Raw genomic sequence first — 71,002 nt, 5'->3', positions numbered from 1 at the left:
ATTTAAAAGCATTTTCACAAGTTGGTGTAAAAATGAAAGTTGTTCAAAAAAAAGTACTCTACAACTTTGCCAAAAAGAGTAAGGCCAAAATCCAATTAGATTTTGAACTATAGATTTAAAGTTAATTTAAATAAAAAACCCTATTTTAGAAGATTATTTTTAAAAGCAAAATTTGGGAAAATTTGAATACCAACCTTGCTCCAAAATGCATGTGAAACATTTCTAAGTCATTTGTACTCCCAAACAATCATGTTAAACATCATTTCAAGCACAAACACGACTCAGGTTCATTTAAACAGTAAGGCAACATACATGTTTCACGAGCATATTTCATATCTATATTTCATGTCATGCTTATGAATGCATGATGGTGATTATGCTCATGATTTGCAAAATGTTAATGCATGCTTAACACCAAGGTGTTACAGCCCTACCCCCTTATAAGAATCTCGTCCTAAGATTTTGAGTTATGAACCATTTGTTATAAAAATCCTTATAAGTGTTTTGCAGATATTCTCCTGTTTCCCACGTTGCATCACCACCATCGTGATGACTCCACTATATCTTATATGTTCTCACCACTTTATTCCGAGTGACTCAGTCCTTAGTGTCCAAAACTCAAACCGGTTGCTCATGGTATTCCAAGTCTGATTTGAGCCGAATGCTCTGAGGTTCTATTCTCTCTTCCGGAACACCCAAGCACTTCTTCAACTGTGATACATGGAAGACTGGGAAGATCGAACCCATCACTTCTGGTAACTGTAACTTATAAGCCACGGGACCCTTCTTCTCTATGATCTTATATGGTCCTACAAACCTAGGAGCGAGCTTTCTCTTTACTCCAAACCGTTGTACTTTCTTCATTGGAGTAACCTTCAGATAAATGTAGTCACCTACCTCAAACTCAAGCCGTCTCCTTCTCTTATCGGCATAACTCTTCTGGCGTGACTGTGCCGATTTCATGTTTTGTTGGATAATATGGACCTTTTTCTCAGCCTCATCAATAAAATCGATTCCGTAAAACCTTCTCTCTCCAGGCTCAACCCAATTCAACGGTGTCCTACATTTTCTACCATACAATGCTTCAAATGGAGCCATCTTGATACTCTCTTGGTAACTGTTGTTATAAGCGAACTCTGCCAAAGGTAACCATGATTCCCATGAACCATTAGACGATAACACACAGGCTCTAAGCATATCTTCAAGAACAGCATTAACTCGCTCTGTCTGCCCATTTGTCTGTGGGTGGTAAGCTATACTCTGAATCAAGCTTGTACCCAAACCTTTATGAAGATGCTCCCAAAAATGAGCGGTAAACTATGACCCATGGTCAGACACGATAGTCTTTGGTATACCATGTAATCGGACAATCTCTGCAATGTACTTCTCAGCATACTGAGGTGGTCGAAATGTTGTTTTGACTGGTAAAAAGTGAGCTGATTTGGTAAGGTGATCTACAATTACCCAAATCGAATCATTCCCCTTTGGTGTGGTGGGAAGACCGGTGATAAAGTCCATACTTATATCATCCCATTTCCAATCTGGTATTGACAAAGGTTGCAACATTCCTGCGGGTCTCATGTGAAGAGCTTTCACTCTACAACACATGTCACAACGAGCAACATACGCTGCAATCTCCTTCTTCATCTTCGTCCACCAATAACGAGGTCTCAATTCTTGGTACATTTTGTTACTTCTAGGATGGATAGACAACTTAGAGTGATGAGCTTCATCCATCAATTTGCTCTTGAGCTCTCGATCTTTAGGTACAACCAGACGGTCCTTAAACCAAAACACTCCTTGTTCATCCACTCTAAAGTGCTTGGTCGGTTCTTTCTTCATTTTTTCCTTGATATGGAATATTCCCTTATCTGTTTTCTGACCCTCAATGATCTTGCTCTCCAAGGTACAACTAATCTGGATATTATGCAACACAGCAGGATGCAACAAATTGAACCCATCTTCAAACAATGGTTGCACAGCAAGAGAATGTGACTTCCTACTTAAGGCATCTGCTATCACATTTGCCTTTCCCAGATGATAGTGCACATTCAGATTATAATCCTTTATCAGCTCTAACCATCTTCTTTGTCGTATATTCAACTCAGACTGAGTAAATATGTACTTGAGACTCTTATGATCCGTAAAGATATTGCACACATTCCTAAGCAAGTAGTGTCTCCAAATCTTTAGAGCATGCACAACGGCCACAAGCTCTAAATCGTGCATAGGATAGTTAACCTCATGCTTCCTCAACTAACAAGAGGCATAAGCAATGACCCTTCCATCTTGCATCAGAACACATCCTAAACCATTCTTTGATGCATTGCAAAACACATCAAATGGCTTCTCTATATCTGGTTGCACCAGAACAGGAGCAGTGGTTAGCAAATTCTGCAAGGTGTAGAAAGCTACCTCACACTCCTCTGTCCAAACGAACTTATGATCCTTCTATAGCAAATTTGTCATTGGCTTGGCAATCTTCGAGAAGTCCGGTATAAAACGATGATAGTAACCAGCTAATCTAAGAAAACTCCGAACCTCATGAACTGTGCTTGGTGCCTTTCAGTCCATAACCTCTTGTACCTTACTAGGATCCACTGAGATTCCATTCTCAAATAACACATGACCAAGAAAAGGAACTGTCTTCAGCCAGAACTCACATTTACTAAACTTAGCATACAGCTGATGATCTCTGAGTCTAGTCAAGACAATTCTTAGATGCTCTGCATGATCCTGTTCGTTCTCTGAGTATACTAGAATGTCATCAATGAACACAATCACAAACTGATCCAACTCCGGCATAAAGACCGAATTCATCAGATACATAAAGTATGCAGGAGCATTTGTCAAACCAAAGGACATGACAAGATACTCATACAAACCATATCTGGTGGAGAATGCGGTTTTGGGTATATCTTGTGGTCTAATCTTGATCTGATGGTACCCTGATCTCAAATCTATCTTGGAGAACACCTTGGCTTTTGACAATTGATCAAACAAGATATCAATCCGAGGTAGAGGATACTTGTTTTTAATTGTCACCGCATTCAGTGGCCAGTAGTCCACGCACATCCGTAAGGAGTTATCCTTCTTCTTCTTCATGAACAGTGCAGGACATCCCCATTCCGATGAACTTGGACAAATTAAACCCTTAGTCAATAGATCTTGGAGTTGTTTCTTCAACTCGGCTAATTCATTTGGAGGCATCCGATAAGGCCTTCTTGAGATCAGTGGTGTTCCATGGATTAACTCAATGGTAAACTCAAGATCTCTGTCCGGTGGAAGACCGGGTAACTCATCTAGAAATACGTCCGGAAACTCACACACTACTGGAATCTTGGCTAGAAGAGTAGTTTGGACTGCACAAGTTGTACTGGTCAGATCTATTCTCCTAGGTAAGGTTACTTGAAATGTACCTTCTCCAACAGGTTCCTTGAGAGAAATGCTTCTTCCTCCAACATCAATTACTACTCCCATCTTAGTCATCCAGTTCATTCCTATAATCACATCCAGAACTAGCCCTGGCATAACTATCAAGTTAAGCTTATACTACCTATCTGCTATACTCAGGGTTACCCCCTGGATTATCTAATTAGTTAACAGATCAGCCCTAGCTGAACTTATCCAATAAGCACATTCCAATTCAACTATCTTTTGTTCATACTTTCTTGCAAATGTTTGACTTATGAATGAATGAGATGATTCAGAATCAAACAAAATGACTGCAGGATGATTGTTGATAGAAAACATACCGGCTGTCATGGGCTCTCCTTCCGGGATGTCATCAATGGTGGTGTGGTGCACACAAGCTTGGTACTGATTCTGCTACTTCTTGGGATATGGGCAAAACTTCGCAAAGTGCCCAGGTTGATTGCAGTTGAAACACGGTCCTCTTACTTGAGTAGTAGCTCTAGATGAACTACCTTGTCCGATCTTGGCTTGTGGCACTGCCATCTTGAATGGCTTCTGATTCCTCTAAGGTTGCTGGGCATTCTGATTCCTCCGCTAGGGTGGCCTGAACCTTGCACCAGGGGTAGGCGGACGATACGTAGAATGATTTGCCATCGGGGCCCTTGGTTGGGATGGACCTGACTCAAAAGCCCTCTTGTGAGTCTTGGATGTAGCATATACATTGTTGTTCTTTTCTTGCTTTAAGCAGTCACTAACAAAGTCATTGAAACCAGTTCTCGTGTTGGTTCCCACGTGCTTCATCATCTTGGGATTCAGACCCCTCTTGAAACTAGCGATCTTTTTGGCATCGGTATTCACCATATTAGAGGCATAGCAACTTAAATTGTTGAATGCATGTAGATACTGTGTCACAGTCTTGGTGCCTTGATTCAGTGCTAGGAATTCTCCAAACTTCATTTTGGTCAAACCAGGTGGAATGTAAACTCCACGAAAAGCCTCAGTGAATTCCCTCTAAGTAATGTGGGCATTGGGGGGAAAAGTGGTGCGGTGGTGCTTCCACCACATTCCTACAGGGCCTTGCAGCTGATGAGCAACATACTCAGTCTTCAATACTTCTGTCATCCTTAGAACATGAAACTTATCTTCCATGGTGTTTATCCACTCTTCTGCATCTAATGGCTCTGCCGCTTCTTTGAAAATTGGTGGTCTGGTGTCCATAAAGTCCTTGAAACTGCTATGCTGATTCGCTTCATGTCCACCTGGGTTTAACCCATGGCGGGTGTTGTCAGCAATATGGCGCAATGCTGCTTCCATGTTCTGCTGCATGCCCTCCATGTTGCGTTGACTTCCAAGGAACTGTGCGAAGAATTGTTCTGTGGTGTACGGTGGAGGAGGTGGTGGTGGTGGATCACGGTTCTCATTCCCAGTGGCACTGCCACCTGCCTTAGTAGCGTCATACACGGTATGGCGAGTGTTCGACATCTGCATATTTCAGCAACAGTAATTATCAGGCGATGTTGTAGAAAATTACAGGTGAATGAAAAATTATGCCGTACTGAATTCACTGGAGAGAATAAATTCATGCAATAAAACAGGGGCACAATAAGTCATTCCAATTAGCACAACATCACTAATTAGATTACTTAAGCGCACACATCGCATCCATTACAACCAAATTGCCAGCATACATACACTGGACTTTTGACGTTCAGATATTGCCACAAACACATCCAAGTTTCCTACATTACATCAAGGTCTTAGTCTTTCTACTCATTATTACATGCCAGACATGCCAACCATGCAAAAGGTCATCGCAAACGGAACCCTAGTAGCTAGCGCAACAACTACTAGCCTACTCATCAGTGGTCGCTGTCTAAGTCGGAGATGTCGACATTGTCACTATCCACATCATCGTTGTCATCATCAGTTGGTGCCTCAAGCTCTTCGGGATCCTCGTCCTCATCTAGATCCATCTCTGCTGCTCTAGGAGGAACGTAAGGGTGGAGCTGGTTATTCAGCTGATGAACCTCCTCATGTAGGTTGTCGTTGTACTCTTCTACATTGGCTAGCTGCTGCTCTAGCTCAACCTGTCGAGCTCTCAGAACATCTTCTGCGGACCAGGCTTCATTCCTCTGGTGGAGCACATGGATCAACATGCGCTCAACATTCCTGTTGGCGGTGGTCAGATGCTCAACCTGCTCTCTCAGTGCATGTACGTCTCCCTCATAGGCTCCTGTCCTCTGAGTCGTCTGATCCCTCTGACGAGTCAACTGAGCCATCTCTGCACTGAGCCTCTCAATCTCGGTGTCGTGATCCCTCTAAAGCTGATGTCGGTCATCGCGGGCCTAACCAAGAGCACCAGACACATGTCTCATGCTACCTTCTACTCCATCGAAAGCCTTCATCACTGCGAACATGACGCTCATAGTAGGGTTATCACTATTCTATCCTTCTGCTGCACCAATCTCCAAAGATCTTCCTCTTGCTTGCTACCATGAGTCAGTGGAGGGGTTTCCCCTCGAAAAGACTCCAGCTAAAGCGGCTGCCAACTCCTGAGGAAAACGATCCATGATATCCCTCAGTATCCCAAAGGCTGCCCTATCAGCTGCTTCTTCAGCAGTCCTGCCAGTTGACTCATAACGCCAACTAGTCCACTCAGAACCATCACCTCGGGGACGAAACAACGGCCTCCACAGTAACCAAGAGACCTTCCCCAACTGCTCATTTGTCCAGAAATAGCGGGGCTCCATTCCATCAGGATAGCCTACATAGCTGAGCACTCTCCACAAGAGTGTAGGCATCCCAAACTCTCCAAGAAACTGTGTGGCGCTGATGGGTACATGGAGCAAGCTGATGGCAGGGGAGCTCTGCCTCCGGTGGACTTGCGAGCGGTCTGCTTTGTGCGTGCCATCTGTAGCAAATTTTGTTTTATTACTCACAGTGAGAACAAGGTTAAGTTGTCATTTTTATCAAAATGAGATAATCAACTTATAAGGGGAGGAACAATGCCATGAATGATATGTAACAACATGATGCATGCACGTTCCGTACGTTCTCACAAACTTAGGAAAGATAACAATTGCTAGCGGCATAGACGGTGGCATACAACTGGTCTCTCATAACGTAGCTAATACGTACTACACGATAGCGCTGTTATGTACCTGCAAAAGATCCACTTCAGCCCAAACCCTGATAGTATGAAAAATATGCACGAAAGCAGTAAGGTAATCTACTCGCTCTACACGCATCCCCAGATACGCGTACAACGGTAGCAACTACCCGAACCATCGTCCTATCGATGGCATCGTCACCACAGGACGGAATTCCCCACACATTGGATACCTTCATACAAACACGCGTATGGCATGTAAATAATCTGGCATCATATAAGCACTTCCCTAGATCGGCAGTGTATCCGATCATGCTCTCACAACTCTCACTTACCGAGGCGTAGAGGCAATGGATCCATACATTACCACTCAAGTGAATGGCACTCATACAATAGCACAGCCGTATGAGCAACGAAATAGAAATATGATGCAAAGACCCCCAAGTCAGTACTTAAATAAGCCACCTAGAGTCCTTAACTGGGCATACAGGATATGACCACTGGCACACTCTTAAGTTTTAAATTAGAGGTTGAAACACCTATATACTATAAGTTCGTAATTAATTTTGTAACACAAAAACCTTTTGTTTTAAATACATGCATGAACAGTAACCTGCTAAACCTTGCTCTGATGCCAGCTATAACAGAACCGACCAATTATACGAGATTAAGTAAGGAAATCTTCGCCGAAGCAGATAATTTAGCAAACTTAAGCCCGTATAACCCGGTAGTCCGTGAAACCACGAAGGATTTCAAACCAATCGACATACAAACCAAGATCATACAAGTTTAGCAATTACCATCACATGTTACATAAAGTTCGCAATGACAGTTGGATACATCTAGAGTTTAGAATATAAAGTTATTACAACCCAAGTTCAAACTGAAATAGCGGAAGCAAATAGTTTTAAAGCCACACACACACTTTTAGTTCAGATACAGTGCCAGTAGGTAGTCATCTCCAACAAAAGCATCAGATGAGAGATACGGAGTGACCATTGCCCTTGGTCCTAGTTGTCGCCCATCGCCGGGTACAGGCAGTTAATGCAATAGCCATAGTACATTTGACCATCTACAACAACAATGGGAACAACGCCCTGAGTACGAGAAGGTACTCAGCTAGACTTACCCGTCTTAAACCAAAATAAAGCGACACCAAGGATTATGCAAGGCTTTCTTTAGTGGGCTAGCTGACTTGTTTGCGAAAAGCATAAGCTATCATGAAGAAACCATTTTAAGTACTTTGCATCATCTTTATTATGACCTATCCATCTAGGTAAGCACCTGTACTATAGCAATCACTTGATTAACCAATAACATCCAGTTACCAATTTAGATTTAGCATATCCCATACCATCCAGATAACCTTCAGTGTTCCATCATAATTACTACGAATGCTGTAGCTCGAGTCAAGTGCTCACTATCCAGGAGCGATGGCGATTCGAATCGATTCCTAACCAGCTGGTGATTTATTCCTCACACAAACCACACTCACTCGATCTAGTGAGCTACAGATCACCAATGACACTTTCCAAGTAGCCACGGGATAACAGTCATGGACCGCACTACCCAGGGACCGCCCGACAGCCAGGACGCACCTTGGGCTCACTCTTCGCGTCCCCATCATACCCCCTTCATCACCAGTCTGCCAATCCGAGTTTATCCCGGCTCGAATAGTGTCACTAGCTTCGCGGTCGAAAGGTACTTTATTCGGCCAGCTAAATGTGAGGCATGCGTTCAACATGACAAGAGGGACGAGCAACGATCGGTCCTTAATCGACACAGACGGAAAACTAACAGCACCCCAGAACCCTGTCTGGTTGCCTCCAACTTTTTCCGTCCGGTCTCCAATTATCCATCACACTATGGTTAATTCTAGGATATCATTCTTTCCATAGCTAAATTCTTCCAGTAACCACCTATAAATGTCGGTGACTGGAAATCACCGATCGCTACCGGTCTAAGCAAGGCTAAGCAGTTATTCGATCCCGAACCTAACAGGGTAAAAAGGTAATAAGGTAGGCAAGGATAGTAATAAATGCATCAACGGTTTCAATCAACTCCTACAACTTAATGCAACAATATATAAACTCATATATATAGAAAGAATTGCTTTTATAAAGTAGGAGACTTAGAATGCTACGGGGCTTGCCTCGTTCGAACGAACTAGGTTGATGATCCACGCACTCGGGCAAGTCCTCTCCTTGCTCCTCTTCCTCTGGCACCTCCTGTGCCTGGACTTCTTGTGGATCTGTCCCGGTCTGCTCTTCCTGAACTGCTACTAGCAACTCCTCCTACGATCCTGTATGATGTAGATGCATAAGTGCTCATGCATAGGTGTATCAGAGAGATGACATGTAATGATCATGATGCATGGAATGTAGATGAACATGTTTAACTTTATTGAACATAGTAGAAGTAAAGCTCTTCTACAAGGTAGCCAACATCATCTAAGAACATGTACTACTATACTACTACTACAACCACTGTACTAACATGCCAAGTCACCACAGCAAGTTAAGATGCTTCAAAGATACACCAAAGCAAACATTATTAACTAAACATGCATTAAAGAAGATTATTTTATTTCATTTTAAACTAGGGCTACAACAGCAACATATATTTCTGGTGCTCATAAAATTATGAGAAAATTACAGTAGCTTCCTTAGGCAATAATTAGTCTACCATAAAATTTTCATTGTATTTGGATAAGTATAACAGCCTACACAAAAATGACAAGCTATGGTTGATAATTAAGCATGAAAATACTTTGTACTATGAAAAGTGTCAAACAACAGATTTGGTATTTTTCCCATGATCTAAATAGCATAAAATCACTGTATAAAAAGTTTCACCTACATGTATTATTCATATTTTTAGCCCTAGAAATTTTACAAGAAATCAGCAATTAATACACATAAAATACCTAGCCATATTTTTCCACATAACATGCATGTCATATATTTTTTTCCAGAATGTACATCACAACGCTAGACAAACAAAATATGAATCACATTTTTCTGATACATATAGGATTTACTAAACATTTTACAAGATATCAGCAATATCAAGAATTAAATAAAGCTCTACATTAAAGTATCTAAAAATGACATGCAATATTTTTATCATGTAGATCTAGTGACAAGGAACACAACAAAATTTGTTTCATCAATTTTGGAGCAATATAACTCGAGATATACATTTTACAAGCTTTTTAATCAATTTTTGAAATCATTTTAGAAATCCTTTTCTTTAAAACTGAAATTCCACCGAACCCTAATCTGCTAGGTGCACCCGGTGCAGTGCACCCAGAGGTGCTGCCACATGGGACCCACGGTCAAGCTAGGCCCATGCGTCAGCCGGAGCCGAGGCAGGGGTCATCGTTGACCGGCCGGCTTTCGCCGCCGGTGAGCTCGCTGGCGGTGAGGTCACCACCAGCGGCTTCCCGCTATGAGGCGGACCCGATGCGCCAAGAGCAGGCACTGGAGGAGCTCGGAAGCGAGCTCGCCGGCGCGCATGGCGACACGGCGGCGCGGCATGCCCGCGTGCGGGCACTTCCCGGCCACAGCAAGGCACTGGGGAGGCACGCACGAGGTTCGCAAGGGCAAGGCGGTGCTAACGCGCGCGAAATCAGAAGGAGAAAGGGAGCGAAAAGGGGAAGGTCCACGGAGCCGTGCCGCTCCGGTGAGATCGGTCGTGCTCCGGCGAGCAATAGCGGCCGGCTCGAGCCTTACCACGTCGAAAGGAGACGAGCAAAAGCTGCGCGATGCCGGGGCGAAGGTGTGGCGAAGATGTAGCGAGCTCCGGTGGTCAGGTGTGGCCGGGACGGCTACTCCGGTGATGGCGCGTGGCAGAGCGAGTGTGCTGCGGCTGTTGCTTGTGCTGGCGGAAGAGAGGGCGAAGTGGAGGGGCAAGTGGGGAGCGCGGCGCGGTCGGACAGGTGAAGGCGAGCGCGTGGGCGCACGCGGGGGCCACCGGGACGGCGAGGTTGGCGGTGCCGCGCGGCGAGCTCACCGGCGCATGGCAGCAACACGGCTTGCGCTTCCTGGCGCGGTCGGACGTAGGCGCGCGGCGCGGGCGAGCGGGCGATCGAGCACGGAGGCAGGCCGGGCCTACTCTGCGAGCTAGGCCAAAAGGGAGGCGGCGGCCCGTTAAGGAAAATAAAAATGATTTTCTTTTTATTTCTTAAATAAACAGAACTAAAATTCCATTTTGAGCCATTTAAAAGCATTTTCACAAGTTGGTGTAAAAATGAAAGTTGTTCAGAAAAAAGTACTCTACAACTTTGCCAAAAAGAGTAAGGCCAAAATCCATTTAGATTTTGAACTATAGATTTAAAGTTAATTTAAATCAAAAACCCTATTTTAGAAGATTATTTTTAAAAGCAAAATTTGGGAAAATTTGAATACCAACCTTGCTCCAAAATGCATGTGAAACATTTCTAAGTCATTTGTACTCCTAAACAATCATGTTAAACATCATTTCAAGCACAAACATGACTCAGGTTCATTTAAACAGTAAGGCAACATACATGTTTCACGAGCATGTTTCATATCTATATTTCATGTCATGCTTATGAATGCATGATGGTGATTATGCTCATGATTTGCAAAATGTTAATGCATGCTTAACATCGAGGTGTTACATAAATGGAGAATGATGATAATGTTGTCACAGTTTATACCTGCTATGGTTAATAATGTTTGCATCTTAATCAAGTGATTACTTAGTATAGGTGCTAATATAGATGACAGGTTAATGGCTAAAAGTCACTGCTAGCTCAGGTTTAGAGTTGATCATTATTACTTATGCTTTTCTGCAAAAAGAAAGTGTCAGACAGATCTACTAAATTAAGCTATGCATGATCCTTGGTGTCAATTATTTTGGTTTCTGACGGGTAAGTCTAGCTTAGTACATTCTCATACTCAGGGTTTATTCCCTCTTATTTCAGATGACTTTCTTTATCAGGGCTTCTGTAAGTTCCGTCTCCACCCGGCGGGTGACGAAGACTAGATCATGTGCATGATCTCTGTTTATCTTATCCGAATGCTTTTGTGGGATGTGATCGGCAAGCTGGTACTTGTATTTGAACTCGTGTGTGTGAGTTAAACTATTTGCTTCCGCTACTTTACAAGACTTGGTTTGTAATAACTATGACTCTGATGTGTTGTAATCTATCTGCAAACTGTTTGTAAAATGTTATAATGTGTGATGTGTTATGTTGAATTACTATGATCTTGGTTGTATGCAAGTTGGTTTGAAATCCTTCGTGGTTTCAGTTGACTACAGGGTTTATATGGGCTCAAGTGCGAGAATTTGATCGTTTCGGCGATCGTTTTTGTACTTGTGCTCTTATAAATTGGACGGTTCTGCGACAATCTGCCTGTAAGCCCGCCTTTGCTAGAGTGATGAGCTCGCTGAGTCTAGCAGTGTCGTCCTCATCCTCATCCCCCTCATCAGACAACACAATCGTATGGCCGCAATAATGACCTATTCCAAGCTCTGAAGGGACTAGACCGTAGTTTGATTTAACACCACATTCGCACTTGACTGGTGGTGCTTTGTAAATTAACCTTTCTTTCTTCTTTTGTTTTGCTTTTGGAGGTTCTTCGGGCCATTTGTTCTTAGGACCATACAACCACTCCTTGAAACGACACTTCACCATTGAATACACCTAAATAACGTGACATTAGTACATGACACATATAGCTCAACATTTCAATAAATACACTTTGCACTTACTTCATGGTTGTTTGGACACACAAACTCCAACGTATTGTCAGGGTTTATCACGACTTGGTCTCTGCAATGGCACAGAGGAGGTTCCTTGAGTCGTCTAAATGTGGCTAAGTGCTTCTCCTTAGCCGTCATTGGAGGGGGGTTAGGGGGAGGTGGAACCCACCACTCGAAGTGCTCTCGTGGATGTCGCCCTCTCCACCAATCATCGAAAAGGAGGTATCTGGGGCCAAACTTGTCTGCATCATCGATCCACTGAAAGAAAAAGCACCTCTCATGGTCCTACACAACAAAAATTCAACAAAATATTAGTAATCTAGTAATACAAATGAAGAAGAAAAAGATAGTGGAAACAATTACTTATATTAAAACGACTGCACGTGTAGAAGCAACGAGCCGCTGTGTTCGGATGTCTCGATTGAAACACGTCGGCCGGACGACCACAGTCACAATTAGGGACAGGGAGTTCAGGAGGGACGGGGGCATCTTTGCTAGACTCGTCGGGGTACATTTCTCTAGGACGACCCCGTTTTCGCCATAACTGCTCCCGAAACATGTCTTCCATCTAATAAAACGGTTCAAATTAAACATCAATCAAAACAAGGCAAATTAATGTAAAATGTAATCATTTGCAATGCAACTAAAATTTTATAAACAACAATTATACCAACAAAAATATACATGGCAAACATACTTCTAACTAAATAATTAACCTTAACATTGATAAAATCAAACTAATATCTTCACCATAGTTCTCAAACATAATTTTCCTACTAACCTTAACTCCCATTCATAATCCACCATTCAAACGAAATTAAAATGTGCGTCATTGCCTTGAACTTGGACGAGGAGGGAGGGAGGCGGCCGAGGAATGAAAGGGAAGGGAGGGCGGCGGCAATGGAGGGCCGGGCTGCCGTCGTTCGTGGCGCGGCGGCCGGCGTGCTTGGCGATGGGCGGGCGCGGAGCGACGCCTAGGCGGCCTTGCTGCTCGGGCAGCGGGACTGGTCGCGGGGTTATACCCGGCTCTGCCGCGCCACGGATCAGGGCACGACACTGCCGCGCCAAGATCGGTGGCGCGGCAGAGCCCTGCCACGTCAGTGGTCAGCGCTTCTGGTCGCCGCCATGCATGGCGCGGCACAGGCATTTGGCCGCGTCAGGACAATATGCGCGGCCAAAAGTGTTAGTTTTGAGCGGTGATGAAAGCGACAATGAAGATAATCTCTTTTTTAATAAAGCCGTCAAGTAAGATAAATTTATAGGACAGTAAATTAAAACTAATGTGGATGTGGAATGGTTTGTTGTGTGTGTGTGGGTTGGGGGGGACGATTGAATGTCATCCAAGCTCATTTTTCTAAATTACAAGATGTTCTACTTTTCTAGGTAAAGGAAATTGTTTTTGCTATATAGATATAGTATATCACAAAAGCTATGTATGTAAGTTAATTACAGAAGCTATGTGTCTAGAAAAACTAAAATATTTTAGAATTTAAAATAGAAGGAGTGATATGTTAAAGTCAAAGCGACTTGGAGAATTCAGTCCCAAAAGATTACCATCTTCTATGTCACTAAGGGCAAGACCTAACCTCAAAAGAAGAAGAAAAAACTAAGGGAAAGACCAACACATCTTTAAAAAGTTATTAACCAAACGAGTTTTGTTGTTGGAGAAGATCAAAAATAAATATTGAATTTTTTGCTTTTGGGTTATCCAAAGGACGTGGAATGAGTCTGTCGTGGGAGACAGTCTCACGCGCGTTCTGGCCAGTACTTCATACTTTTGTCAGAGCAGCCTCCGATGCCTCTGCAGCATACTCTGACCACCTGCGAGGATACAAGACAACTTGACCCGGATACTCGGTGCACATGTGGCCCTTGAAACAACCATCTACGATGTAGCATTGGGCACGGCCTAAGCCCGCGACTGTATATTTGGTGAGTTGATTTTAGTAGATGAAAATGTTGACTTGGCGAGGAAAATAAAGGGTGATATTAGATCTGGTTAGACTGGACCTGCAAAAGACCTAGTTAGTTTCGGCCTAGCACATGCGGCTAGACCCACACAATGGGCAGGTTTGGGATGGGTTTGGACCCAACCATATTGCAAGTTTTTGGCCTAAAAATAAATAGGCCCAATTAGATTTGCTCAGGTATAGACGATACACAGGAATAGTTTTGAAATAGAACCATGAAGTGGAAAATGACGACAAGTCATGTGAATAAGGGCATGTACCATGATCGAGGCAGCGGCTGTTCTTAGGATGATTCTTGTTAGTGATGGACAACACAATAGATAAGCTTTTATATGAATTGTCTATAAGCGGTCTAATTGTTGATGACATCTGGTTAAATATAACTATATGATATTCCGCACCTTGCTGCGGAATTTTGTAGCGTTGTATAAAAACGGAGCTTCTGGAAGGAGAAGTGAGGAAAGTCCCTATAAATGTCCCGTTCGTTGGTCTGAAACTTGGTTGAAACTGACTGAAAAACATTGTTTCGGCTGAAAAAAGAAGCCGAACAAACTAAATATGGGGTAAGCCGAACATGGCCCAACAATGAATAATTACGTGAATATGATTGTCCATCCCATTTTACAAACTTCAGCGTACATGGCAAGGACGTCTATGCTACCGGTACTAAAATAAAGAAATTGGGGCAGTGATAGTTTCGGACGTCATTTTTAGCAAGTATCTTAGCATCACTCTTCTCTTCATGTAGAGAAAAATGCCCTAAAGTAGAACAATCTTGTCTTTTTAGCTTGACATCTTAAACTTGGGAGACAATGACCCATCTTCAGTGGCTAAGAAGCTTGACAAAAAAAAAACGCCTATCAATCAAACGGTATCTCTTGATAAAGAAATGTATATAGAGAGAAGATGAAACCATCCATGTACTCACGTGGAAGCTGTAGATAGCAATCCATTATGAATAAGTAATGATGCAAATACAAATCATTCTTTCTAAAAAGCAGAACGTGAGGAAACAATAAGTATTACACTGTGAAAGTGAGCATTGCTGGGGTTGTCACCTTGACCTGTGTTATCAGCTAGCTGCTAGCAAATAGAACATGACTACATGAAGCACACACGATGGCGATTCAGGTAATAACAATAATGTATTATGTTAGATTAGGAAAGTCATCCAACTGGACCTGATGATAGGGAAGTATATATAGAATGAGAGGGAAAATGATACTGAATTTTAAAAGCAACATTTTTTTTTGAGAATCTTAAAAGCAACATATAGAAGTCAAATAAATTACTGCTTTGTTTAATCTAGTTGGGCCGCCAAGCCCACCATGCTGAAGCAGCTGATTTTTTTTTTTGATTCCTCAACTCTTTCGAGTACAAGTTGTAGTATCACACTAACTCACACCACCACACGCACACAAACTCACACACACCCTCACCCTAGTGTGCACGCTAGACCTACACCTACACGAAGAGGCTGCACGTGGCTGAGAGATATCCGAAGTCAACCAGACTTCGCACATGACGGACATGTCACACTGACCATTGTGGCACATCCACGTGTGAGGCAGCAGAGGACCTGCAAATTAATTAACGGGGAAAACCCCGGTGAGGCAAGCAAGTTGATTCCAACTGGAATCGAACCCACGAGCGGTCTCTTCACACCTAGAAGCCAGACCAACCGAGCTATCGCTCGGTCCTCCTGAAGCAACCGATTGATTGACCAATTCCGATGCATGCGAGATGGATTCACAGGGAGACAGACCGGAACGGCCAATTTTTTTTACTTTTTAGCCCCTTTTTGAAAGTTTTTTTTTACAAATACGCCCCTGAGAAAAGATTTCAAAATCTGGACCCTTTGCTCGGCGCCATCGATGCTGGCGCCGAGCTAACACGTCTCGGCGCCAGCGTCCCTGACGCCGAGCTCTTGGGCTCGAGACCAACGTGGAGGTGACATGGCAGGGCCCTGGCGCCGAGCTCGGTGTCGTAGATCTTGGCACCGAGCTCGCTGTCAGGGTGACTGGCGTCGAGCTCCCTGCCATAACCCTGACCCCAACCTTCCTGCCCGAGCCTTCTTCCTCTTCTTTCTCCTCCCTCTCGGGTTTTTTCTCTCCCCACTTCGCCCTACCTCACTAATCGGCATATTGGACCTTGAAAACCTTGATTTGATCCATAGATCTTCGAGAGCAAGGTATCCTCGCTCCCCTCCTAGTTTTTTTCGCATCGATTCGGTATATATTAGTTGGATTTTTTAATCTAAGAATCGTCATTACTTAGGGTTTCATTTTATCCCTCAATATTTATATTATACAACCGTAGGATGATGCCAAGGCGTGAAAAATCTAGCAAACCTGGGCGCATGTAGTTATGTTATGGGTTCATTGTTGTGCATCAAATGGGAAACCCTAGATTTAGGATTTAATGTTAATTGCTTTCTGTTCATAGAACGAAATTGGTTGTATTATAGTTATGTTAATTGCTTTAGCGCATGTAGTTATGTTAATTGCTTTCGGTTCATTGTTGTGCATCATAAGAAGTGTGCCCTGATATTTGCCAATCAAGAACGTACCATCAATGGAGAAGATGGGATGATAGTGCCTAAAGGCCTCGACACAATGAGGGAAGCACCAGAAAGCATGAAAGAATATTTGCCTCCCATCTTTCCATGCATTTGGTTTTGGGATGTACTCATAGTGCATGTCTGGATTCACCGCTTTGATTGCATTGAAAAGTACTGGCAGCTGCTCGTACCCATCCTCCCAGTCCACATACATCATCTTCCACGCTCGCTGCTTAGCCCTCCAAGCTTTACCATAAATTATCACATAACCTCCATATAACGCCTCAACGGTCCTGATAATTGTCATCACCTTCATGTTGGGTTCTCCCTGCAATATTCCCATCAACCGCTTGGCAATGAGGGTAGATGTCAACTACCGATGCCTCAGTGTCAACTCATGGTCAGCACAATTGTGTGGCCCAATAACTTTTATGATCTTCCACTTTTCGGTGACCGTTTGCTTCCTTGCACAAACCCTCCATGGACAGCGTTCCTTGTCACACACAACTGTGTAACGGCGCTCCGCATATGAATGCAAGACCTTATAAGGTCTCTTTCGTATCATTGTAAACGCCTGCAACCACCTCTTTAATGCCGGGAGGTCATTGAACACTCTCCCATTCTCAATTACCATGTTAGGGCCAGCTTCAGGAGCTTCTAGGAGCTCATAATCACGTCCTTCTGCACACGCCTTATCCGAATAAGCAAGATCGCTGAACTCGTGAACTCTTGGAGCACGACGGCTAGAAAAGATATGCCTCAGCATCTTAACATCACTCTCTGTCAGCTCTCTAACAGGGCGATCATCATCAGAATCAAAGCCCTTGCCATCTCATATGGCTCCGAATCGTGCATAATTTCAACACTATTGAAGCCACAGAATCCATCTCCAAAGTGCACTTGCGCAGCAACAGGGGGCACATCCACATTCTCAGGAATATCTCCTGCAACATAGGTAGAGAAATGAGGAAAGAATGAAAGAAATAAATATAAGGAAGGGGATAAGCTCAAAAAAACCATGTGGTTGAGACACTTACTCGGATGATTCTATGTCAAAGGGATCTCACGAGGAGGATCTACCACAACAATACGAGTCTAACAAGCATCTCCAACTACCGTATTGGGGGCAGATTGAGCATCGGGAACCGTAGGTGCAACCTCCACATCTATATCAGGTTCCGGGATAGGAGGGTCGATATGTGCTTGCTAACCCATTGGTGGGGAAAACCCATGAGGGATGGGATCAACTAACACCTGACGCACAACCACGTCCAAACATTGCAGCTGGCTATTCATAGCCGATCTCACATAGTTCTCCCACTGATCCGCACAACCAATTGAGATCATTCGCCTGAGGATGTTGGGAGGAGAACCTAGGTGCAGTACACCATCAACTGCAATGACATCATCTCTAAGGCAATGTAGCACCTCCCGAGCCCTTGCAACCATCTCACTAAATGAAGGTCTATCATTGAATAGCACAAGCACGCTTTGCATGTCAACAAACTCAACATATCCATAACGATCGTATTCAATGGTGCCTCCATGATATATGGTCACTAGGTTGTCCATCTAGTTCAAACACATAACGAAACACATGTTCTTTAGCCTAAATTAGACGATACATAGTACCTAATAAGTACTTTCTAACTACAAACTAAGTAAATAAGATAACAACTACATACATAGATACAGTGTACTAACTAAATAGCTATATCCTATTTAGTTAACTAAATAGCTATATCATATTTAGTTAACTAAATATGTAACTACCTATCTAAGTAGCTATCTAACTATATCTATGTACCTATATATCTATGTTTCTATCTATCTACATATATATCTCACTAGATCACTAACTAAATCAACTATCTGAGTCATCATATTAACTAGTAAATAACAAATACCAACTAAGTAGGTACATTGCATATTCATAATTTTTACCTTTCCAATGACTGATCCGCGGACGTCGATGGAGTCGCAGCAGACGCCGGGCGTGGGTTAGGCCGATGACCCGGGCCAACTGTGGCACGGCCGGCCGCTGTAGGTGCCGGGGCCGGCGGTGGCGCGCGGCGGACGCGGGATGTCCGGCGCTCTGCGAGGCGAGTCTGGCTCGACGGGCGCAGCCAAGGCGGCACGGTCACGGCACCGACGTGTGCGGGGCGCGGCCAAGGCGGCCGCGGGCAGCACGTCGGGCGAGGCGAGGGCGCGGGCACAGGGCCATGGGGCGCTATGCGGCCATGGTGGTGGTGCAGCGCGGGCGGCTGGGCGAGGGCACCGGCGCGGACGCGGGGCGGCCTCAGGGCGCGAGCGGCCGGCGCGGGCGCGGTGGCAGCGCGGCGTGAGCGTCCGTGCGCGTGCGCGGTGAGGCGCGTGCGGGCGAGGGCGGCCGACGGCGGTGGTGCTCTGCTCTGCTTTGCTCTGGAGGGAGAGGGAGAGGGAGAGGGAGAGAAAGAGAGGAAAAGAGGGGCGGGACCCATACGTAATAAAGGCTCGGCGCTAGTCACCCTAGCGCCGAGCTCCTTGCCATGTCACCTAAGTACTTTCTAACTACAAACTAAGTAAATAAGATAACAACTACATACATAGATACAGTGTACTAACTAAATAGCTATATCCTATTTAGTTAACTAAATAACTATATCCTATTTAGTTAACTAAATATGTAACTACCTATCTAACTATATCTATGTACATATGTATCTATGTTTCTATCTATCTACATATATATCTCACTAGATCACTAACTAAATCAACTATCTGAGTCATCACATTAACTAGTAAATAACAAATACCAACTAAGTAGGTACATTGCATATTCATAATTTTTACCTTTCCAACGACTGATCCGCGGACGTCGACGGAGTCGCAGCAGACGCCGGGCGTGGGTTAGGCCGACGACCCGGGCTGACGGTGGCACAGCCGGCCGCTGCAGGTGCCGGGCCGGGGCCGGCGGTGGCGCGCGGCGGACGCGGGATGTCCAGCGCTCTACGAGGCGAGCCCGGCTCGGCGGGCGCAGCCAAGGCGGCACGGTCACGGCACTGACGCGTGCGGGGCGCGGGCATAGGGCCGCAGGGCGCTGTGCGGCCGTGGTGGCGGTGCAGCGCGGGCGGCCGGGCGAGGGCACCGGAGCGGACGCGGGGCGGCCTCGGGGCGCGAGCGGCCGGCGCGGGCGCGGTGGCAGCGCGGTGTGGGCGTCCGTGCACGTGCGCGGCGAGGCGCGTGCGGGCGAGGGCGGCCGGCGGCGGCGGTGCTCTGCTTTGCTTTGCTCTGGAGGAAGAGGGAGAGGGAGAGGGAGAGGAAGAGAGGAAAAGAGGGGCGGGACCCATACGTAATAAAGGCTCGGCGCCAGTCACCCTAGCGCTGAGCTCCCTGCCATATCAGCTCCACGAGCTCCCTGCCATGTCACCTCGACATTGGTCTCGAACCCAAGTGCTCGGCGTCAGGGATACTGGCGTCGAGACGTATTAGCTCGACGTCAGCATCGAGCTAAGGGTCTAGATTATGAAATGTTTCCTCCAGAAACGTATTTGTGAAAAACTTTCAAAAATAAAAAGGCTAAAAAGTAAAAAATTCGTCCGGAACGGCAGCTTTCAGGCGCCCAGCAGCATCCGCATGTTGTCGGCTACTCTCCTCTCCGCCGGCATATTGGCCTGCGCGAAGCCACGCATGTTGTCTGCTCCTCTGCCTTTGTCCGCTGGCCTCCTCTCCGTCGGCGTCGGCTTCTTGGCCTGCGCCAAGCCACACATGTTGCTTTGGCGGCCCGGTGGACGGACGGGGGTGCTACTTCCGCTGTGAAGTTGTGTGATGTTGGGTTCTCGTTCTCGTGAGTTGGAGAGGACGGGTGGATTATTTAAAGGATAGCAGCTCATGTGAAGAGAAGATGAGCAGGTGAAGCCGTGGAGGGAGACCTGCGGACTCCATCTGTTATCCAGTTTATTAGCACTGCGATTGGAAACGGAGGGCGCCTCCTGAGCTGCCAACGTGGAGACGCTTTGGTACTTTAGCTGCATTTGCTTGACAGGAAGTGGTGTACTTGCGATGATGGGGCTTGATATTATTTTGACTCCCAAGAAGGTTGAAATGACTTATAAGATGAAGGTAGTAAGTTATGCGACGATGGACCACTTCATTTCTCAAATCAAAACCCTATAAGAGGAGCATCATGATTAAAGATTAAAAGATGGACTTCGAAAGGTTGACTAAACCATTATTGTATGGTATATTTACCAATTGTAAATGTAAAGTATCCTTCGTTTGAGGAAAAAAACATAAACAACCTAGCCACTCAACCGCAAAACAATGTTCAGATCAGGTCGATTTGAGAACTCAACTTCACCGAGCATTGAACTGACGACTGAAATAACCATGGGCCACGAGGAAGTTATTATTGTACCAATCAGATGGGTAAATTAGCATATTCCGTAATCAGTCCATCACAAGAAGCCTGGCAAATTGGGACAACACAATTATTTTCCAAAGAAGACTTTTAAAGACACAAAATAGAGGTGGTAATAGTGCAGTGCATGAAAGCAAAAGACAGTCAACGAAAACAAATCAAATCATATATGATCAGTTCTAACTTCTAACAGCATTTTGCTTACTGCATGTGAAATTGAAACTAAGGCCGGCAGGTCCTGAAACAAGGAGTTAGGAGTATAATGCATGAGTCGATCCGGAAAAAAAAGTAGTCACTCACGAGTTCAAATACAAATATAGGGTTACAAGTTGGTGTTACGATAAGCCACGCTACAGCAGAAAGACTCTGCAATCAACTCGGGTCATCTCTTACAAGCAAAGGCTACAAGTTTCTCTCCCTATATAATTTATGGCCAACCAAAACATCAATGATACCTACAAGTATCAATCACAACTTTCTATCTATACCACTATCGATGTATGACAAATAAGAAAAAGACATCCTAAAGGAATCAAACAACATATGATACATGAACGTGACACCAAGGGCTAAGCCCTGAAATGAGCCAGCCACAGCATATTGTGAGGCTGTGTCGTCAGGGAGAGTTATCTTTGATGACCTCGTCCAAAGGGCCAACAATTGGCTGGCTATGGCTGCCTCACAGGAAAAATAGGTTGGGCCTGAATGTTTGCATGGTGCCTTCACATTGCAGGGGCCTTTGGCCGTCCGTATGTTATCACCATCACAAACTTTTTAGCGGACGAACCAGTCATTGTCTGAGTTGTCTGTGTCGCTCTTCCCTTCAGCCACAGCTCTACTAAATTGCACAGAGGTTGTGAAGGGTTCACTGGCTGCTCGCAACACTTTATTTCCACCTGTAACAGAAATATCAAGAGCTATTCAGACTCTCAGTCATGCTTGGTTGATCCTACTTTCGTCCTCCACAAAAGCCCAAACAGATAGAAGAATACCTATTGCAATTACATTAGAAAAAAAAATTGAAAAATATGTCTACAAGGTGCAAATGGAGGTGCCAAGTGTATATCATCAGGGGGGGGGATTGTAAAGAGCGGTTGAACATATGCAGTGTCATGCAGTTGATACAGGATGCATTTTTTATGAATACTACAATTTACTGTTGAAATCGCTAAATGTGTTCCTATAAAAGAATAAAAGAACAATGAAGCAATTGTTTCACCTTCGCATGGCAACAAGTCTGTCAAAAGATAATTCAAATCCCAGTAAAGAATGGATATTTCTTAGCTCTTAAGAGGAGAAATCAAGTGTAGAAAGGCCCAACAATACTATATAAGACACAGATGCCTCTGATTTCTCACCTCAGACTCACTTGGAAGACTGAGCTTCTGCATGAGGTACTTTTGGATAGATGAAGCAGGGACATTTCCGTCTCTGTGGTTATAAAATTAGCATATCAGTCTTGATCAAAAGGATATGATACTAGTTCACAAAGCAAAACAAAATCAATTTATTAAATAGCACAAACACATTTCACTATGGAACTAAATCTGATCTTGTAACTATACTACTGAAGAGATATCATTCAAACTTACAAACAAGTAAATATAATGCTATTCATCTTATTACATTATCAACACATCTATAGATGAACGTCAGGTATCAAGGCATCGGTAAAACAAGATTTGTCTTAATCTTCAAGTCCACCTAGGACCAGTATTTGTAGACTCCAATATAGGATTTATGGATAAAAGTTTGTGAACAAAATGCTCTATACCGGCAAAGATAATCAGTTCTATGTACATGTCATACAAGTATCTCTCTTCCTATTTTCCTTCTAATGGAAGTTCCTACATTTTCTGTCTAGCATTGTACTGTTTGTCGTAGATGTATCTGCTGAAAATCAGGGGGGGGGGGGCAGACCCAGTCCCCGAGTAATATGTGGCTGCTAGGATTGAGAGGGAGAGAGCTGAGGGAGAGGCAGCGGCTGGTGGGGCTACAGTACCAGCGGCGCTGCAGTAAATCAGGTGCTGTTCACGCCGGTAATTGTGGCGGCTGGGCCTGCGAGGGAGGCGGGAGGCCGGCCAGGGGCCTTGCCCACGGCCGAGCAAGAGGAAAGGGATTTCCTTCTTAATTCTTGCTTGATTAGATTAATACATCTCCTCTCCTTATATAGAGAGGTTTACTTGACTCCCAAGCAAGGCTTACTTGACCCTTAAGCAAGCGACCCTTATCTCTAATTAACCCTAACACTAGCGGGCTATACCGCCAGCCCAGGCCCAATAGGCTCATGACGTACTCTAACACCGAGGCTCCCACATGAGTGGGGTCTGGGGAAGGAAAAAACCGAGGCAAGCCTTCCCCCGCAAATCTGCGGAGAGGTTGCTTCGAACCCATGACCTGGTGACTCAGTGAGACAGCTCTCACCACTACACCAGGCATACCCTTCATCTGCTGAAAATCAAGTGTAATAAATAAACAAGAATTTGACTCGAGGTCAAGTATAGAAAAATCTATTAAATTAGGGCATTAAACAGTTTAATCAAAAGATGAGTAAAGTTGAGCTCACTTTATTCGCAAATAGTGGGAAGGAATCTGTGGTAAAGGTGGATCTCCTTGTCTGAGTAATTAAAGCACAAGAAGATCAGAAAGAAGTCCATGCTTGCTATTCGGTTTTTTGGATACTACTAAGACAAAAGGGATCCTGCGATGAATTGGAAATGCTTACTGGTCAAACGTAGCAATCAATGAAAACCATATGGAGCTGAACTTTTTTGCACTCTGTGCAGCTGCAGCATCAGGCTTCACATCTGTTTGAGCTTGAAGATCTTTCCTCTTCCATGCAGTACCTTGAGCTCTTCTTTTTGGCAGCACTGGTGGCGTGGGAACATCTTTTTTGTCATCCTCGGTTTTGGACTTCTCCAGATTCTCCCTTGCCTTTGCTTTGCTAGCAAATGTACCACTTGTAGAGCCATTGATTTGCTCTCCCTTAACAACTGGACTCTGTGAACTTGACCTAAAGGATTTTGTCCTGTTCGCAGCTTCTACTAAACAATTTAAAGGACGCCAGAGTTCAGACTTATCTGCCAACTCATCCTTACTATCACCTTCGGTATCTTTGTTGGAGGAATGGTTAGATGCCTCCGCATCAGGTGATATCTGCAGACAATAGGATCACATTACTACCACTATGTGCATTCTTCTAGTCAATGCACCCCTTTTGGGAGTTCAGGATGCAAAATCATGACTTCAAAGCTACTCTGCTCTAACTGGCACAAGATGCAGCAGATATGAATCATAAGGGGCATGTTGTTTACCTGTCTTCTTGTTTGTGGTGCTTTGCTTGAATTAGCAGGCAAATTTGAATTGTGAGAATGACTGTCACAACTATCAATTTCCTTTTTCACAGGATCTTCAATAATTAGACCAAGTTCACGCAAGGCGGCAGTGGCAGCAGCAGTGGCAGCTTTTCTGGCAACTGCTCTTGTTCGCCGTCCAGTCAAGCCTGTTGGTTTGACTTTAGGTGTATCGACGACTAATGAAGAGATAGATCTTTCTTTAATTTTAGTGGGAAGTGAAATACTAGATGGAACTTCTTCTGCATTAATCTTCTTTCTTTTGAATGGAAAAAGTTTTGATCTTACATCTTGTAAGCTGTGATCGGCTCTGAAAATTATAAAACACAAGTATAAGAAAGGCACAAGGTAGAGCCGTAGAGGTGCAAAGTCATAGAAACAAAATTACAAATCATTCGTTTTTTTCAACTAAATTAAAGAAGACATGTACTATAATGTACTAGCAATTAAGCTTATTCCAGGGCATGTGTATGCCAATGTGACATATAGTTTCACAAAATTCCAATGAAGTTGGCATCAACTGCAACAGTGACACAAAATCTTGGAGACGTCAATAACACTACATAGTAAATGTGTGCAGAATTTCGGCAACAACACACTCTAATAGATGCTACAGAAAATAAATCAATAAAATATTTTTTATATTAGAGTATTATGTTCAGTGCAGGTTTTTAATCCAAATTATACTGACAAAATAGGGGTCAAACACTCAAACTACATCCATATATACATTTTTCAAATGAAAATAACTATCCAACTAACTAGATATACAATAATCACACATGTGCATTTAATACCGAATTTATAAAAGATAACACTTCACATAAAACTAAAATGAACTCAGATCCATATCTTCCTGATGGGAAAAATCAAAAGTGCAACTATATCCTACGGAATGCGGATGTCAGATAGTAGTAATAGATGAGATGAATGATTTGCAGCTATTTTGCATCCTGTTTAGGTTAAGTATATGTGATCAAAAGGAAAGTCACTGTATGATCAGCGGTCCAGCAAACGTAATGTTACTGTAAAGGTTTGGCATGATTTATTTTGACCTTATGATAGCACATAGCACAATGGATAAAATACAGAATCATGAGAACATTATACCTAAGCTTCTCAGTAGGTGTGCAGCCAAGATCAATTTTACATACTGGGCAGCATTCTACTTCCTCATCATCAAACTTCTGATATATACACTTTCTGCAAACTGCATCAGAGCTGCAAAGATTAGAGCTTTGAAATTACATTGTTTAATTAAAAAAAGAACTTTCAAATTAGTGGAACGGTACGTCATAAACCTAGGGGGGACGGGGGGCAGTGTGTTAAAAGGATGGAAGCCCAAAAATAATTCTTCAAATGATCTCACTGAAGATACAATAGAAGGTTGACATCAGAGCAGCAACTATAAAAACATCGCACCCAAGATCCATGTGTGTAATCATAACTCATAAGCTACCATCTTCCTACATCTATTGCAGAGTTACATTGCAGTGCTTCCCTGTGGTTTTTAAAAATATCATCTTAACAAATCATTGTAAGCTTTCTAGCTTCCAGATTTCAAAACAGCAGTTCCCACTGACAAAATTACATAGGGAGCCGATAGTTGCATGATGTTGGGACTTGCTGGGAACCAAAAATTGTCATCTCAGTCAATAGTTGCATGGTGTTGGGATTTGCTGGGAACCACATACTATCATCTCGCACGAATCACATGCCTAACGAGAGTGAATGGTTCGTTTCGAAGGTTGATGCAACAACACGGTTCATCAAGGGAATTGCACGTGCAGCTTCCTGTAATCCCAGTTAGAAGCTTGCGTTTAGTAAAGTACGCAACAACAGAACAAATGATCGCGCCGAGATTGGCATTTACATGGCCTGAGAACATAAGATCCTATCCAAATAGTACCATAATAATGAACTTGAAGAAGCAGCTAGTCAAGCACGAAGGCAGCCCCGACGCAGGCGGAATTGGCGACGCCGTGTACGTATACTTACGGCTACAGCGATGAACAGAGGTATAGCTGACGTGAGGGTGAGGCATGATGAGAGGCGACGACGAAGAACAGAGTCGTCGCAACCCATGAGCACGAGACGTGGAAGGCGCACCGAATCCTCCCCGAACGCGGTGCAGAGGCGGGTGCGCCCACGTGGAGACAGCGGAGGTGGTAAAACGCGTGGAATCGAGAAGGGCGGCCGGGGCGACGCCCGCGGCCGCGGAGGAACGGAATCCTAGGCCCCGGCCGACGGCCGACGCTCCAGCTGGTTGGTTACGAACGAATCCCGACATACTATAGGAGGCACGTACGTAGCGTCTCAGGGAGGGAGGCGTGGGGACTCACACGTGTGGAGGCACTCGGAGATGGTGGTGGCGTCGCGGAGGAGGCGGCGGCAGAGCGGGCACGTCATGCAGCGCGCGAGCAGGTCCCGCTTGACCATGACGACCCCGCGCGTCCCCGCGGCGGCGGAGTAGGAGGAGGGGCCGCCGCCGCCGCCGCGCCTCCGTCTCTTCCTCCCCCGGGCGGATGCGGTGGCGCCCCTCCTCCCGTCCTTGTCCTCCCGGGCTCCCCCCGCCGCCGCCTTGACCACGTCGCCGTCGTCGTCAGCCCGGCCCCCCGCGGCGGGCGCCTGCTGCGCCACCACCACCACCTCGTCCGCTGGCGGCGAGGTGGGCCCCGGCTGCATGGCGCATGCGGTTGGTAGTCGGCGCGGGGCGGGGGCGGGGGCGGGGACGGGGGGAGGAGAGATCGAGGAGCGGTGGAGAAGGGAAAATGCGGTGCCTGCGCCTGCGACCCTGCGTCTCTGCGCTGCGTGCGTGCTGAGGGCGACAGAGGCAAAGGAAAAGTGGTGGGGGTGGGCAGGCCAGCCGAACCAAGCCAAGTAGCAGAGAGGAGGGGTCGCCCCGGCCTTTCCGCTTCCGCTTCACGTTGCCATGCCCAGTGCCGTCTCAACGTGTGCAGTTGGATGGGCGTCGTTGTTTACGCCGCCGCGCCGTCTCTCGACTATTAGCGTTACTCTCCATTCTTGGTTTCCATCTGGTCACCTCCTTAATCTGAATTAGTAGTAGAAGTAACAAGCAAATCAAGGACAGTACATAGGTGCGCCCACATCGATCGATGGCGATGTTATTTATGGTGTGGGCTGTGGCCGGGCGTGCCAGCGTGATCCATCCGCACGCTGGCTGTGTACGCCTGTACCTGCGGTACGTTGTAGTACAGGCTACAGCAACAGCAACCAGGCGCGTAGGATGGATCTGACGGTGACGAGACGGCCACTACTAGGCCAGGCACAGGCGCATCATCGGAACCATCGCGCGCGCGGCGCATGCAGGCGAGACGTGCAGTCCTGCCCCTCCAGCGGTAGCAGGCAGCGGGTGGGTTCCTTCTCCGCCTACCTTGTTTTGTCTGCATCGACGACCGCGGACGCTCGGCCTCTGCCCCATCGCCACCACACTGAACAAGCATATATATTTGGTGCACCAAACAGCGATTAAGAACGCGCGCCTTGTCTGTAGTCCGGCTTCTTGCGATTCCTCCCCAGAAGCCCAGAGGAGACGGAGACGTTTCTACACGGAGGAGCCGGAGCCGAAAAAAAAACAGTTTTTTTTCCTTAGCTCCTCACAAACCTAATCAAATTATTATAACAAAACTGTCATCATAATTGTTTTATCAAAACGTTTCCCAAAAACGTTCTAGCTTCCTCGGAGAATTTACTCTATATCAGAAGTTAGAACCGATGAACGACGGGTAAACTTAAGGGCTCGTTCGTTTGGGATAGTACGACGTCAGGATTCATTCCGGCTGATGGAATCTTATACAATTATAAACTAAAGATTCAGCCGGAACTATTCGTGGAGGCCATTCCCCAGGAAGCGAACGGGGCTTAAGGCTTGCACGACGATGAACGGACGAGGCTGGCTGGTCAGCACGAGGATCAGGTGGCGCGCGCGAGGTGTACAGTGTACAGTAGTACTAGGTATCGTACTGGTGCAGGTGCCAGCGCGCTCACGTCGTTGGCGGTGGACGCCTGGACGGACTGGTTTGGGATCAAAGAGATGTCATTCACCTCCACGTAAGCTTACCTAAGGCTATCTCCAACAGCACAGACCCAAACCAGAGACTCATTCCATGATTTAGGTCATACACAGTAAAAGAGTTACGCACCTAGAACATGTCTTCTCCAACAGCCTATACAAAGTCCTCCCATGCTCCCTCTCCTCTCTCCGCTCGATCCCTCCCTCTCTTCTCTCCCCCAAGCGGCAGCTCCAGATCCGTGGAGGCGCCTCACCAGCGCGCGGCGGAAGCGGGGCCACAACCCCACGGAGCCGCTCCTCCCCGTCCCCACCTTCGCAGGCTCCTCCGCTTCCGCGCCTCCTCCTCTGCCTCCGCCTCCGCCTCCGTGCCGCCCCCCCGGGGGGCGCCGTCGCGCCGCCCATCCTCCTCCCTCTACGCGCCGAGTTCCTGGGTTCCCTTGGGCTCACCCGCGAGGACCCTCGTCGCTGGGAGCCAGATCTGGGCCACGCGGCCGCCTGCTCGGAGCGTCGGCGGCTCCTCAGCGCGGTCGCGCCGGCCGCGCTCCTCCGCGGACCCACCTCGCTACGGCGGCTGCTCCTCGCCGCGGCCGCTCCTCTCCGCGCCGACGGCTCCCGCGTAACCAAGTCCCCGGTTGCTATCTGTAAGATTTTGTTTGGTTAGAGACATTAGGGATAGAAGATTGTGTTTGGTTGGAGATATTAGGATGGGACAGTCCTCAAAGTTCTAGAGACGGGATCATCTAATCTAGTGATTGGTCAAGGAAGGACGAGAGTGCCATGTTTTTTGTTTGGTTTGGAGACACCAAAAGTGAGATCAGACCACTGACATCTGGGGTCCACCTATCAGTCTCTTTATTTTTTTTCCCTTTACTCTTCCTTTCCCATCTTTGTTCCCCACGCACGCGAAGTTGGCCGCGCGGTCCCTCTCGGCGGGGCAGGAGCGGAGATCGCTGGCACAGCACATGGCGGCGCACAGACCCTGCCAGTCATCCCCTTCTCCCTCGTGTCGCCTGCGCTTCGCCTAGAACCCCATATCCCAGGTGGGACGGGCAAATCCGTTGAAATTTAGGGATGAGGTTGCCCTGGATGTTGAAGGTACGTTACCATGAGAATCTGTCCTGGTTGACTCGGAACCAATACCACCCATGACCCCAAAAAAAAAAAAAAAAAAAAACTGTAGCATTAGGTGCCACCGGAAAAAGAGGGGACCAAAAACCTTGAGCTAGCGTGAGGATAATAGCTAGAATATTCACGGGGACTCATGCACGAAAGACACACCTCCTAGATCTTCCATAACGACAAAGAGAATATATATAGAATAAAGAACACTTTACATGTGAGACATAGATGAGATAACGTGTAAAAGCTAACATTTCATTCCTTTCATTATGGACGCCCTAAGGTTTGTAGCAACGATTTCCGTAGTATTTATTAGACTGCCACGTCACCTATTTTTCTACCCCGTAGAGCCGTTGGCCGCGTTGCCCTGACCCCGTGCACTTTGCCACCCTAGCACCCACGCGCTACTCACCTGCCTGCGAATAGGAAGATGGAAAGAATCAAAGAAATAAGGAAATGATGCGGAGAGAGTGGATTGGAGGAAGAGAGAAGATGTAGCCCACCCTAGTGATTTCTCCACTGTGTATTGTGGTTCTTTCTATAATGAGTTTTTTTTTTCCCGACGTGGTGACTATAAAAACTAGCAAGTAGATTTACGGTTGAGAATACATAAAGATATTACGTGTTGTTTGGTTGGCAAATGTAAACGAAATCGAATTACCCTGGGACCGTAAACAATGGATCAAATCACGGACTTTGTTTGGATTTGGACGGTAATGGAATCAGCTGAGTGCACGAGCTGCACGACGACGCTGAGCGACCAATCTTCAGGGAGCGACGAACGCACGACGACGCTCACCTAGCGATGAACCTGGCCGGTGCTGGAGCCGCTCCCCCGACGAGCAGCATGTGCAGGTCCACCTCGCTCCCACCGCATCAGTCCTTGGCCTTGCCATTCCCGGTGGTCGCCGTGATTCTTCCGATCACAGCCCCCGACAGCACCGCCGCTGCCAGGCACGACATCAGGCGCCACGAGGACCACCACCACCTCCTCACGACTACAGGGACGGCGGATGTAGCGGCGGCGACGTTGAATCCGGGGCCAAGCTTGTCCCCGGGGGTGGGGAGGATGAACATCTTGGGGTCGCCAACTTCGTGGGGAGCGGCGTGAGTTCGCTGTTGGACCGTGGAGCACGCGAGGGAGGAGTTGACACGGATCTTGAACTTGAAGCCCCTCGTTGAGCACGGCTGCATCTACGGAATCACGAGGCGAGGAAGAGGAAGCGCCCTAGTCCTATAGCGGCGGCGGTATCGGATAAGGCTTGGGATGTCTGGGATCGGAATTGAATAGGCTGTAATTAGATGACAGGGCACCTAATATCGGGACAAGTCCAACCAAACAACAGTAACGATATTCATTACCCTCTGTAATCCAACTACGTTACGTTTAGTTGAACCAAACACCATGTTAGTTGTTGCCACACTGCATGTGTGTATCTACACGCATATTGGTGTTGTGTCACGTCGGATGGGCGGCAACGGTGGTTGTCTCATCGTCTATTCATCATCTCATCGACGCGAACTAAGTTTTTTTTTCTATTTTAGCCAAAAAAAATATATATCATTTTTTAATATTAGCACGTGTGAAACTAAGACATCGTTTGGTTGGGCTTTTAAACCTGCTTTTATTTTTGCAAAAACCAAAAGCCAATCAAATAACCCAAAAACCATATCTGGTTTTGTCCAAAATTAGTTTTTGCTATAGTACAAACTGAAAGCAGTCCTTCCCTGCCTTTTAGCTGTTTTTAAGGTAAAAAATTACCCAACTAGGGTTATGTACAGATACCAGTTAGTTCTTTTTATCCCCGAGCGACCTTTTCTCTTGCCCGCGAGCTCCTTCGCATCCGAGCGCCTTGGCACAGCCCCAGCTCGGGCTCGCGGCCCTGCTCCGGCGGGGGCGCGGCCATGCTTTGACGAGGCGCACCTCCGGCACAGGCGTGTTGGAGAAGACATGGGAGAGAGAAGAGATTGACAGATGAGACCTACGGACAGCTGCTTTTCCAAAGAAGCTAAAGCTACGCAACCAAGCACGACCGCCCCGGTGCAGGCAGAGCCGAAGCCCGCCGCGGCCGCCTTTTCTCTTCTCTGGGCCAGGCAACTAGGACAGCCGCGCCACGAGTTCTCTTTTCGATGCAAGACAAAGAGACATGCATCGCATACTGATACGGGTGTTCCGTTCAATTCACCGGACAAGCCGCAGGCGTACGCGTACGGGTACAAGGACAACTGCAAAGCACGACGACGTGCGTCGTGCCGTGCCCAGCAACCGCACCATCTATCAGTATCATCTTCAGCCCATTCGCGAAGAGTTAATGTCTCCACTCTCCAACATCTGGCCTCTGGAGCGCACTGGCACACATGTCTTGTTTGATCAGCCATCTTGTAGTTGTAGAGGATGATCAAGCTCACAGGTCTCTGGATCACTTTGGAATCTCTCAGCCAGAAAACTGGAATAGCCATATGCTATCAGAGGGTCTGCAGAGCAGCACTGCAAATTATTGACAAAATATCAGCTCCTGCTCTTCCTCCGTCTTCTGGGCGTACAGGTCGGCAAAGCGGTGGATGCGGAAGCCCCAGCCGTGGGTGCAGGCGAAGACGACGTTGCCTTGGGGATGGAATGCGTCGTCCTCATCATCGTCCTGCTCGCTGCCGCACGCGCGGCGGCCGTCTTTGTCGTCCTGTAGGGAGGAGAAGTAGTAACCGGAGCGCAACGTGGAGTGGATGGAATTGACCACGGCGACGATGCCGTGGAGGCGCGCGTAAGCGTCCTCAGGCGAGAGGAGGAGGTCGGTGATGAGGCAGTCGATCTTGTTGAGGACAAGGCAGGGGCGAAGCGCGGCGTGGGTCTGGATGCGGACGCCCTTGGCCGCGTCGACAACGATGACGCCCGAGTCCGAGAGGCGCGCGACGACGGAGACCTCGGAGCAGAAGTCGTCGTCCGGCGCCCTCGTCCAGCCGGAGACCTCGATGCCCCCTGCTTCGTCCAGCCGGCGCCCCCTGCTTTGTCCAGCCGCCGTGCCCTGGCTACCTATGAGGCTACGACAGCGACGGCGACATCGGCGCCAGCCTCCAGGCCATGGAGACAGATGCCACGCAGCAGCGCCGGGCTACCTCGACGACACCACGCGGGGCGTCGGCTGCATGAACACGGTGGTGTGTGCCGCGCTGGCCCCGTGGATGCATGCAGTGGCGGAGCGAGGGAGGGGCATGGGGGGGCCTGGCACCCCCTGACCCTCTGCGGCATCTACAGTGCCCCTGGTGGCCTGGGCCTCTGCGGCTCTGCCTGGCACCCCTGGCGGCCTGGACGCCTGTCACCCCGCCCCTGGCTGCCTGGCCCAATAAAAAATTAAGAAGCCTATGAGGCTCTGAAGTCTGAACTCTGGCCCTAAAATCATTACGTAGCACCAGGGATGAAAACAGATCGGATACGGATATCACCGATATTACATTTGTTTTCATATTTCTGTCCGGATTTGGATTCAAATACGGATAGTGTCAACTATGTCGGATAGGATACGATTGGATATCGACATCATAAATATGCGATTTGAGTATTCGGATACGGATGCGGTATCGGATGTTGGATATCCGGACTCGGATACGGACAGATCTCAACCCCTCTAAACGAATTCGGTTTCGAATATGGTCGGAAAATATCCGTACCGTTTTCATCCCTACGTAGCACGGACACACGGTAGCAGTCGCCCCTCCGTTCGTGTCACTTCATATTCCACCGCCGCAAGTCAAAAAGGACAAGGATGATGCCAAGATGGAGCCATGCGCAACAGCGTCTCTGTGGACTGTGGTTCGTTTGGTGATTCTGTGTTATTCTCTAGCTTATTTTCTTCTATCTTTATTTTTCTAGGCTATAGATCTTGGGGATTTTTTGTTTATGTGTTTCATGATGCATGTACAGATGATTTTCTTTCCAATCCAATTGAATGTCTCAAAAGCGGATGGATTCTTGCTTCAAACTTTTTATCTATCGCGGTTAGCACGGCATGTCATGCTATCAACCGCTTATATCTTCACAAGAAAAGGGACAAGACCGTCTACGAACTTCTAACCAGTAAAAAGCCTAAGGTGCACTACTTTAGAGTTTTTAGATCCAAGTGTTTCATACTTAACAAGAAATCCAAAAGCTCAAAGTTTGCACCAAAGGTTGATGAAGGTTTCATGCTTGGTTATGGTACTAATGAACATGGATATCGTGTTTTCAATAAAACCACCGGTTTGATTGAAATCACGGTAGACATGACTTTTGATGAAACCGATGGCTCTCAAAAGGAGCAAGTCAATGTTGAGATTGTAGGTAATAAAGAAGCTCCACATAAAGCCATCAAGAAGCTTGCAATTGGTGAAGTAAAGCCCATCGAAGATGAAGATGATGACAATATTGTGCATGTTGATCTTGATCCAACCACTCATCATGTTTCATCAAATGAACCTGGTGAAGCTTTCGCAACAAGAAATGATCAAGATGGGAGATCAAATGAAACACAAGGTCATTCTCATGAAGATGGTGTCAACAATAAGCAAGCTCAACCTCAACTCAACAATGAAGAAAGAAGTGAAGACAACCCTCCAATCGATCATGATCATGATGATGAAGATGATGACCCTATCCAAAGATCAACTCAAGTGCCACATCCTAGAGTACATCAATCCATTCAACGGGATCATCCCGTTGATAACATATTGGAGAGCATCCGATGAGGGGTAACGATACATTCTCGTTTAGCAAGTTTTTGTGAACATTACTTGTTTGTTTCTCCCTTGGAACCTCGTAGGGTGGAAGAGGCACTTGATGATCCGGATTGGATGATAGCCATGCAAGAGGAGTTGAACAACTTCACTCGGAATGAAGTCTGGTCCTTAGTGGAAAGGCCTAAGCAAAATGTGATTGGAACCAAGTGGGTTTTCCGCAACAAGCAAGATAAGCATGGCATGGTGATAGGGAACAAGGCAAGGTTGGTGGCTCAAGGATTTACTCAAATTGAAGGATTGGATTTTGGAAAAACCTATGCACCAGTGGCTAGTCTAGAATCGATTCGTATGCTACTTACCTATGCCGCTCATCATGACTTCAAGCTATATCAAATGGACAAGAAGAGTGCATTTCTCAACGGCCCCCTATCCGAGTTGGTGTATGTAGAGCAACCACCAGGCTTTGAAGACCCCAAATATCCCAACCACGTCTACAAGCTTGACAAGGCGCTCTATGGGCTCAAACAAGCCCCTAGAGCTTAGTATGATTGCTTGAAGGATTTCCTACTCAAACAAGGGTTTGAGATAGGAAAGGCCGATGCTACTTTATTTACTCACAAAGTCAATAATGATATCTTTATTTGCCAAATATATGTCGATGACATAATATTTGGCTGTACTAATGTGGCTTTTTGTGAGGAATTTAGTAGGATTATGACAAATAGGTTCGAGATGTCTATGATGGGAGAGTTGAAGTTCTTTCTTGGATTTCAAATCAAGCAACTCAAGGATGGCACGCTCATAAGTCAAACCAAGTACACTAATGACATGTTGAAGAAGTTTGACATGGACAAGGCCAAGCCCATCAAGACACCTATTGCAACCAATGGACATCTTGACCTTGATCAAGGAGGAAAGAACATCGATCAAAAGGTATATCGCTCCATGATTGGATCCCTCCTTTACCTTTGTGCATCTAGGCCCGATATTATGCTTAGTGTATGCATGTGTGCAAGATTTTAAGCTAATCCGAAAGAATGTCATTTGATGGCCATTAAGAGATTTTTTCGATATTTAGTGCACACTCCTAATCTTGGCTTGTGGTATCCTAAAGGTTCCACTTTCGAGTTACTTGGCTATTCTGATTTGGATTATGCCGGTTGTAAAGTAAACCGAAAGAGTACCACCGGGAACTATTAATTTATTAGTAGGTCTTTGGTGTATTGGAGCTCTAAAAAGCAAAACTCCATTGCTTTGTCCACTGCCGAATCCGAGTATGTGGTGGGCGGTGCATGTTGTGCCCAACTACTTTGGATGAAGCAAACTCTCAATGATTTTGGCTGTGAGCTAACCAAGATTCCCCTTTTGTGTGACAACGAGAGTGCCATTAAGTTGGCAAACAACCCCGTAAACCACTCTCGAACAAAGCACATAGATATCCGCCATCACTTTTTGAGAGACCATGAAGCCAAAGGAGATATCGCAATTCATCATGTGAGCACCGAAAAGCAACTAGCCGATATATTCACAAAGCCCCTAGATGAGTCAATATTTTGTGCTTTGAGGAGTGAGCTAAATATCATTGATTCTCATAACGTGGCTTGATGCCTTGCACATACTTTGTTTGAACTAGCTAGGAGAAAAGAATTAACAAAATATTGTGTGACACTTTCAAAATCTAATTTATAGTTTTCATATGTGACTATTGCTTTGTGTTGAATGTTTGAACCCTAGTCACATGTGAAAATGATGTGTCCATCATATTTTTGCCCCATAAGCCATGGTGAGCTCGAGCTAGGAAGTTTCTAAAGTTTCCTGCGTTGGAAGTCCCGGCGTTCGCCGGAAGTTCCGTCAGCCGAAAGTCTTGGCCCTAGGGCCGGAACTCCCGACTGTCGGAAGTCCTGGCTTAGGCCAAAACTTCCAACCCAGATCTGAGTCAGCGCCCCTTTGACCACACTGTTTGACCTAGTTTTTCACTTTTTTAACCGAGGCCCGGCCCAGTTCACGCTTTATTTTTTCTCCCACCCGTCCCTGCCCCTATGCCGCCTTTGCTCCACCCACGCGCCACTATCACCGTGCCACTGCATCGCCTCCAGCCACCATCGCGCCCATGCCTCGGGAGCTCTGGCTCTGTCCTTGCCATCGAGGGCTCTGCTCGGGACTCCTAGCGCCGCTGCCTCCACTCAACGTCGCTGTCTTCTCCACCTCCCTATGCTCGTCGTCACCTTGGTGGTCGAGAGGCCATCCACTCATTGGAAGAAGTGCTTCCTATCATGGATTTCCTCATTGGTGCTACGGAGTTGGTGTTTCTCCTCCTCTTTCTCTCTATTCCAAGGTACAATCTCCATGGCTAACCCTAACTTTCAATGTACCTTGCGATTTGATTCTTTTCTTCCTCCCTCTCTCATCCTCTACCTTCCTTGTGTAAATGGTTATGTAGATTTGGCACCCCATGTATGGATTGGCCACCAAAGTGCGTCGGAAGTCCCGGCTCTAGGGCCAGAACTCCTGACCGCCGGAAGTCCTGGCTCCAAGGCTGGAACTCCCGACCACCGGAAGTCCCGACGCTAGCCGGAACTTCCGACCCTTTGGTCGCTACTCCATCTATGTTTCTCCGTCTCTAAGCTCTCATTCAACTTTCTTCTGCCTTGACTCTTAGTTTCTCTTCTTTTTTCTCCGCAGCGATGGCTTCCAGTAGTGATGACACTCCGCATCGTAGCGAGAAGCATTCCAAGAAGAACAATGACCCTGCCGCATCCTCTCGGCTTACTGGACGCACCAAGGCGTCCCTTCCTCATGATACAGCAGGTGGTCATGCTTGTTCTCAAACCCAAGTTGTAGCTCCGCCCGTTGGTGCTGCTGCTCAGGAGTTTGTTCCTAGCCTTGGTGACGTGCCCGCTATTGATCCTATAGAGGAAGCTCTTGATCAAGAAGGAAGGACTATTGCTGATGATGTGTGCACCATGACCCTTTTAGCTTTGGGTTACTTTGGGATTAGTCGGTTGATTCCGTTCGATGGTCCTACTCCTACCATACGAGAACCGCAGCGCACTCCAAATCTAGCTGGAGGTTACACACCTCATCTGACGGTTGATTTATCGTCGCCATGTGGCTGAGATTCATCGTCGGTGTGCCCAACCTCTTTATGATGAGCCCAAGGATTTGATGATTGAGTACAGGTTTTGGCAACCATTTCACTTTGACTTCTATCATCATTTGGTCTATCTCTGCTACATCAACAAGAGAGAGGCCCCAGTGATTCATATGAAGGCCATTGACACTTTTGAGCTTAGCAACCTGCCTGGCTTGGACATGACACAGCTGCTCCGTGACTTGAGTTCCGCAAATGGAGTTCCGCCACTAATGGAGTTCCGCAAACCATGGAACAACGAGATTATCTATAAGTTCTATGCCTCCTATCGCTTGGACACTCGGGTGGATACACATGTCATTCATTGGACCACTGAAGGCAAGCACTACAAGGTTGATTTCATTACCTTTTCTCGCCTTCTTGGCTTGGACTGCAGGGATTGCACCTCCACTACCATCACTGAGATTTCAGCTCTTGCTATGGATGAGTATCAGTACATGTATTTGGATGGTCATCGTGCTGATGGGAAGACCGTTTGGCTGAAGCCCTACTACTATGCGCTCAACAACATTCTTCGTTGGATCTTGTATCCCAAGATAGGTGACTCTACTCATCTCCATGAGGATTCCTAGGTTGTACTTGATTGCTTTAGAGATGAGTTCACCTAGTTCTCCATCAGTCGTTATATTTGGGACAAGATCTTCGTGGCTAGTTGAAAGGTCCTAATATGGCTAGAGGGGGGGTGAATAGCCTATTTAAAAATCTACAAATCAACTAGAGCAATTTGATTAGTATGACAAATAGCGTAATGCAAACTTGCTCTAGCTCTACAAGGGTTGCAAGCCACCTATCCAACAATTCTAGTTGCAATGAATACTTAGGCACACAAACTAGCTATGTAATTACTCACTAAGAGCTCTCAACCTTGCTACTCTAAAGAGCTCAACTAGATGAATGTAAATAACAAAGCAAGCTCTCAATTCTAATTACACTAAAGAGCTTGTATCAACTAGTTTGCAAGAATGTAAATGAGTGAGTAAAGTGATTATACCGACGTGTAGGGGATGAACCAATCACAAGATGAATATATAACCAATCACCGGGAGAATGACAAAGAAGAGAGACAATCGATTTTCTCCCGAGGTTCACGTGCTTGCCAACACGCTACGTCCCCATTGTGTCGACCAACACTTGGTGGTTCGGCGGCTAAGAGGTGTTTCACAAACCTCGTCCACACGATTGGACACCGCAAGAACCGACCCACAAGTGAGGTAACTCAATGACACGAGCAATTTACTAGAGTTACCTTTCGGCGCTCCGCCGGGGAAGGTACAACTCCCCTCACAATCACTGAAGGCGGCCACGAACAATCACCAACTCGTGCCGATCCTTCACCGCTGCTCCAACCGTCTAGGTGGTGGCAACCACCAAGAGAAACAAGCAAAATCCGCAGCGCAACACGAATACCAAGTGCCACTAGATGCAATCATTCAAGCAATGCACTTGGATTCTCTCCCAATCTCACAATGATGATGGATCAATGATGGAGATGAGTGGGAGGGCTTTAGCTAAGCTCACAAGGATGCTATGTCAATGAAAATGTGCAAGAGTTCTCCCTTGAGCCGGCCATGGGGCTATAAATAGAGCCCCCATCAAATAGAGCCGTTGTACCCCTTCACTGGGCAAAACACGCTCTGACCGGACGCTCCGGTCATATCGACCGGACGCTGGCCCTCAGCGTCCGGTCGCCCAATGGACGCCACGCGTCACCAGCTTCAAACGCTGTTCGTCAGATTTCAACGGCTACAAAGCTGACCGGACGCTCTGGTCAAAACTGACCGGACGCTGAAGCCCCTGCGTCCGGTCGTTTCCAGTAAGCTCCCGAGCGTGACCGGACACGTCCGATAAAACTGACCGGATGCTGAAGCCCCAGCGTCCGGTCGTTTTCAGTAAGCTCCCGAGCATGACCGGACACGTCCGATAAAACTGACCGGACGCTGAAGCCCCAGCGTCTGGTCGTTTCCAGTAAGCTCCTGAAGGCATGTTTTTTCGACCGGACGCGTCCGGTCCACCTTGACCGGACGCAGACCAGCGTCCGGTGCTCAACCCTTACCTACTGTGCCGTCTGACAGCTCGTCCGGACGCAGCCTTTCAGCGTCCGGTCGCTGAGTGACCCAGCGTCCGGTCAGTAGACCGACACCAGCATCATTTCGACCAACTCCATTTCAACTCTAACTTCTTCACCCTTGCTCAAATGTGCAAACCACCAAGAATTTTGCATCCGGCGCAATAGAAAATAGACATTTCATTTTTCCAAAAGCGCCGAATCCCGCCGAGCTTGCGAGGCGGGAGGGAGAGAGGGACCCAAACCCATCTCAACCCTGCAAACACCTTGTGTGCATGTGTTAGCATATTTTCACAAATATTTTCAAGGGTGTTAGCACTCCACTAGATCCTAAATGCATATGCAATGAGTTAGAGCATCTAGTGGCACTTTGATAACCGCATTCCGATACGAGTTTCACTCCTCTTAATAGTACGGCTATCTATCCTAAATATGATCACACTCACTAAGTGTCTTGATCACTAAAACAAAATGGCTCCTACATTTTATACCTTTGCCTTGAGCCTTTTGTTTTTCTCTTTCTTCTTTTCCAAGTTCAAGCATTTGATCATCACCATGCTATCACCATTGTCATGATCTTCATCATTGCTTCATCACTTGGAGTAGTGCTACCTATCTCATAATCATCTTGATAAACTAGGTTAGCACTTAGGGTTTCATCAATTAACCAAAACCAAACTAGAGCTTTCACTAGTGAGGATGTGGTGAAGCACTACCCCTATGCTCCATTCATCATGCATATCATTGAGCATGTGTCAGGCATTCACTTCTCTTTAGATGCCCCTCACAAAGTTCTCAAGCTGTCCAACAAGACGTCGCTTCAGGCAAAGAGGGAGTTAGAGGAGGCCGCTCAAGGAAAAGGAAAAGGCAAAGGTGCCTTGAGCTCCTCCTCATGTGCTTCTCCACCGCGTGCTTCATGCTCTCGCTGTGCTCATAGTGAGGAGCCTCAGTCCTCCTCCTTCAGTGGTAAGCCCCCTAGCAAGTTCAAGTTCTTCATGAAGTATATATTTGGAGCTTGTTGTGCTAGTGTTGAGCGTGAGCAAGAGATGCTAGTGAGGATGCATCGCTTTGAGCAGAAGCTTGACATTCACTTCGCACCGCCTCGGGCCTTGGAACCACTTCGTGATCCTTTCGAGCTTTATGATGAGGCTTGCAAGGACTACTATGGAGAGTCATCCGATTAGCCTCGTCCCCATGGCAAGTCATAAATGGATGTCGATGATGAGGAGTACCGCGAGGAAGATGATGACGACGACGACGATGATGATGGTGACCGTGATTATGACAAGGACTACGACGATGAGTAGTCATTTCTTTCACGCGGCCTACCCTTTTTGGCACTTGTTGACAAATGGGGGAGTGTTAGGCTTTGATCTTATTGTAATAAGTTAGTTGGTCGCTTGGAGCTTGTGAGACTTTAAAACTTTTAGCTTGTATGAACTATGTCGTGTGGTGGCACTATGTGATGGACAACTATATTTGTGTGTGTGATAGATGATTGTAGGACAAGTAATGTTTATCTACATATCTATTAGTCTCTACATGTGAATGGTGGATGTTATTTTGGATGGCCATGTGTTGTTTCAAGTTGTTACTTTGAGATCTTGGCCATTATATTTTCCTTTCCTTGTTGAGTGAATATAACATGTCGTATTACATTCTCTTTTTCATAGATATTGACTTGTTCACATACACTTGTTGCACACTACGAATTGGAAAATTTAGGGGGAGTTTCTACCTTAATATATGCAAGTGATGTGTTGATGGTCATCATTGAAATTCAAATTCATTGCATATATTAAGGGGGAGCTCTCTATAAATTTCGGGGTTCAAAAGCTTTAAATTCTTACATTCTTATGAAAGCCTAAGTTGGTTGTCATCGATTACCAAAAAGGAGGAAATTAAAAGTGCATTTGCCTCCTATGTGGTTTTTGGTGTATTAATGACATCCAAATTAGGGACTAATGAGATCTTAATGAGATATATTGCAGCTTTAGTCCCTTAAGAGCTTTAGAAGAGTTAATCTAAGATGAAATGGTATCCCTCAATTCTTCAAGTGCAAAAAGCGGATGAACCCAAAGTGCTCTCCAAAGCCTTTTTATTTTGTTTTGGGTTTAGGTATGCCGTACTATAAAGAGAGATGCAAGTTTAGGTGATCTGAGGAAGATAGAGTGCTCAAGCATAAAAGTAAAATCAAAAGAGAGACACAAAATCACCTCCAGAACAATTGGACATAGTTTGTGGACTTTTGGTAGTTGGAAGTTTTGGCGTGAGCCGAGAGTTCCGGCTGTCGGAAGTCCTAACGTTTGGTTCCAAAAGTCCCAGCGCTTGTTGACTTAGCCACAGCCCGCCTCCGCATCTTCGCCCGTCGGAAGTCTCGACAAGAGTCGGGAGTTTTGGGTGTCGGATAGTTCTGGCTCCCTCCGAAAGTCCTGACACTTCAGGACTTAGCTGCCTGCACATCTTCGCCCGTCAAAAGTCCTGACTAGAGTCGGGAGTTCCAAGTGCCGAAAGTCCCGACGCTTTGGGACTTAGGCGCCTGGCTTACCATGTATGTCGGAAGTCCCGACGAAAGTCGAACTCCTAGTTGCCGAAAGTCCCAGTGACCGACGTGAGTTCCGATAATATGCGGGCAAGCCTAATGGACTGTCTGCGTGAACAATGTTTTTGTGTTGAGCCAGAAGTTCCTGCGTTCTATGCCGGAACTTCTGACTCAGATCTGAACGATTGGATTTTCCTTTGAGTATAAATCGCTCTCTCCTCTCCTCTAACTAGAATCACTTATTCATTGCTCACAAAGCTTCATCCAAAACAGCTCCCAAGTATTCAAGGCTCTCCTCTCCTCTCCTCTTTGCTCCAATCTTCGATCCCCCTAGGTTTTTGAGTGAAAGGAGAGTGGATTGAGTGAGAGAATCACTTTGGCAAGCTTGAGCACTTGATTTCTTCATCAAGCCAGTTGGATTTGCGTCTATTACTCTTGGGTTCTTGGAACCCTAGCCGGCTAGGCATCACCCAAGAGATTCCATCTTGTGGAAGAGCCTTGAAAAGTTTGTATTACCCTTGATTTCTTAGTGGAAAGCTCAAGTGACCTTTGTGGTTGCTTTGAGAGAGGCAAGGAGGAGGAAGAGACTCCGACCTTTGTGGTCTCCTAAACAACGAGGACGTAGGAGCTCCTTTGTGGGGTTGTCGAACCTTAGGATAAATTCTTGTGTCCCGCGTGCTTATTGTTGTTGTGATTTCTGCTATCATATTTGTTCTTGTTGGTTTGTCTTCCTCCCCAACTCTCCTCTTAGGGTTTGGACTCGATCTATGGAGTGGTGACCTTCCAGCGTCAAAGGAGCAACCCCAACACTTTATCTTACTACTAGGGAGTGGGGTTGTAAGATATCTTTCACTCAAAGTTCGTTTTAGCACTTGTAGTGCTATTCTCGTTGGTGCCGGAACTCCCGGTTGTTTGCATTGAAACTTCCAGCTGCTGGAACTTCTGCCCAAACTGTCGGGACTTCCAACTGTCCTTGACATTTGACTTTGAGATTACGTAGAATTTTTTTTGGATTACGCAGAAAGGAGACATGAGGCTATGCAAAAGTTATTCATAAAAAAATAAAAGATGAGAAAAAAATAGACAAGTGTCCAAGATATTTAAAACAATGGGTACTTAGATGCCCGCCTAAAAAAAGATAAGAGAAAGAGAGATGAATAAGATAGCCCCTGCTCTCTAGCAAATGTTTCCAAGTTTCAAAGAAAATATATATTTTCAAGGAGCATAGTAGAATTAGGTTAGCCACCATATATATCCACCATATATCCACACACATGCACATTTTGATTTGATTGTATGACTCAACTCTCTTTGGATTTGTTGTTTGACTTTACAATATATGCATTGCAAGAATGCTCTAGCTTTCTCTCTACCTATGAACTCCACATAAGTTTTAGTTGTAGAAAGAAAAAAAGAAGCATAACATCTTTACTGCCTTTGGTGAGGATCCACAAATACCACATATATTGAGAGACTTGAGAGTGTCATACAATGGAATCTCTGAGTTTTATTTTGAAAAACTTATAAAAACTCCGGAACAATGGTGGAACAAAGAACTTGAGATATAGTGCTTGATTTGATCGTTATGTCTTTCAATTGCTCAAGACCCAAGTGAAGGTTAAGAAGCCCCATGGTTGAAGGTAATATGGGTAAGTTTGAAAGTCAGATCAGTTTATTCTAATCCGGAGGAGAATTTTTGATTGAACACATGTGTACTTTTGAGGAGTGAAAACATTGTAGCAACTCCTGGATCCATTGCTGAGTTTAGCTTTGCTCAGGGACTAGCAAAGGTTAAGCTTGGGGAAATTATTGATGGCCACTAACATCAATTATAAACCGTCAACATAACCTGTATTTATACTTAATCCCATCACCAAACATAGGTATAGGGGTTTAAACTAATAAATTACATGAGTTTTGGTGAATCTGTGTTTTCAACAGGGTTTATCCAGAAAACCGTCAAGGGGATCTATTCGTTAAAGGGAATTATGGAATTCCACCGCGTAATCAATGTGGGAAGACTCTAGAAGACTCTAGAAGGCGAATCACCGAAGTGGAGCCCGTGTCTCTAACATGTGGGGCTGACCGGCCCCACCTAGAGGCCGCACAACCTGTGGGCCCCCCATGTCAGCCTTCTATTGCATCTACACCGTCCTTTAAGTCGGTTTGATCCAAGGGCTCACGTTGGACGCTCTGACCTATATATACTAGCCTCTGCCACCCTCCCTGGAGCCATCCTAAAACCCTAATTCATATCATGAGGATCAGAGCTAGTTATCAAGAGAAGATTAGTCCTCCATAGGATCTAGTCTTATAAATAATAGTGAGATAAAGAGTGGGGAAGAATTTGGAGGAGGTGCCGGCCTATCGGTGCTCTCTCTATGGCTTGTACCTTGGCGGATTCAAGTTCTATCTGAACTTGCGTCTGAGATTTCTCTGGTAATCAACTTCCGATTCAAGTAAGCATCTTATTTATATTCTTCTTCAGGTTCATGACTCTCTTTTGATTGCTTTATTCTCTTTCTAGGGGGAGTAGAGTATTAATCGTAAGTGTAAGCGTGGTGCTTAGACTTAGGTTAATCGTGGATGCACCCTGCATTCTGTAAGGTGGTAGATCGTGTGAGTGACATAAGTTCTATATAGCCTGTACTATATAGGTTCGTTGATCCTTTGTAGTCCACCTCCCGTCTATAGGCGCATGTAGGACGCGGTTGCGAAGGAAAGCTTCCTCTGCTGCTATCTTTCCCTAGTAATATCCCTAGTTGAATAGTAGAAGACATAAGCTTACCCAAGTCAGAACTAGAGAACTTTAGTTATTCTTTCTACGCTCCTATTTATCATAACCTTATTGCTACCCTTAGTTAAGTTAGACCATAGTTAGTCTCACACGTTTCCATGTGGATACGATACTTGGAATACTTCTGGGTGAAAGCTATAGCGGTATCCGTGCGCCTGTGGATTTATCTGTGTGCGTTAAAATATACCAACACCCCTCAAGCTCTTAATGTTGCAGGCACCGGGCATTGTTGCACTGCTATGATTTTGGACTATTCAGTGGCTACTCCTTTAGCAGAAATACAGTGGCCTAAATACTCAACCTCTTGTGCAAATATACACTTTGACAACTTAATGAAGAATTGATGTTTATTCAGGATCTCAAATACTTGCTGTAACAGTTGTATATGTTCCTCTAGAGTTTCATAATATACTAAGATATCATCCATGAAGACTAAAACTCCTTTTCTCAGTAATTGTGCAAAAATGATGTTCATGATCCCCTAGAATGTTGCTGGTGCATTGGTCAAACCAAATGGCATCACTAAGAACTCATATAGGCCACTGTGTGTTTTGAAAGCTGTCTTGTGAGCATCTTGTGGCTGATACAAATATGATGATATGCAGCACAAAGGTCTAGTTTTGTAAACCATTTTGCACCAGCTAATTCATCAATGACCTCATCTACTAATAGCATCGGATGTTTGTTCTTAACAATCTGTGCATTGAGATGCCTATAATCCACATAGAAACGCCAGCTACCATCCTTTTTTCTGACAAGCAACACACGGGAGGCATAAGGACTTACACTCTGCCTGATAATGCCTTGCTTAAGCATGTCTGCTAATTGCTTTTCAATCTCATCCTTTTGACCCGGAGAGTACTTGTATGGCCTAATATTTACTGGTACAACTCCAGGTATGAGTTCTATCTGATGATCAAACTGCCTCTGAGGTGGTAATGCAGTAGGCTCCTAAAACAAGTTAGAGTAAAAATCCAATAGCTCCTGAATCCCATTGTTTTTGAGGCGCCGCGGCGAGGCGCGGCGCCCGACCCCCTTCACAACGCCTAGGCGTTTGTGGCGGACGCCTAGGCGACGCCATACGCATATTGTAAGGCGTTGTAAGGTAGAATTTTATATACTAGTGCCTGCTGGATGCTACATAAAAGAAAGCAAGAGCCTTATGTTTGAGGAGGCAGAGCAGAGAGTATAGCATATTCAGAGCAGACAGAGCAGAGCAGAGCATAGCATAGCATATTCAGATTCAGATTCAGAGCAGAGCTTGAGGAGGCAAAGCAGAGAGTATAGAGCAGCAGTACAAGCACTCAAGCAGAGCAGAGCAGAGCAGACAGAAGAGTGGGTGTCCAAGAAGCCCGCCTCCGCCACTGCAGCTGCCTCCCGCGGCCCGCTCCACGCCTCCGTCGACGCCAAGCTCCAGACGCTCTGCCAGAACATCGCCGCGTCCAAGAAGAAGGGCGCCAAGAAGCCCGCCTCCGCCACTGCAGCTGCTGCCATGTCGTCGTCCACCCCCACCAGCAACTGCTCCTCTTCGCCGTCCTCCGACGACGCGTCCTCGTCCTGCCGCGAGTCCGCAGCTGAGTCCTCGTGTCCGTCCCCGTCGCCGTCCGCCTCCCCCGAATCGTCGACGGTGCCGGAGATGCAGCAGCTGGACTTCAGCGAGGCGCCGTGGGACGAGGCCGCCGGCTTCGCGCTCACCAAGTTCCCGTCGTACGAGATTTGGAAAAGCAGAGTGGAGGCGGGGGGCATACCAGGCGGAAAAGCAGAGTGGAGGCGGGGGGCATACCAGGCAGAAGGGGACCCGACGGAGGCGCAGTCAACAGGCGGGCCGACGGAGGAAGATGCAAGCCGGCTCCGCGGCAGGGGCGGCCGGCCGGTGGACACGAGCAGAGTAGTAGCCCAGCGGAGGTCGAGGTCCGTCCGCTGCCTTCTTTCTTCCTCTCCCCTCGCCCGCACTCGCGGTCAATGACTCGCGCGGTCGATTTCCCACGCGAAGAGGCGCACGCGCGGTCGATTTCCCGCGTCTCTTCCGTTTCCCGCGGGCGTGCGGTCGATTCCCCTCGCGGCCGCGCTCTTTTTGGCGCCCTTCCCCTACGACCAGCATCCGGCGTCTGCGGCGCGATGGTAGGCGTCCGCCCGACGCCATTCGCGCCTAGGCGACGCCTAATCCTATGAGGCGGACGCCATACACGCTGAGGTCGTGGCGACCCCGACGCCCAGGCCCTCGACCACGCCTTGTCGCCTAGGCGACGCCTAGGCGACGACTAGGCGACGCCTCAAAAACAATGCTGAATCCCATCAGGTAAAGGGGCTGTGTCTTGAAGTGAGACTGAATGTATCTCCTGCTCACTGCTGCTGTCATTACCAAATAACTCATCCTACTTGAGTTGTAGACAACAAGTTACATTTTGTTGGTTAAGCACTCCATGAAGCCTATCAACAGATATTGGTGCACAACTGTTCACACCTTGCTCCAGACCATTCAGTGTAACCCTCCTCCCATTATGAGTAAACTTCAGCACTTTGTTAGACCAATGAATCCACATTAGGCTGCAAGATTCTAGCCAATCTTTACCCAAGATCATATGAAAACACTTTGGTGGAAGCACTCCAACAGTAGAGATGAAAGTGTGACCCTGCATAGTCCATTGTAAATCCTTGACCTGTTGAGAACAAACCATTGGACCTCCATCAGCTGTAACAAATTGAGTAGGTGTACATTCAGATAGAGGCACCTCCAACCATGCAGCCAACTGCTGACTGACAAATGTACCCACACTGCCCAAGTCCACCAAGATAAGTATTTCCAATTTACCAATTCTACCATAGACCTTCAACGTTCGACACTTAACTTGGGTACTGTCAGCAGTCTGACCCACTACTAATACTGACTCATCTTCAACTTCCACCTCCTCACTGTCCTCAACATCATCCTTTGGCCTATGCAAAGTAATGACAGAGCGTATCTCTTCCTTCAAACCAACCACAAATCGATTCACAAAGTAAGTATCATCATAGCCACTGTTGTACAACAACAGGCCTTGGGCAATCTTCTCAAATGCAGCCTGGTACTCCACAACAGACCCCTTCTGCCTCAATGCATCAAACCGATAGAGCAAGATTTGATACTGATTCTTGTCGAATTTCTCCATCACCATCTCACAGAGCTGAGACCATTCTATAATCCTCCACTTCCTCTGCGCCGTCTACAACCATGTCGCCGCCACCCCTTTGAAATTTAGCGTTGCAAATCTCATCTTCAGAGAGGGATGTACTACATAGACCTCGAAGAACACCTCACATTGGTCGCGCCAAAACCAAGAAGAGTTGCCATCAAACTTCAGAAATTTCATTTTAGGAAAAGGAGACGACCGACAATTCGTAGGAACATGATCATCAGGCGAAAAAAATGGAGGTGGGTTTGGGAAGGGAAACATACTCTTCTGGATGTCCTACGGCCGGGATCTGAGGACGCCACCGCAGTGTTCGCCGGGCCCCGTGGGCTGCTCCCCGTCCCTAGCTGGAGAGCTAGAGGATGAACCTAGAGCTAGGTTGAGGTCGACCAACTTGGGACCTTGAGGAATTGGAGCGGTTGCGGGAGCCATCGTCAGTCGTGTCTCAAGCGAATCCATGCGTGACGCAGCGAGATCAACCCGCTTGGTGAATGCTTCCAGAGTCATCGTCGTACCATCCGCCCGCTCTCGCAATTCCTCAAACGCCTTGTCGGCTGTCGATTGCCACGAACCCATGGCGTTCAGTGACTCCAACGAGTCCTACATCATGGTCTGAAATCCCGTGAACTGTTTCACCATCTTCTCGAACTGGGCTGAGAGTTCCTCCACCGACTTCGCCATGTCCTACTAGAACTTCTCTATCCTTGCTTTGGCGCCAGCCTCACCGAAGATCAGCAACTCCACGTGATCAATTCCGCGCGTGATTTTTTTTTTTACCCGTTTGTGGCAGAACCGTCCGAAATAACACGTTTTCGGAAGCGCTCGTCTTCCACTAGACACTAAGCACCTCGAAGGTGAGCTACATCGGATATTTCTGTTGAGCACACCCCAAGGGAGAACTCGAAACAATCCACGTTTTACCTCCAGAATCCAATAATAAGTACGGGCTTACATTACTTAGTCTATTTCATACAACAAGAGTTAGAAATTATTTATTACAATACCATAGTTTAAAGTGTGATAATTAAACAGCAGAATGAAAATAAACATCTAGCGGAAATGATACACGAATCCGTCTGTGCCCACCATAAGAATCCTCTACACAAGAGCTACTCTTCAAGCTTCACCTGCAACAGGGGTAACATAAACCCTGAGTACACAATGTACTCGCAAGACTTACCAAACTAATGGGAATAGTTTCCTAACTCTCAAGGATACGATAGGCAATATGGGTTTATTATTTTCTTTTTGTTTGCGGAAAGCATTACTAATAGTTCATCCTTACAGTCAAGTTTTATTAGCAGTCATGATTACTTCATTAGCTAACCGTTCTAGGTAATCATTGTTCTACTTCCAAGCAAGGGTTAAGCAATCAGAACTATTTCATCATCTTTCATCTTCTAGTTCTTACTACGATGCTAGACCATAGCCAAGCCGTACCGTCTCACGGAAACGACGATTCGCGAACCAATGTATCCCAGCTAGGTACCGCGAAACACACGTCCCATTTATACCCCAGGCACAAACAAGATCAACCTATTCCACTTCTATCACGGGGTCTAGGTCTCCATCCAAACTTGGACTCCAAGTCCCCACACTTGAGACCCGATCTCAACATGGTGTTTAGACCTCCACCTTTCCCCGCCTCCAATCAGTCGGTCCGGAAAGAGCCAGAACCCACGACAAGAGCGTAACGAGCCTTCCCCCTCCCATAAGCAAGTATATGCCCAGGATAATAAGTCTGTGACCTGACTACCATCCACAGCAATGGACGGTCCTTGATCGACAGAACAGGGAAAACAGTGTAACCAAGCTAAGCCCCGTTGACCGTAGGACACAACCTGTTACACCTACCAATATCCATACCATATCATTACCATGTCTCTATTTTTCATTTCATCATTTTATTATGAGAATAATAATAATCCCCTATTGTGAGCAACGGCAGGTTAGTCACGTTACCGATGACCCAAGCATAGCATCTACTCGAACATGTACTAATAAGACTCTTAGGACAGGTATATCTATGCATGTGGTTTTCATAAAATTCCTGTAACGTAAATACACAACACATATATACGGTGAATTATAAAATAGAAGTTATGCACCGGGGCTTGTCTTAGGCAGACGCGGTGTCAGCTGAGTCAGTTAGTGGTGGCTCTGGGACCTCCTGCACGAGAATCTTCTCCTCGTACTCATCGACGATCTCCTCGAACTCGTGATCTCCGATGATCACGATCTCCGCCAACTCGTTCTCTACATGCATGCGATGATGATGCAACACTTAGCATTTAGGTAAGAACAACTCTTAAAATAAGAATACGCATACTAAGCTACTAAGATAGCTCTAATGACTAAGATACTAAGCTAACTATCATTTTCATCAAGCAAAGTGTTGGTTTCAACTAACAAACCCTTAGCTTGGCAATTTAAGGATATATCTTTATTTCTACTAGTGATTTAATGTATATTTAAACAAAGAGCATTTAACTACCCTATGCTTAGTCTATTCTAAAGTTACAAAAATTACAGTGAGCACATAATAATATAATGAAACTGCTGTAAAAATTTAAGGATAAAAACTATCATCAATTCACCACAAAAATTCCTACAATAATTAACTTAATATTATTAAGCATTCTCAAATGATTTAATAGCTCCTAATGTCAACACATATAAACATGAACTAAATACACCAACAGATAGAGCACAATTTTAGGAACCTAACAAAAATTCGTTTCACAATTTTTGGACACCTACATGATTTTATATTAATTACCAAAGAACAGTTTAGAAATTAAATTAGAAAACTATTTACTAATTCCTTATGAAAAGAAAACTGAATCTCCCACGTGACCCACACGAGCCAGCGCGCGCAGCAGCCCGCTGGCGCGGCCCACGCGAGGCCGGCTCGCTCGTGAGGCACCCCGTGGCAGGGAGTCCCGCGCGCGTTGGCGCTTTTACAAAAGAGGCCTCGCACTTCTCCCAAATCACAACTAAGTGCTAACATTATTTCCCTCTCTCTCAGATCTTCTCACTTAACCCCCCGTCCTTTTCCTAATTCACCCGCGCGCACCCCCGTCGGCTCAGTGCACGGCGACGCGATAGATGGTGACACAGTACGACCGCGCCAGCCACCAGAGGCTCGCGCTGGCCCGTCGGTCGGGCTGACCTTCGACTACGGTCCAACCGCCTACACCAAGCAACAACGCGAGGTGACGAGACATGTTGGAGGGAGCTGCAGCGACACGCGGCCGTCCGCGATGGTGACGTGGTTGCCCGGCGAACCAGAGCACCTAAGAACCTAACTGCCTAGTGAGGGAGCATCAGTAGACTACCATGGACCTAGTCGAGGTGACGGTTGGAGTGGAGGATGGCGGAGGAGGTGTGGCCACGTGCGGCGGCGCACCATGGTGGCGTGGTCGCGTCAGCGGCAACGAGGGGGGTAGTGGTTCCACTGGCGTGCACAAGGTGGAGAGGGAGGCAAGACGAAGCTAGTGGTGCAGGTGAATTGGCTCGGGAGGGACGCTAGGAGGGCTGCCCTCGTCCACGATTGGATGCGGCCTTATCGGCACGGCGGTGGGAAAAGAGCCAAATTGGAGCTTGGCAATGCCTTCTTCATGGCTGGGTGGGGTCGGGCAGCGAGAGAACTTGATGGTGAAGCCGCAGAAGTGCTGAATTAAATGGAAGTGATCACTTGGTGGCCATTTTGATGGCACGGCTCGACAGTGGCAACAGAGGGAAAGAGAGATGAGGCGGCAAGTGGGTTTGTCTCGGTGTCGCCTTGGCAGGACGTGGCCGGCATGATCTAGGCGCGACGCGCACGTAGATGCCACGGACAAGCACGTGCGTCCACGACCGGCATGGCCCGCGCGGCCGCAGTGCCATAAATGACAAGGCGGCGGTGAGCTCAACCACGTGCGCGTGATAGTGGCGGCATCGAACTGGGCCGGTAGCGACGCAGAGGTGCAGAGGGAGGCACGGACATGACGGCGATGCGATGGCACCGGCAATAGCTGCGTCGTGGCGCGGGGCGGATCGGCGGTGTGACAGCGCGGCGAGGCAGGCTGCAGCGTTGCCCGGCCGTGCGAGCAGCAGCAGTGGCTCCACGCGGCAGAGCCAGTGGTGGCCAGGCCAGGGCAGTCGCAGCCGGACATGCGCGGCAGCGCGCGTGCACGCGCAGAGCGAGCAGGCGTGGCGACATTGCGCCCCCGAGACGTGGTGACTGCGCTCACCCGGTGAACTAGCCCGAAATCACGTCTTGCACGAATTTTAAAGCGCATATAAAAACTAAATGGTTGCTGTGGAACCTAAACCATCTTCACCATGCTCCAGAGAGGATATGAGGCTACCAACCTGAGCTAAAATACGACACCACCTCCTAACTCGATTTCACAAAATAAATCACCAAACATTGCATTGTCTATCTGCCAATATACTTGAAAATATTCCAATTTTTTAGCTGAATTTGATTCTAAATTGCATTTTCAGGCTATTAGAAATGTTGGCTAGCACTGTTATTTTTCCACGGCAAGTATTTCATTGTCATCTACAAAGTTCATATTCCAAACTTTATTTAGCGCCACATATATGTTCTATAGCATTTTTGTTCAATAAAAATTAGTTTTAAACCCTAATTGATACATATGAGTTATGGAATAACTTATTATTTAACATTTTTATTGATCATCTGAAGTTACAAAAATGTTATCTACACATTCTATCACATGCATTATCACATAAACATGATGCTCATGACATGATTTAGTAGTTTGTTTAGGGCGTAACACTGAGGGTGTCACACCGTTCAACCTCGGCTCGGACCTTTGGAGCGTGTGATTCAATCACCGAAGCGAAGAACTGCGACTCCTACCGATGGGGATTAGGGACACGATCAAGGATAACCAAGCGCGGCAGAGATCGAAGCGCAACGGCTTTGATACCAATTGTTGTGTTCCGGGATGAACACAACGGATAACTTGGGAATTTGGAGTTTAGACTGGGGAACAGCAAGAACTTGGGAGGAATTCAGAAGAACAGAGTTTAGATAGGGAATAGCATTTCAGGGTCCAGAGAAGTATTCAGTTCGATGCCTTTGCACAATGCGATTACAAGGGCTTATAAGGGCGCCCGCCGTGGCACCTAGCCGCCTAACCAACCGACTATGTGAGCTAACAGAATCGCCTTTGGGTCCCCACCACCGTAACCGCCTTCCAGAACATGACACCATCTCCGCGCTTGATCAGCCACGCTGTTTAGCTGTTGTCGGACACGCTACAGTACGACACTTCTTGCCCGCTCTCCCGACAACATCGTTAGAAGTGTGCATCTCTTTGTTAATTTGAAAGCACCTTTTAGGCCCGTTCGTTTGGCCTGGGTTAGACCCAGGAACTCCAGTTCATCAATGCTATATAAATTAGTAAACATATCCCGTCAGGAATCATTCCAACACTCAATTTGGAGTATTTTAGATGGGATATGTACGTTAAATTCACTCACACCGTACCTGCAGGTCAATTTGCATTTCGGTGCCTGGACGTAGCACCATTAAGGTCCCGTTCGCTTCGCTGGAAAAATAAGTCGAAACACTGTTCCGACTGATTTGTTGTTAGAGGAAAACACTGTTCTGGCTAAAAAAATAAGCTGAAAAAGATGGATTATAAGAAAAGCGAACGTGACCTATCTCGCACTCGCGTGTACTGTACCTACTAGCTCGCATCCGGACGTAGCCATGCGCTTTCATTTTTGTTGTATTTTAAACGGACGCTTCAAGTTTGTGCTCGGGATTTTGGATGGTGTAACGTACGATGCACGCATACGTACGGACACGGGTGATATGTACGGTTACGGCCGCTGGCGGTTAGTGCCTATTTGTAAACAAAAAATCGTGTACTTTTTTTTTATTTGATTTGATTTGAAAAAAAAAACGTTTCGCCCTGCCCTTGCCGCCAATCCACGGGCGGCTGTTTGGAAGTTAAGAGCTTCGTGTTGGCATGGGATGATAATAGCAAAATTGTTTTTAACGTTCTAGTACCACAATCATATTTGACCTCTATCTAGGACACTTGCAATGTTTATAGAATGCTAGCATTTCCTCTATTTAAACTCGCCACACATGCTCGAGCTATTTTTTAGTAAAAAAAGAGGAAAAACTAAAAAGTGTTGGTACGAGGATGTTCTTCACGGCGTTGAGTCTAGGCAATAGCCGAGCGGATTTTTCTAACGAGGCAAAACAAAGCTGATTCGGGCCAGCTCAGGATCTACCGTTACGTGGCCCTGCCGCCGCGATTTCTAACAGGAAGTCATGAATGAAATAAATTAAAGGAAATGAACGCGTAGAAGATGGTATAGCTGGGTGAGCTGGTAATGTACCAAATTTCTACTCGAATACGAACCCCCATATCGTTTTGTAGAGCGGGTAGATACCATTCAGTCAGTTTTCCAAGGGAGAGAGACAGAGAGAGGCCGGATTCAGAATCTCTTTTCTTGCAACTTTCCATCGGCAAAGTAGGCCGATGCGACTTGCGACCATCATGATTCGGGTGATAGGGTTGGGCTGAATCCGCGTGCACACCGACGGAGAAGGGAGAAGTAAACACGAAACTCGATAGAAACTCTACGAGCTGTGGACAGAAAAAGCCAGAAAATTCTGTTACTAGCCGGGAGAGATGAAGCCATTTCACACATGAGTTCGGTGCAAAAAACGGCTTAAAACGAGGCCGAACTCGGAAGGAATTCGTCTCCCGGGCGGGCGGATCTTGTCAAAGCCAGGGCAGAGCAGAGGAAATCCAATCCCGGACAGCCGGAGCCCCGAACACAACGACTTGCAACTCACGTCTCGTCGCCCTCCTCCCTCCTTTTTTTTCCCTTTTCTTTTCAACAACTCGCGGGCAGCGGTGCCCCCCGTGCATGTGTGTGTGGTGGTCTGTGGAGAGAGAGAGAGAGAGGGAGGCAGGCAGCTGCGTCTGCGTCGTGGCCGGCGCGGCGCTACGCGAAAACCAAATCCTCACCTCCGTTCCCCCCCCTCTGCATCCATCCATCCATCCTGCTCGCGCCCCGAAAAATGGCGCCAACCCCTCCCCAGTCTCCCGCGCGGCCCTGCTGCCCCAGCTATTTCCCCCTCCCCTGACTTGACCGACCGACCGACCCCGCCCAGCTGCGCGCCCCCCAAACCCTAACCCCCGGGCCGGCCCCTGGGCTGGGCCCCGCCCCGGCCATGGCGTCGCTGCCCAAGCCGCCGCCGCCGCCGCGCCCCAAGACGCGGGGCAACTACAACTGCGGCCGCTGCGGCCAGCCCAAGAAGGGCCACGTCTGCGTCGGCCCCGTCCCCGCCCCCGCCCCCGCGCCCGGCGGGGCCGCCCCGACCCCGACCCCGTCGCCCTCGTCCTCGTCCGGGGCCGCCAGCGCCAGCGGCGCCGGAGGGGAGCACAGGCTCCGCCGCGCCCTCTCCTTCGACGAGGCCGGCACTACGCCGCCCTCGCCGGAGAAGAAGCCCAAGGTGGAGGACGTCGACATGGGGGAGGCGGAGCTGGACGACGAGGAGGCCACGGTGGACGTGGGCGCCCGCCAGATGCCCAGGGAGGTCATGGCGGAGGTTCTGCGCCGCCTCGGCCCCCGCGGGGTCATGGCCGCCGCGGGGGTCAGCCGCGGCTGGCGGGACTGCGCGGGACGGGTCTGGCGGGCCGCCGAGGAGCTCCGCCTCCGCGTCCTCGCCTCCTCTGGCGTCGGCCTCCTCGGCGCGCTGCTCCCGCGCTGCACCGCGCTCTCCCGCCTGGACCTCCGAATGGAAAGGTGAGGTGCCCCGGCCGAATCTCACCTGGAACAGTGCGATTCTTACGCGATCTGGGTGCGCCGCAGTGAGATCGATGAGCCGATCTCAGCTCGGCGCTGCTCATTTTTTGCGATGACCAGGGAATTCGCCCGCGCGTAATTTCTGCTTACGGTTATTCAATTTTGATTAAGGGATACGATATAAATCGCTAGAATATTAATATTATATATATGGGGAAAAGGCCATATTTCTGGGTGACCTCCAAAGTAGTAGTAGTACAGTATAAGACGGGTAACCGATCTGAAAACTGGTGGTGCTGCTGCCTTGGTCTCCAATTGGCATGACAAGACAAGGAGTCAAGGCATGTACGGAATATTTATGTCCTATCTGATAAGGGTGTTGGGGTTTTGGTTAATGCTCAGGGCTCAATAAGCACGCACTACAAATTAATAACAGTGCCTACTATATAAGACCATGCAACCATGGGGGAAACCGCATCCTTGTCATATTTTGGATATGTGGACTTGCTCACGTTTTTTGTTTCTGTGAGGAGATAAGATGTTAGTGCCCCCAGATCATATTTGAGCATTGGTTGGGTTAGTTGTGGTAATGCCTGATTTAAGCAGGGATCCTTGTTGAGAAATGAGTAGGGAGTTATCAATGTCTTGTCATGCAGCTGCATGCTTTAGGTCAGTTTCTACGTCGGTATGAGTGTATGAGCTCATGAGTATTAGTGTCAGATTAATGTCCCACTTCAGAACATAATGAACAGGGTGCCTTACTGGCTTATCCTTTGCTTATCCTGTGACATTAAGTATACAACTCTAAACTAGTCAAGTAATGTTAAAAGGACCAAAATGTGGTTTCAGAAGTACCTAGTCAAGTTGTAGGATGATTTGTGAGTGGACACCACTGTACAAAGGTGCTTGCTAGATGAATGCATAAACGGTGCATGCATCTATTTGCAAATTTTATAGAAATGGCTTTGTTTCAGATTTTCTTTGTCTTGCTAACTTGTTTCTAAAACTAATTCTTTTAACTTGTTTCTAAAACATTATGCCTTCTCTGACCAATGCTGTAGTTTAGAGACCCACAATCAGTACTTGCAATCAAATTGGTCAGTGCTCATCAATGGCCATTGATTACTATCCATGATCTATACCAGTATAAGATCATGTATCCCTACCGGTGTATGTTTCTTTACTAAGATAACGTTTAGTACTCTTAACATGTATCTTGTTCTTTAATGTTTCTTGCAGTGATGTTGACGCCACTACCTTGTCTTGTATTGCATTTTCCTGCCCAAGTTTAAGAACTCTCGAGATTACCATGGCCGCTGATGCAGTCAACAGGATTACTGGGTACGTTATGTTTGGTTATAATATACATGTTTTACCTTGTTTCCAATGCTAGCTCCTCAACTAAAATTGCAAGACGAGATCAAGGTTATTAAACAGTCAAAGTGTGAAGCAGAGGTCCTATGGACATTTGAAGTTATTACAAATCTACTAGTGCAGTGCAATTAGTGGTCTATTACTCTGTTTCAAGTTAGTGCATTAGTCATATGTTGATTGCCATGCTACGTCTCTTGCAGAAACTTAGCTAGTTATGGTTATCCTGCTGCAAAAGTCATCTTGACATTGATTTGTGAATGATTATATTTGCATCCTATATTAGTAATATCGTGTTTGCTTTAAGCACATACATAAATATAAGCTGATTTTATTTTGTGTGCAGGGAGGATCTAAGTTGTTTTGTCTCGGAGAAGTCTACTCTCTCAGTCCTCAAAATTGGTGGTTGCTCTAATTTGGATATTCTTAATCTGTGCTCTTCAAGCCTTTCAATTCTTTGGCTGTCAGATCTTTGTTCCCTTTCGAAATCGGTAATACTGTGTTCAAACGCTATTCACAATGATAAAAAGTTCATTTTCTGCATTAGTTCACTGGAGGGGATGTTTCTTACAGGTTATGAACTGTCCTAATATGAATGAGCTCTCACTGTGCTTCACACAACAAAGTAGTGATTTTAACGATCTGGTTACTTTGATGGATGGCCTAGGTCGTACATGCCATAACTTGAAAAAAATGCACATATCATCGAATCAATTATCCAACGAAGCTGTATGTGCTCTAGAGAATGCTAATTTCAGGTATATTTCTGCCCTTTTCTATCTACTATCCAACCATCTTTTTGATCCAATGTTGCCATATCGCATGCTAATCTCATCAATATTCTAGTTTTGTATTACTTCAACTTTCTAACTTCAGTCTCGTTATTGTTCACCAGGGGACTGTGCATGCTATCCTTGATTCTAGGTTCAAAAATAACTGATGCAGCTGTTACATCTATTGTTCGGTCGTGTCCGAGCTTGGAGTTACTTGATTTAAGTGGGTAAGCTCCATTCCTTGGCTTTGGAAATGCAATCTGTTATTGATTATCAGAAAGCTGCTGTTTTATTTACCAGCCGGAATTACTTGTATTTAGCTGATTTTAATTACCTGTTTCGATTACTCCAGATCTAGCATTAGTGATAATGGTGTTGGGATGATCTGCAAAGCGTTCCCTCATACTTTATCAAGGCTGCTCCTTGCTCTTTGCCCAAATGTGACCACACGTAAGCCCCAGAACTCTTTCCGCAGTCGATTAATCCTACCTCACTGCACATGAGTTTACTGGTTATCATGCATGATTCCCTAATGTAGAGATAATTTTTTATATGCTTCTATAGGTGGGATCCAGCTAGCCACAGCACAGTTGCCATGTCTTCAACTCATGGACTGTGGAATGAGCCTATGCGCTAACGTGAAGAATGAAAAAGAGGGTCCGTATTTTGGTGAACTCAATGGAGGTATAAGAATTATACGAAAACTATCCACCTTAAAGAGGCAACCTATTCACCAAAAGCTTATTATAAAGCATGGGAATTTGAAGAAACTCAGTCTGTGGGGCTGTTCTGCAATAGATGTAAGCCTTGGACTTTATGGGCATTGATACATCCTATTGTTTACTAATAAAATCTATAACTAGTTTCATACGTCGCAGGCTCTATATGTAAATTGTCCAGAGTTAAATGATCTCAATCTTAACTCTTGCACAAATCTACATCCAGGTATTATGTCCTTTCATTTTTTTTTCAGGTTATCAAGTAGGTAAATAGTTGTCACCATTGCTGATGATTAGAATTACTTGCCTCAGAACGTCTGCTTCTTCAGTGCCCAAATTTGAAGAATGTCCATGCATCTGGATGCCAAGATATGTTGATTGGAGCAATCAGAAATCAGGTATTCCCTTTGTTTTCAAATAATTGACACCGCAACCATGCTTAGTTAGGCAATCATTTTTCTTTAGAAAATGTGACCATGAATATGCCCCTCATTAGTATCTGAATTCTCAAGTACAAACAATGAGGTTGAAAATGATAAGGGTTTTTAGGGCTGAGGTGCACTTTGGGAAGCATGCCTGCAGAGCAGTGTAAGTGGAAATGTTTGTGAGCAAAATTTTTGGGTCAAATAAATGTAGACTACGGATCTAATGGGCCTGTTTCTAACTGGATCTTCCTATTGGCCAGCTTCCTTTTGCTATTCACTGATCAGTAGTTCACTAGCCAGAAAATCCAGTGTTATTGTATGAGCATGTTTTAGTCTATATTTGTTAGGCAGAAAATCATTTACTCTGCTGAGGAAGTTGACAATATTTTTTGATGCTGCTTATAGTCCAATGTTTGTCACAAATGCAGTTGGCATATTTGAACAGATTAGGCATGTGCATGATCTGCGTAAGCCAAATAAAAGGGAAAGTGAATTGAACTGGCATAAAAGCTTGATTTGCAATTGGTGAAGAAATAGTCTCTTATAATTTAGAGGGAACTAATTCATCTTGGCTTTTGATTTTTGGCTCATTTTTGCCCTCCAGACACTGATAACATCCAAGCCACAAAACCTAATCAAGCAACTTATATGAACTGGAGTCTAGGATGGAGTGAGCAGAGGGTTGGAGCTGAAGGTATACCAGGCTATATTGTTATAGGCATTCCATAGCTTAGAAACCATTCATTTGGCATTGGTTCTTGTACATTGTAATTTTGGTGCCTCATGTAGGGTGTACTGGTGTTGTAACTTAATTATCTGAACACGCTGGAAGCGGTAATTCCGCTCATAGAAAAATAATATATAGATTTTTGTTGACTCAGTTTTAGGACTGGATCAAGCTGAACAACCGACATCCTGGATAGACAGGTTGCAGCATAGCACCACCTGCACTTTGTAGCCCTAGCTACACTAGGCTGAGTTATTTCTCCTGTTTGGTTTGTGCTGGATGCCTTTCTACTGTGAGGGTGCTACCAATCTTTTGTGACTTGTCTATCACCCAGGCATTGACATGATGTGTGTGTGGCCATGAGTCACCTCTAGGCAAGCTATACTTGTGATGAGGTGGCTCTGCCATCCATTGATGTGGACATTGTCGTTTTTCTTTGAAACACTTTGTTGTACTTAAGAGGTTTGAACTGAGTAGTTGTAGATTGAGAAGCCTTTTGTTGTAAGCTGAAATGAAAACCATAGAAGATGCTGTTAGCCTGCACTAATATTTAAGAGACTCTAAAACTTTGCTGATAGACAGCTTGTATGTTTACAATTGAGATCTGTTGCTGCTTATGTAACAGAAACACAAACTTGAACCAGGTTGACATTTGGTTCATAGTTTTAGAATTGAAACAAAGAATTGAGCAACTAAACTTAGTAGTAACAATGAGGAGTCCTAAAGAAAGGCAATATTTCTATCATTCACCAAATTAACTGAAATAATTGAAAAACTTCTCCAAACTGTGGTCTAATGTTCACTTGATCAATCATTTCATTACGGAAAGGAAATGGAAAGGGCATTATCCCTTGGTCTTCCATTTTTCCAATGTATTGCCAAAATTTTGCCAGGTTCTGAATGAGTTCGCTGCAGCTGAACCATCTCTTCCATGCAAGCGGCTAGCAGATGGCTTGAAACGGGTTCAACTCCCCCAGTTCCAAAAGCAGCAGGTAAAAGCGCTATGCCTTCCGCCCAGCCATTTTCACAGGGATGTCTAATTACTCTTGTGTTTCTTTCAGCCATTGGAGGATGACAAATTGATTGAATTGAGCCAGACCCATGCACTGTGCATCTTGGTTCATAATAACATCACTAGAGCCAGTTAACCGAGCATTGTACACACCAAATTATGTGAATCATGCACCACATAACATTATTAATTCGTTGTATACTTGCTGTATTGCATCAGAACCTGTAGTGCTTGTTGTATAAGCTGCTAATTGCTGCCTGGACATGTCTGAATCCCTCATGGTTTTCTTGCAACTGTCCTTGGAAACATTGTAGAGCAATAATTTGTAACCATGACCCGTATTCTCTAGGAAACAATAATGATCCTAGATCACTCATTTTGGTTTGGTGGCATTATTCTGCTATGCTTTCTCATGAGCTGTCTATGGAGTATGAACATTGGTTCTTCAACCTCTACTCGTAGATAAGGGGAAACCCCATAATCCATATCCATATTCTGTTTAATTTCAGTAATTTTGGGAAGATAATGCCGTGTTCGCTTATGCTGAAATTTGGCTTATGTTGATGTTTATGTTGAAATGTTGTGAGAGGAAAACACTGTTCCATGACTGAAAAGTAACTCAAGCGAACAGGGCTTAGCATAGGATCCATATCATAGTATCCAGTTCAATTTCTGCAATGTTGAGAAGATCACTCTATCCTGCAGATAGGATAAAAAAGCCGCAAGGTTCTTCAAGCTTTGTTTACCCAGGTGAATTTTTTCTGGGTGCAATATGAGTTTGATATAGGGATTACGAATATACAATATTTTGGTGGCACGGCGCATGGCCGCATGGGCACGGCAGGCCAAAGATCCTGAATAAGATGATATATCGCCTTCCGTTCCAACTTTCGACACTAGTTGCCAGCGTACCTTTGTTTATACGGTAGGCCGCTCGCAGAACACAAATGATAATTTTTTTTCTTGAATAATGCCGTTTTGAACCGCTGCAAGGCATTTGAAACGCGGTCCCGTATCTCAGATCTCAATGCTCATGGCATGCCCCCACCCCCCAACTGCATGGAGATCCTTGAGACACCTTTACATCTGTGTGCACCTCAATTTTCATAAAAACAGATGAATCATTGACGCTGTTCCTCGGCATCAAAGTCAGATTATGCTTCGTTTCTTTCCAACACATATTAGGGTTTGAAAACATCCTTAGAAAACGAGTTAACAAAAAAGAAAAATTCTATGATAATATACTCCTACGACGTAAGTTGTTTTAGTTATGTTCTAAATCAATCTTTTCTAATTTTGATCACGTTTATGAAAAATGAGCGAACATCTACGTCAAATTAGTTTTATTAATAAATCCACCATAAAATGTCTTGATAATACATTTATTTTGTATTATAGATGTTAACATAGTTTTTTTTTCTCAATAAACTCAGTCAAAGTAGGATAAAACTAAAACTTACATTTTAAAACAATGTAAGTATTGTCGACCAGTACAAAATCAAATTGTACATTTGTACTACAAGATCTATTATATACAAAATTGATACAACTTCCTTACACTCAATGTGTATATAGTTTGATTAATTGTTTGAAAGTTTATAAAGATTGACTTTCGAAAATTTAATACCCCTACGAAAATAAATGGAGTGAGTACTCATTACTCATTAGCCTTATCGACCGGAAAAAACGACCCTCGAGTGTAGCCATGCTAGCTTTAGGTTCCGAGTGGCATTTTGCTCGTTAATAACATAGTAACCTGCGATGAGTTTCTTGGATACTCCTACTGAGCAGCCAGCACGTACGTCAGCACGTCACAGCCCATTTGACAAACTGCTGCATCCCTGCAGATTTTCCTTTTCTTTTTATTTTTAAAATAGAAGATGCGCAGAGCATGCCATCTTTGTTAATGCTAACTCCGACGACGTCATTGGCTCATTGCTCCCGTCTCTATCGATCAATCTCTGCAAAGTACAGTATCGATTCAGATCAATGCCACGCCTTCGCGGGCAAGGTCTGCTCCTCTCGGCTGCACGTCCGCTTTCCCCTCGGCCAATCGCCATGGACAACGCCGTGTCCTCGTCCCCGGGGCCGCTGCGCTTCGTGATCTTCCCGTGGCTCGGGTTCGGCCACCTGCTCCCGTACCTGGAGCTCGGGGAGCGGCTGGCGCTGCGGGGCCACCGCGTGTCCTTCGTCTCCACTCCGGGCAACATCGCCCGCCTCCCGGCGCTGCGCCCCGCCGCGGCGCCGCGCGTCGACCTCGTGGCGCTCCCGCTCCCGCGCGTCGACGGCCTCCCCGACGGCGCCGAGTCCACTAACAGCGTCCCCCACGACAAGTTTGAGCTCCTGTTCAAGGCCTTCGACGGGCTCGCCGCGCCCTTCGCGGAGTTCTTGGGCGCGTCCTGCGCCGACGAGGGCAAGAGGCCTGACTGGGTCATCGTCGACTGCTTCCACTACTGGGCCGCCGGCGCCGCCGTCGTCGACAACAAGGTTCGCTCACACCAAATGAAAACTGGTCAACGCTGTCAACTTGCTTTTGCTTCCGTATTTGTCTCAGATCCAGCTCGGCTTGTCACCAGGTGCCATGCGCAATGCTGCTCCCGAGCGCCGCGTCTCTTGCCGCGGCCAGGGATCGGCAGTCCTCGCGCGCCAAGCCGGGTGCCGCTGTAGAGGAACGGCCGGCGGCGGCTCCACCCCGCTACGAGTCGGAGCAGAATAAACAATATTTGGCCAAGGATGGCGCGTCATGTATGTCCATCGCCGAGCGCTTCTGCTTGACGCGCGAGAGGTGCACGGTCATGGCCATGCGAAGCAGCCTCGAGTGGGAGCCCGAGTTTCTCCCGCTGGTGGCACCGCTCGTCGGCAAGCCGGTCGTCCCCCTCGGGCTCCTTCCGCCGTCACCCGACGGAGGGCGCGGCGCCAACGCGAATGGGGAGCACACCGCCGTGCGGTGGCTGGACGCGCAGCCACCGAGCTCGGTGCTGTACGTGGCGCTGGGGAGCGAGGTGCCGCTGCGCGTGGAGCAGGTGCGCGAGCTGGCGCTGGGGCTGGAGCTCGTCGGGACACGCTTCCTCTGGGCTCTGAGGAATCCCAGCGGCGTTCCCGACGCGGACATCCTTCCAGCCGGGTTCCAAGAGCGCAGCCGCGGCCGTGGGCTGGTGACCACGGGGTGGGTTCCTCAGACCAGCATACTGGCGCACGGCGCCGTGGGCGGGTTCTTGACGCACTGCGGGCGGAACTCGCTCATCGAAGGGCTCTTGTATGGCCGCCCTCTCGTCATGCTGCCCATCTTCGGGGACCAAGGGCCGAATGCGCGCCTCATGGAGGGGAAGAAGGTGGGGTTGCAGGTGGCCAGGGATGAGCACGACGGGTCGTTCGACCGCCATGGCGTCGCCAGCGCAGTCCGGGCCGTCATGCTAGAGGAGGAAACCAGGGGTGTCTTCGTGGAAAATGCCCTCAAGGTGCAAGGGATTGTAGCTGATAAGGAACTGCAGGACAGGTACATCGACGAATTTATACAGCAACTAAGATCGTACTCCGGCCTCCGCTGCCCTGCCTCCAGCTGAGACTAGCGTGCAGGGTATGTAACTCCCACTTATAACAGCTTTCAAACCCGTTATCCGACACATTAGATGCCTGCAAGATCATGTATTTTGAATAAGAATTTTGCTCGTTGTGGTGTTTACCCTAGATGAATTTTGACGACAACAGACTTTGGCGTATGTTTTCGAAAGGAAAGAAAAGACTTGCATATGGAATCCCGATAATGGTTTCAGATAATTTGGCGACAATAAGAGGCGATGTATTGTGATATATCTGCCTAGTTCATATGCTCACACCCTCTTGCAATTATGAAAATGTGACAAGAGAAAGCACCCGAATCCGAATTGAAAATAGTTTGAACAGGAGTGATTGGGTTCATGATTACACCTTCCCACCCAACCCTGAATTCGAATTGAAAAGAATTCAAACATCGGTGAGGGCTCATTTGGATGAAGGGTGCCCAAAACCACGTGTGTTTAAGCCTCTAAGGGGTTTTCTCCACTGCACTTGCCACCACTGTCCCCTAGGAGACGGAATCCCCTAGTGGGAAAATTTACCAGCTACTATTTGGGAAAGATGGAGATACAAATCCCGGACGACAAAAAATATTCAGAATAATCAGAAAAACACACAGAATTCAGAAAATGATGTTTTCTCAAGCTGAAACTTAGCACCATAGATAAATTTAGTACGGATACGTAATTCATTTGCATAGACTTTCAAAATTATGGAAGTAAAGACAGACATGTCCAGTTCAAGCAAGGAATAAACATAAAAGCGGCATCGTGGAATGTGGCAAATTGGAAATTTCTCAATAACTAATACGTTCAGTAGCTTTGACACTTCATGAGATGCCTCTTCAAATGTCCTAGACACTCAAACCTGCATCAACGAACATTGTCATTACCACAGATGTAAATATAGGAACTGCAAATACTAATGTTAACTGCACACAAGATCATAGCTAGCAATAGACTATCAGATTAAATTGACGTCAATACCTGTAATTATTATGGTTACTAGTATCTATCAAGCTTGCTATCAAATTGGTAACGGCTTCTAGTCAAATATCATTTGTGAAATTGGTAATTGCACTCAAAACATACTGTATAACCAAAAACGGATTCAAGTTGCATACTTAGGCCCCTTTGAAATGCTAGAGTTTCACGCAATCATACAGCACTCACAGAAAAAATATTGGATTTGTGCAAATGAAAACCTGGTTGACTAACTGAAAGTTTCCTCAGTTTCTCAATACTAACAAAGAAAAAATCTGGTTCACTATCATTCTTCTTGAGCAATAATTATGGCCCCGTTCGCTGGTCTGAAACTTGGATGAAACTGGCTGAAAAATACTGTTCTGGCTGAATTATTGTGAGAGAAAAACACTGTTCCGGCTGAAAAAAAGAAGCCGAACAAACCAAATATGAGGTAAGCCGAACAGGGCCATCAGCTTTCATTCATACATGATAACTCAATACTAACAAAGAAAAAATTTGGTTAAATTTAGATTATGAAAAATGTTACAGCCCCTTAACCATGGTGATTAATTGATTTCTGAATTTAATTGTTCCTATCCTAACTTCCATTTTCTAATCTTCCAAGTAATTAGTTAGTTGATTTCTACTCCTATTGTCTTTTGGTTGATTGACCATTGTCTTAGGGTAGGTGAATCTTGCAAGGATTGGCAAAGGATAACTTTTTTATCATATAGCCAAAAGTATCATTCTTCTACATGCACACTAGATTAGAAACTTTGCTTGTACAACCAAATTAATGAAAAGCTTCCTGCTTTACATAGTACTGTAAAATTAGGCATTTGGGTTTTCAGTTTTAGTCAAAGGCATTGTAAAACTCACAAAAACTCCAACAGTCAATTGCAGCACTAGGCACTAGGCACTGGGCACTGGGCAGAAGGTCAGATTTCATAAATAAATTCTACAACACCATGTACTTCTCACAGTACCGTAAAATTCTTACACAAGGGGTAGTACTAGTAAGGTAGGTAGTCACAAGAATAGTAAACTTACCTTTGGAGCAATCTCACCCTTGATCCACAATAGGCAAACTCTTGGGTTTGTGAAGTTGATAAAAATTTCTCTGTTCACCTCACACTTCATGACGCTTGTTGCTTGCGCCTTCTCTTCATCTAAGAGCTCTTCCATGGATTCCAGAAGATCCATACACTTCTTGATAGAATAGTCACCTTTACTTGTTTCATCTAGTGATTCCACAAAAGTTTTGCTTTGCTTTATCTTGTGGTCCAAATAGCCTTGTAGAACTCCAGCAATGCTTCTCTTTTTCCCACTTCCTGATCCCTTTTGTCCTGAACAAGCAGAGGAAGCTGGTTCGGCTCCAGTGAGGTCTATAGGTTCACTTGATGCCCTATGATCATCCATACTTGCAAAGAAAGGGTTCATGCTGCTATCTGGAGCATCTATGTCACCGGCGTTGACATGTTGAGTGGAAGACGGTGGGTGCAACTCAAGTGGCTCTGTTGATGTGAAATTTAATTCACCTGTTGCAATGCTTCCTGTTTCATGTGGATAAATAAACTCAAGTCACATGAATGTCCCAAAAATATTAGCAGAAAAGGATAGTAGTAGCAGGAAAGCTACTACTGTATAGAACACACATTGAAATAAAAAGTTTATTTCAATAGTTCAAAAAAAGCTATCTGTAGGACAGTTACACAGCTGCACAGTTTGAGAAACACATGCTAATAGTTCAAAAAAAAACTATCTCTAGGACAGTTGCACAGCTACAGTAGTCTAACAAAAAACTATCTAAAAACAAATGCTAGTAGCTCAAAAAATCTAAATACTAAACACTACTGTAGGATAGGTAAAAAAGCTATCTGCACTAGTAGCTGAATAAAAAGTTTACCTTCGTACACTTTCTCACACTCGTGATACAAAGGAAATGCTTTTGCTTGGAACTTCTTAAGCCTTGGATGATCCTGGCAAATGCAAACTAAAGTTAGCAGCATAGTAACAAACTAAATTATCTAGCAAGTGAAATGATCTTACAACATACATCAATAAGTTTCTTTCATTTATCTGGTAAAGCATTGATCATGCACAAAGAATCATTCCAGCCAACCCCACTTTCCTTAATCCCTGCCCGAATAGCCTTGTAGTTTCCTTTAATGTCCTTCTCCTTGTCTTGAATCTGTGCCTTCGAAAATCCAGCGGATGGAAACTTCTCATTGAAATGCTTTATGATACTTCTCCATCCTTCAGGTGACCAACCATTTTAGCCCTTAAACCTTTCATGATTGTGTTCTTGAAGTACATCAAGAAGTCCTTTCTCATAATTAAAGCTCCATGATGCTCTTGAGCTTTGTCCTTTAGTCATAGCTAGAGTTTACAAAAATAACATTCAAACACAACTGTAATAGTTTGGCGACATATAACATAACTCACATAGATAGGAAGTCATAAACATAGATGTCTTATACAATAGCACATTGGCATGTTCAACATTTATTACATAACACACTACAAAATAATCTTCATGCTCTACGACTTGACTGCTACTTCCTAAGCATGACTTTGATTGTAGCGTTTCCACATTTGCATGGCAATCTGATCTCTTAGGACGTTTGCAGCATGGTCTTGTAAATTCAGCGACTGCACATCATTTTGATGATTACCATCTCCTTGTGGCAGATCAACATGATCAGATTCTGGTATATAAGTAGGTTGGTGATCTAGCCAATTCTCGTCACCATTTAGACATCTAATTATGTTATAGAATACAACGGCTGCTGCTGGAATTTTTATTTGAGATTCTATGGGATGATGTGTTCCTACTTTCAGAATTTGAAACATTTTCTTAAGAATCCCAATAGCCCTCTCAAAATGGTTTCTAAGAAGTGCATGACGATGATTGAAAAGCTTTTTGTGATCAGCATATTCTCTTCTTCGAGATGAGCGCCACCGAAACTCAGCAATGTGATATCTAACTCCTCGATAAGGCGCAAGGAATTGTGGTGCATTTGCATACCCACCATCCACAAGATAAAACTTTCCCTCAGGAACTTGGAAACCCTTGGAAATAGCTGATCGAAGAACTCCAACATTTGAAGCAGACCCTTTCCACCCACAAGAGATAAATGTGAAGTTCAGGTTGAAGTCACATGCTACCATGACATTCTGAGATAGTGTGCCTTTCCTATTCCTATATGGGGGGCTTTCTCTTCTGCAATTGTGATAGGCACATGTGTGCCGTCGATAGCACCAATACAATTCTGTAAAAAAATAAAACTTAAAAACAGAGCAAAATGTTAAAGAGACAGTAAGGTCTAGTGTTATGCCTCACCCCAAAAAAGGGCCAAAATCTAGGATCCGTAGCGATCTTGGGGTGAGTTTGGTTGGAAGTAGGAAGCTTCAGAAATCTATAGGTGAGAGTGGGAATGATATTGAAAACTGCCTTATGTGCCTATGGACAGTTTCAAAACTATGCTGAAATGCTTTCTTCAGTCTATTATTGCTAGCATTGTGTGAAATCATATACATAAACATCTCTAGCTGCTCCTCAACGGTAACACCTCGTGTGCCACACAATAGACCCTCACGCCTAAGATAGTTACATATCTCCTTAAATATTCGTGTCTCCATACGAAACTCAGATTTACACCAATTCTCGTGCCCCTCCAGAATTTCCTTCACCTTCTTAGCACCAGTATACTCGGAGGTATGCTCTGGCCTCTTCTCTTCATCAGACATTCAAGTATTGCAGGAACAATGACATGAAACAATTCATCATCATCTTCTTCTCCCATCTGTATGAATTTCTTAATTTTCTCCTTTCTAGAGCACATTATCTAAAAGTTGCAAATAAAAACAAGCTGAGATATTAGCCTACTTGTGTATTTATAATAAAGTACGTGTTAGTACTTTATTTTTCTCTCTAAACCGAACAAGATCACAGGTAGCAGTACTAATTCTGCAAGCATGGGCGAACTAATAACAGAGGCATGTCCACATATTCATAGCGTGACCCTTATATCTGATATTAGCATTAGCTCTATACCAGCTAAGATATTGGCCTACTTATGTATTTATAATTAAAGCCTATGTTCCAAAATTACCCAACGCGTCTCTCTTCTAATTGTAAAAGTCGCATATGCCAACTTGTGACATACTGACCTTACGAACAATTAGTACTTGCTTAAAACATCACGGAAGTAAACGAAAGAAATGAGTAAACATAATTAATATAATAAAAAGTGTTACTGCTAATAGGCTACCCAAACAAATCGAAAAGCACTCACTGAACTGAACTGTGAATACTATTCTAAAAAGCCTGAATATTCAGAAGCTGCACATGAAGCACTTAAGAGCTAAGACAGCTAGCAACCGATGGAAAACAAACAACTACTACAAAGAAATCTCTGAACTGACTGAAAAACGAAGTCTGCAGCTAAGCTTTACCTGAACTCTCCACTGGCCAGTTACTACTGACACTCTAAAATGCAGCTGCAGTGCGCTATCTAAAAAACAAAAACTGAGGAAACCTTGAGCCAAAAAAGAGCAGCAAGCTAGTTTGACAACCTCAACTGAACTAGAGTCATTAACCTAATGTTCAACTAAAAAAGAAGCAACTAGTCGCTGCAGCTAACAAGTGAAGGAAACAAATTGATAGGATTGCATCTAAGAAAAAACATAGAACAATAAAAAGAGCACCAGTTGTGGAAAGAACCACCAGATCACCACATAATTCATGAACACCAAACAGATCTAAAAGAAACGTAGAACAGAGGAGGAGGCGTTGAACCTGTAGCTAGAGACCACGAGCGAGATGGCTGGCCGGGGATGTAGAATGTGCAGGTGGCAGCTCAACGAGTGTGGCAGCTGGTGGATGTGGGACGGAGCAGCGACTGGCGGTGTTCAAACCCTAGGCTCCATAGTGGCGCTCTGCGAGGAAGACGAAAAGAACAAATGGCCTGTGAACAGAAGGAGCAGAGATTGGAGGAGCACGAGTAGGAGAGGGTAGAGCTCGAACCATAGCCACCATTAGTACTTTATATTTTTCTCTCTGAACCAAAAACTAAAACTAGATCACAGGTAGCAGTACTAATTTCTCGAACTCGTGAGGCAGAAAAAGCCAGAACGTGATTCAATTGAAAGTAGAAGCCATGCCCAAGAACCACGACCTAGTTCATCCATTCGATTTGATTCTAAGAAGTGAAGACTAAAGACGAGCAGATCTAAGAAGAAACACACAACAAGATAATCAGGATGAGGTGCCCAACCTGCGCCTAGGAGACCAAGCATGACACGGTTGGACGGGACGTAGCAGGTGCACACGGAGATGGCGGCGACGAGACCAGAAACGATCCAGGAAGTGCCTGATCCAAGTCGGAGCAGGATCTAGGAGTTGCGGCGGCGGCGACACGACGAGGACCTGGGGCGACGACGGCTGGCTCAAGGGATGGAGACGGCGACGCTCAAACCCTAGCCGCCATGCTTTCCTGGGCGACGCGACGCGACACGGGACTGGAGTAGCGAGCGAGGA

General features: G+C 45.9%; 4 protein-coding genes across 10 annotated transcripts; 3 read left to right on the top strand and 1 right to left on the bottom strand.

Annotated features, from left to right (window-relative positions):
• Positions 1–21,435: 21,435 nt before the first annotated feature.
• Positions 21,436–27,385, bottom strand: LOC136522683 (E3 ubiquitin protein ligase DRIP2-like). Of its 3 annotated transcripts, XM_066516496.1 has the most exons (7): positions 26,881–27,383; positions 25,649–25,748; positions 24,500–24,848; positions 23,911–24,341; positions 23,752–23,802; positions 22,544–22,616; positions 21,437–22,081 (listed from the first exon to the last, which is right to left on the bottom strand). In XM_066516496.1, the coding sequence occupies exons 1-7, from the start codon at positions 27,221–27,223 to the stop codon at positions 21,908–21,910; spliced, it is 1,521 nt and encodes a 506-aa protein (XP_066372593.1). In that variant the 5' UTR covers positions 27,224–27,383; the 3' UTR covers positions 21,437–21,907. The 3 variants fall into 3 exon arrangements, with proteins under 3 accessions (XP_066372601.1, XP_066372593.1, XP_066372607.1); XM_066516504.1 differs by lacking the exon at positions 23,752–23,802 and having other exon boundaries at positions 21,436–22,081; positions 26,881–27,384; XM_066516510.1 differs by lacking the exons at positions 21,437–22,081; positions 22,544–22,616 and adding an exon at positions 22,630–23,078 and having other exon boundaries at positions 26,881–27,385.
• Positions 27,386–40,821: 13,436 nt separating this feature from the next.
• LOC136536409 (uncharacterized) lies at positions 40,822–46,918 on the top strand. Its single transcript, XM_066528715.1, has 2 exons — positions 40,822–40,916; positions 46,159–46,918. Exons 1-2 carry the CDS (start codon positions 40,822–40,824, stop codon positions 46,916–46,918), a joined length of 855 nt encoding a protein of 284 aa, XP_066384812.1.
• An 8,023-nt stretch (positions 46,919–54,941) lies between these two features.
• LOC136522653 (F-box/LRR-repeat protein 17) lies at positions 54,942–61,343 on the top strand. Of its 5 annotated transcripts, XR_010775959.1 has the most exons (12): positions 54,943–55,913; positions 57,153–57,254; positions 57,631–57,775; positions 57,858–58,042; positions 58,180–58,284; positions 58,410–58,507; positions 58,622–58,857; positions 58,936–59,002; positions 59,089–59,174; positions 59,806–59,895; positions 60,822–60,920; positions 60,990–61,028. XR_010775959.1 is itself a non-coding variant. In XM_066516487.1 (11 exons), the coding sequence occupies exons 1-10, from the start codon at positions 55,339–55,341 to the stop codon at positions 60,871–60,873; spliced, it is 1,629 nt and encodes a 542-aa protein (XP_066372584.1). In that variant the 5' UTR covers positions 54,942–55,338; the 3' UTR covers positions 60,874–60,920; positions 60,990–61,343. The 5 variants fall into 5 exon arrangements, 4 of the variants coding, with proteins under 4 accessions (XP_066372584.1, XP_066372577.1, XP_066372562.1 ...); XM_066516487.1 differs by lacking the exon at positions 59,806–59,895 and having other exon boundaries at positions 54,942–55,913; positions 60,844–60,920; positions 60,990–61,343; XM_066516480.1 differs by lacking the exon at positions 60,990–61,028 and having other exon boundaries at positions 54,942–55,913; positions 60,844–60,917.
• A 1,471-nt stretch (positions 61,344–62,814) lies between these two features.
• On the top strand, positions 62,815–64,634 carry LOC136538591 (UDP-glycosyltransferase 91C1-like). The gene is made up of 2 exons (XM_066530542.1): positions 62,815–63,427; positions 63,517–64,634. The coding sequence occupies exons 1-2, from the start codon at positions 62,930–62,932 to the stop codon at positions 64,501–64,503; spliced, it is 1,485 nt and encodes a 494-aa protein (XP_066386639.1). The 5' UTR covers positions 62,815–62,929; the 3' UTR covers positions 64,504–64,634.
• Positions 64,635–71,002: the final 6,368 nt, after the last annotated feature.

Source organism: Miscanthus floridulus, chromosome 2, assembly GCF_019320115.1.
Source record: "Miscanthus floridulus cultivar M001 chromosome 2, ASM1932011v1, whole genome shotgun sequence".
Lineage (NCBI taxonomy): Eukaryota > Viridiplantae > Streptophyta > Magnoliopsida > Poales > Poaceae > Miscanthus > Miscanthus floridulus.
Note: the sequence above shows the minus strand (reverse complement) of the source record. Positions and strands in the feature narration are given on the sequence as shown.

Excerpts from the sequence above, each read along its gene's own strand:
- LOC136522683 (XM_066516496.1), bottom strand. The coding sequence starts at position 27,223 with ATGCAGCCGGGGCCCACCTCGCCGCCAGCGGACGAGGTGGTGGTGGTG. Across the intron at positions 24,342-24,499 it reads CACCACAAACAAGAAGACAG|ATATCACCTGATGCGGAGGC; the intron begins GTAAACAACATG and ends TATTGTCTGCAG. Across the intron at positions 22,082-22,543 it reads GTCTTCCAAGTGAGTCTGAG|GTGGAAATAAAGTGTTGCGA; the intron begins GTGAGAAATCAG and ends TTTCTGTTACAG.
- LOC136538591 (XM_066530542.1), top strand. The coding sequence starts at position 62,930 with ATGCCACGCCTTCGCGGGCAAGGTCTGCTCCTCTCGGCTGCACGTCCG. Across the intron at positions 63,428-63,516 it reads CCGCCGTCGTCGACAACAAG|GTGCCATGCGCAATGCTGCT; the intron begins GTTCGCTCACAC and ends GCTTGTCACCAG.
- LOC136536409 (XM_066528715.1), top strand. The coding sequence starts at position 40,822 with ATGGATGTCGATGATGAGGAGTACCGCGAGGAAGATGATGACGACGAC. Across the intron at positions 40,917-46,158 it reads GACAAGGACTACGACGATGA|ACAGAGCAGAGCAGAGCATA; the intron begins GTAGTCATTTCT and ends TATTCAGAGCAG.
- LOC136522653 (XM_066516465.1), top strand. The coding sequence starts at position 55,339 with ATGGCGTCGCTGCCCAAGCCGCCGCCGCCGCCGCGCCCCAAGACGCGG. Across the intron at positions 58,508-58,621 it reads TTGCCCAAATGTGACCACAC|GTGGGATCCAGCTAGCCACA; the intron begins GTAAGCCCCAGA and ends ATGCTTCTATAG. Across the intron at positions 59,175-60,821 it reads TTGGAGCAATCAGAAATCAG|GTTCTGAATGAGTTCGCTGC; the intron begins GTATTCCCTTTG and ends AAATTTTGCCAG.